General features: G+C 39.9%; 5 protein-coding genes across 5 annotated transcripts in view; 2 read left to right on the forward strand and 3 right to left on the reverse strand.

The window, feature by feature from the left end:
- Positions 1-334: 334 nt before the first annotated feature.
- Positions 335-2693, forward strand: LOC308395652 (G-protein coupled receptor 4). The gene is made up of 3 exons (XM_080880570.1): positions 335-440; positions 810-1205; positions 1415-2693. The coding sequence occupies exons 1-3, from the start codon at positions 351-353 to the stop codon at positions 1943-1945; spliced, it is 1017 nt and encodes a 338-aa protein (XP_080736696.1). The 5' UTR covers positions 335-350; the 3' UTR covers positions 1946-2693.
- A 2010-nt stretch (positions 2694-4703) lies between these two features.
- LOC308395451 (uncharacterized protein) lies at positions 4704-7010 on the reverse strand. Its single transcript, XM_080880315.1, has 3 exons — positions 6729-7010; positions 6019-6283; positions 4704-5862 (listed from the first exon to the last, which is right to left on the reverse strand). The coding sequence occupies exons 1-3, from the start codon at positions 6773-6775 to the stop codon at positions 5191-5193; spliced, it is 984 nt and encodes a 327-aa protein (XP_080736441.1). The 5' UTR covers positions 6776-7010; the 3' UTR covers positions 4704-5190.
- Positions 7011-24423: 17413 nt separating this feature from the next.
- atf4a (activating transcription factor 4a) lies at positions 24424-29237 on the reverse strand. Its single transcript, XM_080880279.1, has 4 exons — positions 29076-29237; positions 27641-27802; positions 27077-27385; positions 24424-26123 (listed from the first exon to the last, which is right to left on the reverse strand). The coding sequence occupies exons 2-4, from the start codon at positions 27687-27689 to the stop codon at positions 25162-25164; spliced, it is 1320 nt and encodes a 439-aa protein (XP_080736405.1). The 5' UTR covers positions 27690-27802; positions 29076-29237; the 3' UTR covers positions 24424-25161.
- A 34057-nt stretch (positions 29238-63294) lies between these two features.
- LOC308395796 (3-mercaptopyruvate sulfurtransferase-like) lies at positions 63295-67801 on the reverse strand. Its single transcript, XM_080880777.1, has 2 exons — positions 67066-67801; positions 63295-64201 (listed from the first exon to the last, which is right to left on the reverse strand). Exons 1-2 carry the CDS (start codon positions 67643-67645, stop codon positions 63903-63905), a joined length of 879 nt encoding a protein of 292 aa, XP_080736903.1. The 5' UTR covers positions 67646-67801; the 3' UTR covers positions 63295-63902.
- Positions 67802-68358: 557 nt separating this feature from the next.
- The window catches only part of rps19bp1 (ribosomal protein S19 binding protein 1), a 3269-nt gene continuing 93 nt past the window's right edge, over positions 68359-71534 (forward strand). Inside the window, exons 1-4 of the mRNA XM_080880795.1 lie at positions 68359-68543; positions 69775-69948; positions 70205-70302; positions 70694-71534. The exon at positions 70694-71534 is cut by the window's right edge and continues 93 nt beyond it. Coding sequence (XP_080736921.1) covers positions 68489-68543; positions 69775-69948; positions 70205-70302; positions 70694-70843 — 477 coding nt within the window. The 5' untranslated portion in view covers positions 68359-68488 and the 3' untranslated portion in view covers positions 70844-71534. The remainder of the gene's footprint in view (positions 68544-69774; positions 69949-70204; positions 70303-70693) is intronic.

Raw genomic sequence — 71534 nt, forward strand, 5'->3', positions numbered from 1 at the left:
CTGAGAATATGTTATGCAGCTACACAACTTACATATATCATGTTCACAGTACAAAATAAGGTAAGTTGTTCAACAACTACAGACCCCTGATGGCACTGCATCTAGCCTGTATTTCATTTATGTTTTATCTCTGAAGCCCATATAAGTACTTTTTAATGGACACAATAACATTTCAATCTAGCTCAGCCAAAACAGCCTGTATGTACGCTACATATCTGAGTTATCCAATCGCTGAAGCTGTCTCTGCATCACTGGCCAATCACAGCTTGACATGACATGATTTTGAAAAGACGTCGTAGATGTTCGTCCAGATTGGCCAAACACAAAAGTGACGTTAGTCCTTGTAGAGCATGTTTATAAGTGAACTGCTGGTAATTATGGGAACATCCTGCAGTAAGTGGCGAAGACCAGGACCACAAGACAAATCAAAACCTTTTAAGGTAAGATATCTTTGTGTATGTTTCATCTTTAGATTTAGGCCATAAGCAATGACATTGGGCCACTGTGTGGAATCAAATAGCAATAAGTTCCTCCATGGCTCTATTGTTTGGGTGCTAAATGTAAAATTAAAGTGTACAGCAAATGAAAAGTTTCAAGCATCAGAGTTTTTAATCAGGTTATGAAGGGCATTAGAAAGACTAATAGTTCTTGAAACAACACAATTCTCTGGTGCAAAAACATTTTGAAAAAGCAGATCTGTGGAATGGGCATGCCCTTCCATCTATTTTTTTGTTGGCTGCTGGTTTTCAGCCTGTTTTCTTTAAATACTGAACAGTAAAACCTAATTGGTCTTTCTAACAACCTTCCAGCTCCTTTGTTCTGCAATGTCCAACAACACTCTGAACACTGCCTACAATCATTCTGCAAACTCTACCAACCCCAGTGCGGTCCACATTCGTCCGCTATGGTACGAGTTCCCAATATGCGCCGTGGCCCCTTATGGCTACATTTTCTACTATGGAGTCAAGATGTTCAACCTGGCAGTAGGGACTCCGTGTAACATCTTGGTCATCTGGCAGATCATAACCAAGAAAAGCAACGCTTTCACATCTGACACCTTTATCCTCAATCTGGCCATACTGGACGCCTACTTCTGCCTCATGACGCCCGTCGACCTTGTCAATAGGTTATTGCTGAATGACAACGGCATCTGGTACTTTAAGCGATTGGCATATGGAATCAAAGACTTAGCGCCACTCTTTCTGGTGAGTTTTTCATTTGTTGCACTAGTGTATCAGATGTTTTCAAATAGTCTGATGTGCGAAGAAATCAGACCACTGGAGTGTTTTTTGTTTTGTTTTGTTGCTCTCCCAGTTCAATAAAAAGCTAAAGCTATAAAATTATTATTATTGTCAATTTCGTTATTTTTCAAAGCACCATGAAACACAGTCTTTCTTCTTGTCTAACAACCCAGGTGTGTATTTGTCTGGACCGCTACATGGCTGTGGTCCAACCCGTGCTCTTCGCTGGCATCCGTGACAACAAAATCCGAATCGGGATTTCTGTGGTGGTGTGGGGCCTCATATTGGCTTACGCCCTGGTGAAGTGCATCCTGGGACGCATGCCTGTCGATGGCGTCTTCAGTGGCATCATCCTTTTTGCGTTTGCATTGATGATCTTTTGTAACATCTCCATCATCTGGGCCCTTCGGCACTCTGTGACGGGAAAAGAGGTGATGCACCCGGTGAAGAAGAGGGCCTTCAAGATGGTGCTGATTAACCTGGCCATCATCGTGGTCAACTACTTGCCACCCGTGGCGCTCATGCCCTTTGCGTCATACTACACGGCTGTGGCGTTTCAATGTCAGATCCGCGTCAGTGTGTACTCCATCATGGATCTGAGCTGCAGCATTGAGCCTCTGCTCTACATCACAAAGATGGAGCGTGTGGAAGGCACATGCTGTGGAAAGAGTGTCTGTGAGAAGCCGCTCGATGTCACCACATAACTGAACCTCTAGTCATAAATCCATCACAAAAGTTTTTCAGAGAAGACCGTGCATGCACTGTTATACTTTTATTTGAAGAATTTTGTCCTGTGTGATCCGGAGAGCCGGTAAGAGAACAACGTCAAAGCTCTTGAGCTGGTGGACAAACCTAGCTTTAGTTGAAATGTAACCTAATTATCTTTTTCACTAGCTGTTATGTGGTTGTAATTCTTACTCCATGCATATGATAATTAGTAAATAGTTGCTAAATAGTTGCAATATCCAGAAGAAATACATAATCGATTTTTAACAAACCACAATTTAGTAATTCCTTGAGTTAAGAGCAACTTTTTGAAAAACTGGAATAAGTTGCCTTATGCAATTAGAGAATGGGCTTTAAAAAATATGAAAAGAAGTGATTTTTAAATTTTAAAGTCACTTAAAAGCCTATTTAGGCAGCTTTTAGCGGCGGTATCATCTGAATTTCAGGAGCGGGACCACTCCTCCTTCACGCCCCCTCTGGCCTGAGGCTATAAAACCCCCCCTTCTCCAATACCTGCTGTTCTCATTTTCATATTGTGATATTTATATGCTCATATTATCACAATTGTAAAACCTTACTGTGGATGTAAGAGCCAAATTATGTAGATATTTTGCATCCACTTTATTGTGTAATGTTTTATTTGATTGTATTTGATGGCTGGGCCCCAGGAAGACTAGCAACCACTGTTGTGGAAGCTAATGGGGTTTACTTATAAACAAATAAACAGCATCCACCACAACCAGTTGTTTCTTATTCACACTTGTAGTTTGTGTTCTCATCTACTTATCCTCTGAAGGTTTATCGTAGTTATTGTTTGGAAACGATTGTGTTCTTTCATAAATCCTCATTTGCATTCAGTAGCAGAAGGCTAGTGTTTCAGGGGTTATATCGGCTAATGGGATAACAATTCAGCTATCCCAGGACTAGCTTATGAGCACCAAGGTAAGTGGAATTAAGAGGACCTACAGGTCTTTTATTATCATCACTTAGATTAGGCTTTGCCTCTAATGGAACTGTTGACATTTTAGTTTTATGTAGTTAAGCTGTCTTTGTGTCAGGAATTTAAATTCAGGCTAAATTCTGCTCCTCACATACAAGGACTTGAATCATCAGGCCCCATGTACGTCATAGTACCATATCCCCCCAATAGAGCACTTCACTCTTAGACTTCGTTCCAAAGGCGATAGAGGCTTCATCTAGCAGGCATCTCTCCAGTGGAACCAACTCCTAGCCTGGATTCAGGAGACACAGCCTCTCTACATTTAAGATCAGACTTTAAAACATACAGTTAGGGCTGTCTTGTCTCCATCTGCTCTCTACCCTTTCCCCTCACCCCCAGCTGCTCGAAGCTTATGGCTGCCCCTCCCTAAACCTGGTTATACTGGAGGTGTCTTTTCTGATAAAAAGGGAGTTTTTCCTTCCTACTAGGGCTGGGCGATATGACCCAAAATTCATATCTCGATATTTTTTAGCTGGATGGCGATATAAGATATATATCTCGATATTTTTTTTTAAGCCATAAAGTAAGAACAAAAAGAGTTCTTAGTCAAAGCTGTGTCCCAGGTGTCACACAGGCACTTTTATTAACATAGAGCAGATGTACATAAAATTTGCTCAAAAATAAATTATGAGCATTTATTAAATAATCATGCTCCATAAATAAAAGAAAACAATGTTGTTTTTGTGCATAACAAAAAGCTCACAATTGTGCAGTCAAAATGTAAACTAATAGACGCTGAGCACAATAACAAAGACAGATTTCACAGCTGCTCTGTTCCCAACTTGTACTGCGTGACTGACAGCCTGGAGTTTGAAATCCGCTTCGCAACCACGTCTCTTAACAGGTGCCATTTATGGTCCTTATACACAGTAGGGTAATATTACGTTGAAGCACAGTACGTATCACTCCGCGAGGCTCAGCCGTAATGCTCCGACAATCCATCAAGCGGTGCAGCTCCGTAGCTTACCAAAGTCGTACTAAAACATTTTTGACAGATTGCTGAGCGCCGTGTTCCACATAAAATCGGTTCGCGGCCATCAAGCACAACCAGAATTCATACATTAGGCGCGCTGTCAACTTTTGAGAAAATGAAAGGATTTTAGTCCGTGCAGCACCTCTGGGCTGCATGGCGTTAGCGTGGTTAGCTCGTTAGCGTGGTTAGCTAGCTAACACATTGACGCCGCCCAGCCCCACGCACGGGGCGATGCGCAGTAACTCGTTAACGGAGATTTGCCGTGTCCATCTTGTCGCTTCCTGCAGGTGAAGCGATGGGGGAGGAGGGGGAGTTGTGTTCAGTGAAGGAGAGGCGAGGCCGAGTAACGTTGCGTAGAGACGAAAGTGGACGAAAGAGAGGCAAACCTGCGGCTCCACAAGTATAATTATAATGTAACATAGACTATATCGATATAAAGGATATTGTCACATCTTATATCTCGTATAAAAATATATCGATATTTTTTAAAAACTCGATATATCGCCCAGCTCTACTTCCTACAGTTGCCAGGTGCACATAGAAGCGATCGTTAAAGAAGTAAAAGAAGCTGTTGGCTAGTGAGCACACCAGACGAGTAAATAAATTACTTTGAACCATGGAGATTACTCCTTGAAGACTTTAGCTAGCTCTCTGCTTTTTCCCCATTGCAACCAGCAGCAGAAACCCTCCTCATTAACTCTTGAACATCTTTTGGACCATTATAATGACAGCCAGGGGCACTGCCTGTATTACAGAGCACCGATTAAGCACTTTATTAATTAATTTATTAATTAAGTCTTACAACAGAATCACACAGAGGGACCAATTAGTAGATGTGTAATGAGCGAGCACACAGATTATGCAAGCAAACGAACTAAACACATAACAATCGAATTATTCAGGAACATAAATAGCACAGTGTAATGATGCTATGACATAACTGAGCTTTTTGCTCTGTATTTCTGAGGTAAACTGTACATGTTTACTGGTTTTTGGCAGAGTACAAGTGTGCAATGACACTGATGTTTTAATCTTAACATTGTTGGATTTTAAAGAATGTATTTAATACGTGATTTAGAGTAATTTGTAAACTTTAATCAGATATTTAATGTCTGAATCAAATGTTTGTCTTGCAAAAAATGAACAGAGTCACTTAGAAGTACTTCGATAACCAGCTCGGGTGTAGTGATTGTGCAAAGAGAATGGTGATTATTTGGTAAAAACAGTATCAGAGTCAGAATCAAAGAGCATTACATTTGACTGATTTTAGTGTGCATTATCTTCAGACTCTCTAAGCTGGCTTCAGGCCCGTCTTCTGATGTCACATATCCCGGGTAAGTGGGGTAAAACTGGGGAGACGGTGGTTTATCTGGTTTATTTTCACCCGCCAACAATGGCAGCAGGAATAGTGGTATCAGCTTGGCATGAGCGTAGTCGATCTCAAAACCCTCAAAAATAAGCCCCACCCCCCAAGCGCCCAACCCATCCTCCAGGAGCCACGACACCTTCTTGGCGGCCAGCACCAGTCTCTCGTAATCTTCTTTTTCCAGTCTGAATATATCAGAGGTCAAAGGTCGGCGTGGGACTAACACAGTGAATCCAGGAGAGTTGGGGAATGGAGTGAGAAAAGCCACATGACCTTTGTCCTCCCACACGCGCCACTGCTGCTCCTCACCACGAACAATACGTGAGAACAGCGAAGGGTGTGCCGGATCGTCCCCAAGGAAGGTCAGATCAGGGGGGGCATCAGGCAGCGGCAGTTTGGCTCGAATCCTGGTCTGGATTTCAGTCAGGCTGGAGTCACTCCATCGTGGGGCAGTCCTGGAAGTGCAGTATCCCGGGTCATGGGCGTTGTGCTCTTCTTCCCCAGCCAGATGAGGGCGCCACTCTGCGTCCAGACCACACAGGGGGAGGATACGGATCTGTAGTGAAGACACGTGTGTTTGCTAACTTAAATTTACACAGAGGGAGCTGTCTACATGCATTTACACGTGCTGTTAAAATGCATCAACAGCCTTTCAGATTGCTACTGGTTACACTTTACAGTGAACAGGTCCACCCAGTGTTCAGGCCCTCACCTGAGCAGGTCTATCTCTGTGGGGTCTGCTGACCAGCGCACACCTCCGAACTCCCAGCCTGTCACAAAGCAGCTCTGCCACAGCTCTCGCCCCAAGCAGCCAGGACAAGTACTCTGGCTCCCCCAGGTGGAAAATGCTGCCTCCTTGGGTCCCGGGGGTGCTGCTCTCCAGGATGACAGAGCCCGGGGTCCAGGGCCGAGGGTGAAGGTAGGCTACCAGCCCATCTGACTCCCAGATGACGTGACGCTGAAGAGCGGACGACATGCTGAGGAAAGGGAAGGAGAGAAATATGAATCAGCTCTTAGCTCTTCCCAATAGTCTAAGATGAATTTAGTGAAAACTGCTGTTTCTGACTACGCTACACATCTGACTCAGGCGCACGTGACCTTTGTGAAATTTAGTCACTAAATTAAAACGCATGATTTTAATGGAGTCATCCTTTTAATAGCTTATGTTTAACTCTGTATCAGACAGCTGCATGCCATTTCTAAAATAAATAAACAAACAAACAAAAACCCGCTAAATTATTTCGTTAATGCAAATAAACGTTGTGCCGATAGAAACCTTTGACTCAATTAAACACGTATGAATGTTGTCACTTGTGCTGAGATAAAAACATGTTCCTGGAATAAAACAATAGCTTTCAGAACAGAGTTTGGATTAACAGTCTGCCATTAACATGAATGTTTGCGTAACTTGAATCAACATACCTTCTAATAATAAGCCTTGTGAATAAAGTTGTAGTAAAGAAGGGCATGCGGACAACACCGACCTGCCTTCTTCTTCTTCTCCTCTAAGCTGGTTGTCAAAGTTCATGTAATAAGCACAAACAGCGACGAAAGCAGCGGCAGCACTTAGCCACATCAGTCAGACGTGCCGACGATATGAAACTGGGACACTTGAAACCAACTTTTACACAATAAAGAAAAACACAAGAACTAGAACTCATCCATTTTCAGCTCATGCCTCAAACTTCCGCTCAGCTGACAGGAGCCAGGAGCGGCTTCTTCTTCTTTCACTTCTCTTAGCAGTTTCCAACAAATCGGCACATTACCGCCACCCCCTGGAGACAGTTTGCAACAGCCCGTCTATCTGTGACACCTGCTTCCTGACTCTTTCTGTAGTGCAGAGAGCACTTTTGTATGATGTCATTAAGATCCACATATACATATCTATATTTATCTTTTCTTCTTTGCTTTCTTTCAGCCCCATATTTCTAACAACGTAATATAATCAATGAATAAAGGGGTTAGATTATTATATGAAAAATAAATAAAGCCCTAAAGTGAATAAGCAATGTCCCAGCGCTGAAGTGCTGGACATTCTGTCTGCCATTTGTCCAGTTCAGGGATGATACAGACACTGGCACCTATACTCAATTAGATCAACCAGTTAACCTAAGAGGCATGACTGCAGGAGGAAGCCACACAGACAGCATGCAAACACAGGTGTAAGGACCTTCTTAATATGAGGTGACATCACTAATGACCACACCACTGTGCTATCTGAGAGAAATCAGTATTTCAGTATTATCAGTAATTAATATGTTTATGCGTAATTGAAGTGCATTTTCAGCATTTATTAAATAAAAAGTTGAAAAGTAAAAATGCTTTATCTGAGTTCAGCATCAATGCTAAAAGTGTGACTGAGACAAAAGTGCTTGCAATAGTAAATGTGCAGCTTTGGCGAGAATGCTGTAGATCACACTTTGGGGTTCATTTTTAGCCTGCAGTCTAGCAGTTTCACATCTCTGTCGGCCTCAGAGCTTTAACAGCAGCACTGCGTATTTTAATTAATGTTGGTTAATAATAAAAAAAAAAAAGCATGTATATGTTCTGATGCATCTTGTATGTAAAAATGAACAGAAAACTCTTTGCAGTTTGAGATGATTGAAGAATTCCACAAACATAAATTATACAAGGGAGAAAATGTATGTAAATTGATGTAAAACAAATCAACTGTACTTGAGCTGAGAACATTTGAACTAGGGGTGGGTTTTTATAATCGATTTATCGATTAAAATCGATTCTGGCTTGGGTAACGTAAAATCGATTCATTAAAATCCTGAATCGATTTTTTAATATAAATGTATTTTGCCCAAAATGCCAGAATCTCGGGTTAAACCTCACAAAATTTCAACAACCACCAAACAGCTAAGAGAGTAAATGAGAGCAGGAACACGGATTCTGCACAAAGACAAAACCCGCGGATCAGAATCAGTTAGATGTCGCCTTTCTCACAGTCGGGGCTGAAAGCCGACAGCTCGCTGATTCTGATCTGTTGTCGCTTTGTGTTCCCTTTATGCGCGGATTCTAAAGCTGTTAGTTTGATGTCTCTCCAAACAATATTGACCGAACCAGCAGCAAAAGAAGATCCAAACTACGCTTCACATAAACATCGTCATGTATTCACTCTTACTTTTACTGTTTTGCTTCCACCACGATGCACAGCTCTCTCTCTCTCTCTCTCTCAACAGCAGTTTCCCGTCTAAAAATCCGTTTTCTTCATTATTCGCTTGCTTGTTACACACAAGTCTACCGTTGTTTACAGCGTTTTATATACTTCCGAAAAGAAAACCTAATTTCTGCCGTTCAATACTGAACAAATTTAAACTTTTTAAAAACGCTTAGCTGTGTCTCTAATAAAACCGCTGTAACTTCAGAGGTAACGTTCATGTGTTGATTAATGGTTTTCTTTCGTTTTTGATGTACTGCAGAATATTTTTATAAAATCCCAGGCCAGGAAAATCGCCTTCATGTTTTTCTGTGTTTTATCTTCAGCTACTTTGACACAAAGGCCTCTGCTGTGATGCTCACACCTTTGATAAAGTCTTGCGTGTGTCAGCTTCCTTTTTATAGATACAAAAATATGTAAATGTACTGATCTGAATTATAATATTTCTGGCTGTCAAAATTTTAATTAATACGTTATGTTTTCCAGGCCCTCCTCTGACTTATCCTTTTATTTTCTCCTAGGAGCTGTTACGTCTCTGACTTAAGGTCCTGTGACCTGTGCTCGCCTGATGATTGTTGGTTTTCAACACAGACAGCAGAGGGCGCCAATGAAGCGCAGACAAATGTGAGTGCCTGATACACAAACACCATCACATTTAAACTGCTTATAAACAGCACAAACTGTCTGCTATGGAAACACCTCTTTATCAGATCACACATCACAAGTGTGTTGACTTTCATTTCTGGCTTACTGCCAGCAGTGTCAACTTGCTTCCTCTTTCCGAGGAATGTCAGCAGACCAAAACCCACAGAGCACTTCTCGAAATACTTTCAGATGACTCATCCCACACTTACTATACACATACATGCCTTTACCAGCAACGAGAGGGGGGGTAGCGCTGTAGTCTCTGTGCGTGTATATATGTGTCATCGTGGTAAAAAGTATTACAACTAAAACATGGCCACGTGCTTCTTTGTCTCTATGAGTGACTCCGTGGCAACAGTACGAGGCGCAGTCACCAAACTTTAAGTGTGGATTTTAGAATTAAGGTTATGATTACGAACTAATCCTAATTAAGTTCTAAATGAAAATGTTGGCATGGCAGTTGATAGGTGTCACGGGATCCTTATTGAAATATTGGATTCCTAATCCCTAATCCAATCCCTTTTCATATCACCTACCACCTAACCGTAATCCTTACTCTTAGCCTAACCCCCTAATCTTAATTCTGCCTTTAACCTTTAAGGGAAGTTTTAATGTTGAAAGAGTGATTTGAGGAAAGGAGGTGCAGACAAAAATATCATCACTTCCTCAAATGCCCTTTAAACCTTGTAAGGTTCCTCACAGACATGGACAAATCAAATCATAGATTTCCGAATGTCTGCGTCTGGTAGCAAAAAGATTCCACTGAGCTTGAACTGCTCCATGTAAAAGTATAAAAAAGTGCACAAAAATTTAAAGGTAAAGCATGACTCTCTCATTCAATACAGTCACTGTAAAGCAGCTGTGGCGTGTGGTGGTATTATAAGTTTCAGAAGTGTGCAAAATACAGTTCCCTCTGCTCTACTTCATACGGGAAGACTTTCAGAAAGTTTGCATGTGGTTTCCTGTGATAGACAGTGAGGCACGGTGAACAAATGTGTCGTCCCATTTTATGGAAGTAAATCTGTCCTAATCTGCACCCCGTGACCTCAGTAATGAGCTCAGCTGCTCGGGGATCCTCTGTGGGCATTGTCAGCTGAAGACCAGTACAATGAGTCTCTAAGTCAGAAGGGGCAGAATTTAAAGCCCGAGTGAAACACCGAAGTGTAGCAGGAAAACACCAAAACAGTAGAAAATACTATATATGATGCAAGTTGGTTTTAAATGAACTCAGACTAAGTTTCTGCTGTATGTGTCACAGTTTCTTTTCTCGCTTCCTACGACAAGGCAGAGGTGTCAAAAAAAAAAGGAAATGAGCCAACAAAAATGCACTGGGGTCAGACGAGTGTTAAATCTTGAGGAGAAGCTGACATGAAAAAACATCCAGTACATGAAGCAAAAACAGAGTTTGTAAAAATTCTAACAAGCCTGACAGTCAGTATTTAGTATGACCACCTTTATTCTTCAACACAGCCTGAGGTCTCTTAGGCAGCTTTCTTTTAATTAGTCTTTAGGAATAGTTCTCCAGGCTTATGAAAGGACATTCAAAGCTCTTCTTTGGATGCTGGCTGCCTTTTGTGCTTTTTTCTGTCAAGATGAAAAAACACGGTTTCAGTTGTTTTATGGTCCAATCCAACAGCATTTTTCTGTGTTCATAATTCCCTTGATTTTGACAAGATTCCCAAATCACTGGGGGGCTGGAGCCTATCTTGGTGTCTTAGGGAGAGATATGTCAGAGAGAACATGGAAACTCTACAAACACAGACCCGGCCTGATGGTGGAACTTGAACTAAGGATCTTCTTGCTGTGTGGCAACAGTGCTAACCACCGTGCTGACATTCCTCAGCAAATGGTCAGGTACAAGGACTGGACTGAAAAAGTGTAAAAGCAGTCAGTGGCCAACAAAAGCTGTTGAACAGGCCTCAGAAATTCTGGAGAAATGTTGCTTAAGACCACTTTAAACCATTACAAGGAAGTTCGGAAACTTAATATGGAGAAATGAGTGGTGGCTCAAGACTTTTGCACAGTACTGTTTTCAGTTGTAACTGCAATTTATTGACGTGTTTAATGATTTACCCACATGTGGTTTGTGTGTGTATTCAGCTGTGTTGGTCCTGCTCACAAATGGCAGGAGCTAAAGTGTGAGGCTCCGCCACACGCAGTGTAGCTGTCACGCTACCAACTGTTTCCCCACTTCACAGTTAACATCCCATTTTTAATTTTGATGTCAATGTAAAAAAAATATGGTAAAATAAGAGAGTTACATAAAACATTTCTGCAGAGTGTAGATCAAGTCAAGTCAAGTCAAGTCAACTTTATTTGTCAATTCTGCCACATGTACAGGACATATAGAGAATAGAAATTTCGTTACTCTCAAACCCTAGTGATTAAAAAAATGCAAATAAAATAATTAAAAAGTAAAAATTTAAATAAATACAATACAATTTTACGTATAACAAAAAAAAAGCTATGCAATATACAATATACAGTATTCAAGTAAGGAGGCATCAGTGAGCTTTAAGATAATAAGATAAGATTAGTCTTTAGTGTGGGCCGTAAAATCAGACTACTTTTGAATTAAGAATTTGTAAATGTACAATATTAAAACAATGTGGCAACATTTTGTTTTCAAGCCAAGCAAAACTATATAATCTTAAGGTATAGATTTTACTTTTGGTTATGTTACATGAATTTACAAAGTCCCTGGATACGGTGGCCCTGAGAGGTCAAATGCACTGCAACTTAAGAAAACACCAGCAAGTAGAAAAACATGAAAAACACAACAGTTAAATAAGAAACAACAAAAGTAGGGTAAAAGGTCATAAAACACAATAAAAGTGTTTTTGGAGACACAAAATTTAATGGATCAGCTACACAGATACACAAAACCTGTGGAGGACTGCACAGAGACACACTTTTTTTAAAAAGCAGAGGATTAGTCTGTCTTGTGAGGTAATGCAGATGTTGTTTTTATTACCACTTTATATATATATATATATATATATATATATATATATATATATATATATATATATATATATATATATATATATATATATATATATATATATATATATATATATATATTTGTTTCAACAACAACAACAACAATAATTTAGTATAAATTCATCTGTTCTTGCTGCTCTTGCCCTTTGCCATCATCACCTGTGCATACTGAAGGACAGCATTTGAAACTGCATGATGCACAGCTGCGCAGGAAGTGCTTCTGGCTCGTGATCACCTGTGTACACATGCAAAAACAGCAGAAACTGAAAATTAGGGTGAGGCCTCTTTGTAAGTTATGTGGATCATATGTCACTGGGCATTCACCTGCGTACACATGTTAGCCTATGTGCACAAGATAAAAAATACAGCTTCCAGGACCTCTGGTTTCTAAGCCATCTTCTGTTTTTGATTGGTTAAACTTTTAGTCAACAGCAAAACTGCATGGATAGTGGTAAGAGGTAAGTGTCAAGTGGTTGGCCAGTTAGACGTTATTTACTGTAAACTGCAATGAACTGTATCCTGAAAACAACCCTCAGGTTCGGGGGAGATATAATGGTGGAGTCGCCTCGCTGACACGTTCCACTGCTGGATGTTTTTCCTGTTGGCAATAAGGAAAGTGAGTCTGTCATATTGGCTGCTTATGTGTTGACTAATGGAAATGTCATCTTTTCACTCTCTATTTTTGTACACGACTTTCAGGTTAATCACTGATTAATATTAATATCTGCTTCTTTTGTCCTGTCACCTTTGGCTGCTCCGCCCTGAGCCTGCTTCTGAGGAGGCTTCTTCCTTTTAAAAGGGAGTTTTTCCTTCCTCTGTCACCAAGTGCTTGATCACAGTGGGAATCATCTAATTGAAGGAGGTTTCTCTGTATTATTGTAGGGTTTTTACCTTACACCATTAAGTGCTTTGAGGTGACTGTTGTGATTTGGTACTACATAAATTAAATGAATTTGAAATGAATTGAAGTGAAAAGAAAAGAAAAGAAAAGAAAACTGAATTTTAATCCTTTGTTCTGGATTTCAGTTTGATTTTCTTGATTCTCATATCTAAAAGAAAAAAATATATTTTAATGCTTTACAGCAACTGTTCCAAATCAGATCACCTTCAGCTTTCATTTTATAATCCAAATATCTGCAGGAGTTCAGAGCGGAGTAATAATCCATAAATAGGGCCGTGAACGAATGTGTCAGTTTGCTTGGCTATCACTGACTTACAGTCAAACTATGAATAGCCTTAAATCCTTACTAGGTTTCATGCCTTTGGTCAGCCAGATACCATGAAGTCTTGTGATAGAATGTGAAATAGAGTTGCCTGCACTTTAACATTCAAAGTGTGGGCTGCATAAATGTCCGGGTCAGAAGTGTCTTTTTTGTGTTGCAGTTTCAGGCCTCGGGGCTAAGAAGACACTGGAGGAGTGTTTGGAAACTCACCCGCCCATTTCTTGTGTACACTTAGTCAATGTGTACTTACTGACTTACTTTGGAGGTTCCTTATGTGGTTGTCTGTGTTTTCTGCTTTCCTCATTTCCTTTCTCCTGCCCTCATTATTTTGTAACTCAATCAGACATTACCCTTTTCGTGATGTCTGTTCAGTCTGGGTTTACTCTTTCAGTTTTTCCCTCATTTTGCCTCTTTGGATTTTTACTTTTCATGTTTTGGACTGTCAAGGATTAGCCTTTGCAGCCAAAGTTTGGTCTCCTCTGGTGTCACTGTTCTGGGTCATTTTGACCCGGCATTTTGAGTTTTTTATGTTTTGGTTTGATTTTTTATTATGGGTTATATTCTTAATCTGTTGTTGTGTTTGATTATTATTATACTTAGTCTTTGTTTCAGTTAAGGGTTTTATTCTTGTAACCTCGTGTTTACTATAGCTTTAGTCAAGTCGTTTAGTTTCTTGTTTCCTGTTTTATTGTGAAGGCCCATGTCTCATGTGAGTGTATTCTGTTTTGCGTGCCCCTGTCTGGTTAGCCCTAATCTCTCCCAGCTGTGTCTCCCTCCTGTTTCCCATTCCCTGATTACGCCTCAGTGTAGTTCAGCCCCGTGTTTCTCTGTGTCCTGTTGTACCCTCACTTTCACTGTGTGTTTTGTTTGCTAGCCTGCCTGGGTCGTTTGTTTTTGTATTCTCAGTTTAGTTAGTTTTCTGTTCAGTTGCCTTCCAGCAATAAAGCTGGCTGTTTTGAGTTACGTTTGCCTCTGTGAGTCCTGAATTTTGGGTCCTCTCTCCCTGCCTGCCTGCACACAGCCATGACATCTGGGGTCTGCAGCCGTCCTTGTATGTGCAAATATGTTACCAGTTTGGCTCAAACTGGTAACAAAAAAGGAGTGTCCAGACATACATAATCAGTTTATTAAAGTGTATCACATCAGTTGTCACATGCAAGCATTGATGATAAAACATGAATGTTACAATGTTTTGTAAAAGCTTAAACTACCAAACTGAGAGTCTGGGCTAACAGAGAAAAAAAGGCCACTTTGGCAGCCTGCCCGGGTTTGTAATAAAGGAAAAGACAAAGACAGAGCAGCTTTCCTGCTCTGTCTTTGTCTTTTGCAATAGAAAATAGAACATTGCAAAAGATTTTGTTGTGTCACATTTTATCCGGGCTTGCAACAGAATCACAGATTACCACGCAAGGCCATATTCTCATTAGTCCGATTGATAACTGTGCACGAACATATGATTGTGCAAAACAAACAAACAAACAAAAACAGGGCCCACAGTATGAGATATCAGCATCTATTTAACGATTGTATATAAGTTCCAGTGTATGTCCGTTTCCCATCTACAACCTGTGGCATGACATATGTAAAACAAGGCCTCAGTTCAGACCAGCTCGGGCATGAAAATCTCGCAAATGGAGACACATGACTGCACAGATTCTGATCTGACTCTGTTAGTCTGGGAAACAGCAAGATGACAGCGATAAAACTGGAACTGGAACAGAGGAATAGGCCAGTGCTCTGCTCAGAGCCAGTACAGCTATCACCTGCTTATAGAAAACAAATGTTTCTATCGTAACCTTTGTTTATCATTTCAGACGTTTTACCTCACAGTATGACGTTGAATCAACATGTCTCTTCTTGTCTTTCCTTTCAGCTCAGCCACCCTTCTTATCTGGACCACATGCAAATATGAAGTTCAGGTCTGGATTCTTAAGGTCATGTTTTGGATAGCGTCCAATTGTCCAACATCAGACAAATAAGCCAAAGCTATTGGACAGAGAAATGTCCAAATGCATTAAAAAACTTATTAAATAAATAAATGTGTTTTTATAACACATCCGCCCAGATAATGGAGTTCAGAGCATGGTCATCCTTTAGTGACAGGTTTCCTAACACCATCTGCTAGGCTTCACCTCCGCTAATTGGAGTCACTGAACTGGAACTCTCTCCTTCTTATCTGCTGTGGGCACCTTCTGAAGCTTTTGTAATGGGATTGTCTTACAAATAATAAGCTTGCTGTTTGCTACAGACCATCCAATAAGTTTGAGTTCAGGATCAGTTTGATTTTTTTGTCACATGAAAGTCAGCACAGGGTCAACATTACAATGAAAAGTTGAACGAGAGGAATACAAATCACAAGCTTTCACAAGATAAAAACTAAAGGAATAAGAGTTTTAAACCAAAGGTGAAAAAATAAAGAGAAATAAGATAAAAGAAGTAAATAAATCAGCATTCTTGAATTTACGCATGTACGTCAGGTGTGCGGTATCCAGCATTACTGCACATGACAGCACCTGACAGCAGCAGTACCAGTGTCGGGTTAGATAACACCCAATATTCATTCCAACCATACGATTTATGAATGCAGCTTGTTAACCAAACTTGCCAGCCAAGCAGATAACTTAGCACTCCACCCTGTCGTCCAAATATGGTAACTTCTGGGGCAGGGATAGCTCAGTAGGTAAAGTGGTCGCCCCATGATCAGAAGGTCGGCGGTTCAAATCCACTTAACGGCTACCCTGAGGTACCCCTGAGCAAGGTACCGTCCCTACACACTGCTCCCCGGGCGCCTGCTTAGTGGGCTGCCCACTGCTTCACTGAGTGAATGGGTCAAATGCAGAGAAAAAAACAAGTAATTTCCCCACGGGGATTGTTGAAATCTCCCAATTCTTTGAATCTTTGGGCTGAAGGAGGGACAATACTCGGTGTATAAATGCTCAATCAACAATCATTTATTTCCATACAATTCAACAGTCAGAGCATTACAACGTCCGGACGGGAGAGATGCTACCAGAGGGTCAGGCACATGTCTCAAAATGGTGACGGGTTGCTCAGCTTTTTATACTCTCTAGTGGCCCCCAGCTAGTCGTAAAAGCCAAAACATCACATTCTTTCTCTGTTACAGCGCCTAAGTTATGACCTCGGCAGTTGTTTCTCTGCTTTCTGTAAGGTGGGGGTGTGGAATGTGGTCTGTCTATCTCCCCTGTCTTAGACACAGAGTCTCCTGCTTACAATCTTCTCTTCATGATTCAACAATTAAGCATGTAACACATTCACAGCAGATCAAGGATACAGAGTGATGCACACTTGTCTAATAAACTAATACGTGAATATGTTCTTTTAACTCAAAAGTATAACGAGAACTAAACTACATACAGCTCACACACTCTATATTAAAGGGTATAATATGATCTACAGCAGTATTCTAATTCAACTACTTTGATTACATATATAAGGTAACATATAATAACAGAATAATATCACAGGATCAATAAAGTATCCATTATTATTATTATTATTATTTCTGTCTCCAGAACACCAAGACGGGGCTGCGCAAAGCTTTGCTCCTGCTACTGCTCACATAAAAATCCCTCTCAGCTGGACCAGTGATGTCTTTTTTTTTCAGCTGTTGTTAAACAAGCAGGAATAGTGGAAAATACAAAGGAAAATCTTAACTCATTCACTGCCATTGACGTCTATAGACGTCAATTGAAAAACTTACGTTGACTGCCATTGACGTCTATAGACGTCAATTACGTTTTTCAATGCGAGGGGCTAGAATACAACCTCGTCACAAAGCAAGAAATATTAGTGTCAAAGGCACTTTTCTGCTTGAAATGTATTTTTCACAAAAAGCTCGTTTTCTCCCTTTTTTTGGTCAAAACAGGCATCTTTGGTGGAACCCACCTCTCTTCTACAGCTGATTACTAAAGAATGGAAAATGGTAGAAACAAGATTTTTTTTTTGGATGAAAGAAGAGAGTCTGTTCTTCATTTTGGTAGGTTCAGCGTTTATATGATCATAACACACAGTTTTCTGTGGCTCTTCAAAAGTGAGTAAAAATGCTCAAAAACCCTGGCAGTGGGGAGTTACCTGATTTGAAAATGGCTGGCAGTGAATGAGTTAATAACTCTTAAGCTTTCTTTATGGCATTAAAGTATATCAGTCCCTAACAGATTTTTAGCATGTTCACAGCTAACCAATAGACCATGCCATGCTCGGTATAGCCTTGTCATTTGCACTGACCTGATTTTGCTACCCCTGCTCCCCCCCCCCCCCCCCCCCCCCCCCAAAAAAAAACCCCCATCTCCATAGAGACTGTGTCAGCTCCCAAAAAGACAAAAAACAAACTAAAAACCAGCAACAAACAACTTAAACATAAAGAATCACAAAGAAAGAACAATACAGTATCCACATCTGAACCAAAGAGTAAAACAGTGAAATGTGGATTATTAAATCTTAGGTCTCTCTCCTCCAAGTCTCTGTTAGTACATGACTTAATAATTGATCAACAAATTGATTTACTCTGCCTTACAGAAACCTGGTTGCAGCAGGATGACTATGTTAGTTTAAATGAATCATGCTGATGCTTAACATTGTCCACCCCAGCTGTAAAACTCAGAAACCAGTCTTACTTGTTATCATCTATCGTCCACCTGGGCCTTACACAGACTTTCTGTCTGATTTCTCAGACTTTTTATCTGATTTAGTTCTGAGCTCAGATAAAATAATTATTGTGGGTGATTTTAACATCCATGTAGATGCTAAAAATGACAGCCTCAACATGGCATTTAATCTGTTATTAGACTCAATTGGCTTCTCTCAAAATGTAAAAGAACCCACCCACCACTTTAATCACACTCTAGATCTTGTTTTAACATATGGCATCGAAACTGAACATTTAACAGTGTTTCCTGAAAACCCTCTCATGTCTGATCATTTCCTGATAACATTTACATTTACAATAATTGATTACACAGCAGTGGAGAGTAGACTTTATTTTTTGCCTGTTTAATTTTCTCTTTTTAAATCTTTTTATGACTTGTAATCTTATGTGTAGCACTTTGTGATTCTGTCTTGAAAGGTGCTATATAAATAAAAAATTTATTTATTTATCACAGTAGATGTCTTTCTGAAAGCGCTGTAACTAAGTTTAAGAATATAATCCACCCACTGTTATCATCTTCAATGCCCTGTACCAACATAGAGCAGAGCAGCTATCTGAACGCTACCCCAACAGAGGTCGATTATCTTGTTAATAATTTCACCTCCTCACTACGTACGACTCTGGATACTGTAGCTCCTGTGAAAACTAAGGTCTCTAATCAGAAGTACCTGACTCTGTGGTATAATTCTCAAACACGTACCCTAAAGCAGATGACTCGTAAGCTGGAGAGGAAATGGCGTGTCACAAATTTAGAGGATCATCATTTAGGCTGGAGAAATAGTTTGCTGCTTTATAAGAAAGCCCTCCGCAAAGCCAGAACATCTTACTATTCATCACTGATTGAAGAAAATAAGAACAACCCCAGGTTTCTCTTCAGCACTGTAGCCAGGCTGACAAAAAGTCAGAGCTCTTTTGAGCCAACCATCCCTTTAACGTTAACTAGTAATGACTTCATGAACTTCTTCACAAATAAAATTTTTATCATTAGAGAAAAAATTACCAATAATCATCCCACAGATGTAATATTATCTACAGCTACTCTTAGTACCATTGATGTTAAGTTAGACTCTTTTTCTCCAATTGATCTTTCTGAGTTAACTTCAATAATTACTTCCTCCAAACCATCAACGTGTCTTTTAGACCCCATTCCTACAAAACTGCTCAAAGAAGTCCTGCCATTAATTAATTCTTCGATCTTAAATATGATCAAACTATCTCTAATAATCGGCTATGTACCACAGGCCTTCAAGCTAGCTGTAGTTAAACCTTTACTTAAAAAGCCATCTCTAGACCCAGCAGTCTTAGCTAATTATAGGCCAATCTCCAACCTTCCTTTCATATCAAACATCCTTGAAAGAGTAGTTGTCAAACAGCTAACAGATCATCTGCAGAGGAATGGTTTATTTGAAGAGTTTCAGTCAGGTTTCAGAGCTCATCACAGCACAGAAACAGCTTTAGTGAAGGTTACAAATGATCTTCTTCTTAGTGCAGTGTTCGATACTGTCGACCATAATATCCTATTAGAGCGATTAGAACATGCTGTAGGTATTACAGGTACTGCACTGCAGTGGTTTGTATCATATCTATCTAATAGACTCCAATTTGTGCATGTAAATGGAGAGTCCTCTTCACACACTGAGGTTAATTATGGAGTTCCACAGGGTTCAGTGCTAGGACCAATTCTGTTTACACTATACATGCTTCCCTTAGGCAGCATCATTAGAAGACATAGCATAAATTTTCACTGCTATGCAGATGACACCCAGCTCTATCTGTCCATGAAGCCAGATAACACACACCAATTAGCTAAACTGCAGGAATGTCTTAAAGACATAAAGACCTGGATGGCCGCTAACTTTCTGCTTCTTAATTCAGATAAAACTGAGGTTATTGTACTCGGCCCTGAAAAGCCTAGAAATATGGTATCTAACCAGATTCTTACTCTGAATCCGTTACCTTGGCCTCCAGTAACACTGTGAGGAACCTTGGAGTGATTTTTGACCAGGACATGTCCTTCAACGCACATATTAAACAAATATGTAAGACTGCATTCTTCCATTTGCGCAACATCTCTAAAGTTAGAAATATCCTGTCTCAGAGTGACGCTGAAAAACTAGTTCATGCATTTATTACTTCCAGGCTGGACTACTGTAATTCATTATTATCAGGATGTCCAAAAAACTCGCTGAAAAGCCTTCAGCTAATCCAAAATGCTGCAGCAAGAGTCCTGACAGGGACTAGAAAGAGAGAGCAGATTTCTCCTGTTTTGGCTTCCTGTTAAATCCAGAATTGAATTCAAAATCCTGCTCCTCACATACAAGGTCTTAAATAATCAGGCCCCATCTTATCTTAATGACCTTGTAGTACCATATCACCCTATTAGAGCACTTCGCTCTCGCTCTGCAGGCCTACTTGTTGTTCCTAGAGTATTTAAAAGTAGAATGGGAGGGAGAGCCTTCAGTTTTCAGGCCCCTCTTCTGTGGAACCAGCTTCCAGTTTGGATTCAGGAGACAGACACTATCTCTACTTTCAAGATTAGGCTTAAAACTTTCTTTTTTGCTAAAGCATATAGTTAGGGCTGGACCAGGTGACCCTGAATCCTCCCTTAGTTATGCTGCAATAGACGTAGGCTGCCGGGGGATTCCCATGATGCATTGAGTTTTTCCTTTCCAGTCACCTTTCTCACTCACTATGTATTAATAGACCTCTCTGCATTGAATCATATCTGTTCTTAATCTCTGTCTTTGTTCCACAGCATGTCTTTCATCCCGTCTTCCTTCTCTCACCCCAGCCGGTCGCAGCAGATGGCTCCGCCCCTCCCTGAGCCTGGTTCTGCTGGAAGTTTCTTCCTGTTAAAAGGGAGTTTTTCCTTCCCACTGTCGCCAAAGTGCTTGCTCATAGGGGGTAATATGATTGTTGGGTTTTTCTCTGTATCTATGAAGCGCCTTGAGGCGACTTTTGTTGTGATTTGGCGCTATATAAATAAAATTGAATTGAATCGAATTTTGCGTGTAAATGCTCACTAGATGGGTCATATTGCATACTAAATCAAAGCTGCTTTTCAGCATGTGCATGGTAGGAATGTGGCGATGCCTCATTCTTCAGTGAGGTGTTGCCGGGCATTGTTCCAGCGCAAAGGAGAAGAAGAGTCAAATTAACCGTCAGTGTGAAGCCCTACCAGAAAGATCAGATAAATAAAATTATTAACTACTTCACTTTACTAACAAGTCTTATTTGAACTCTACATGGCATTTTTTATATTATTATAATTTATTTTCATATAACTGGGTATGTGTGTTAGCAGAGAGGTGAGGTGCATGTGACGTCCACAAGTGATAAAAACAACAACTTGGTTGTGGATTGTGATGCTTAGATTTGAGTTGTCAAATTGATTTGGTTCTAGTTTTTAAGTTTTAAATACACTGCTTTGTTTCTGTACTAGTTAATCCACCTGCATGCAGAAGCTCTTTAAGTGAAATGATATTTTAATGCTAAAATTTAATTATTGTTGTCCACCGTTCATTTCGAAATTTACCATTAAGCTAAGAGACACAACGAACAGGGAAAACACATTATTGTTATGTTTTGATAAGTGACACTTATTTACCAATGCCAGTGTGTGGGCTCAAATTTGGGCATAAAAATGTGAATTCAGTTTATTATTTGTCTCATAAATAAAAATAAAATGTAACTAGAAAACTATTCATACTCTGATGGTACAGGTTTGCCTAACTTCATTAAATATGCAAAGGTTACTGTAGACAGAAAAGCAGCTGATTCTGAGCGACTCAGTGGGAAGCACTGATAGATGTTTTAAGAATGACTCTATAACAGCCTACAACAGCGACATAAAGGCCCTTTGAAAGTTTTCAGGTAAAAGCATAACTGTAACAATTAAACACATCAGAGAGCAAATCCTTAACAAGGACTGCAGGGTCCACATAATACCAAAGCAGACCTTTTTCCTCATCTCTTTTCTTGTCTTTCCTTCCAGCGTAGCCACTCTTCTTATCGCTATCTTCGCTGGAGGGCAAGGCCTTGCTACTGAGGAATCTGTTAAGGAGGAGTGTGCATGTGTGCGTCTGTGTGTGCGCCTGAGGGGTTTTACTGACAAGACTAAATTTACACAGCTGGTCAACACAAGTCAGCACACTGAGTTGGCTTTAAACCACACACACTTTACACCGACTTAACTGTAAGTTAAAATACTAATTCATGCTTAACACACAAGGTATGAGCAAATTAAACTTTCCAAATGTGGCCTCTAACACACACACTCTTTTGGAACAAACTGTGCAACCCCCCTCACTCTGACACCCTGTGCGAGCCTGGGGAGTGTTGTCTCGTTTCACACTTACAAGGACTTTCCCATACAATCTTGGCCCATCTGTTTCTTTCTCTGTTCTTGTCTCATTTCCAGATAGAAAAGCTGCTTTTGCAGCTCCAGATGGTGACACAAGTTTCAGTTTTTGTGATTAAACTTATTTAGCAGGTTAAGTCAAGGGAAAGTTGCACACACTCACTCTTTGTATAAAGCAATTTTTACCGCTGCTCAAACATTGGGTTTATGTTGAACACGATGCATCGTGGCCTTCAACTGATAAAATGTGTTGCCCTCACTCTTCTTCACATATTTCTACTTAGTAGTAAACCAGCCAGACTTCTTTAACACAATAACATTAAGAGGAACTCCAATTAACACAGAGAATATGTAAATACTACTGTAACGCAGCTCTGTGGAAAGAGATTTGTTTTCATTCCAAAGGTTTGAGGCATTAGCAGATCTGGGCCCTGTTTCAGGAAGCCGGTTTAGTGCAAACTCTGAGTAAGTATACCCTGAGTTAACGAAAACTCTGGGTTTTCGGTTTCACAAAGCGAGTTTAGATTAATTCTGAGTGAGTTACTATGACGACACACTCCGTGAAGCTAACCTGCCCCCTAGCAGGTTTACTTCAACTAACCCTGACCTTCTCCGCCTCTTTGTCAGAAACCTGACTGTAGGAAGCGTCAGACATGGCGTGTCCCTTCCTTGAAGAGCCAGTAGATGTTGAAGCCCAAATTCTCCGCAGAGCTCTCCGCCGGGAGAGAGTGATCAGAGCGCGTTTGGACATTTTATCATTTCCTGATGATTTTCTGTGTGAACGTTACCGTTTTTCAGCACAATCTATAATTCATTTGAATAACATCCTCAGGACTAATATTGCTCATGTGACACATCGCGGACATTCTCTCAGTTCTGTACATATTATTTGTATCGCACTTCGGTTTTTTTGCAAACGGGAGCTTTCTGTATAATATTGGTGACGCTGAGCACGTTTCCAAGGCTACCGTCTGTCGGGCAGTCAGGAATGTTACAGTTGCACTGAAACGTCTCCTGTACTCGTTTGTGGTGTTCCCCGGTCATAGACCCACAAGATTTATCAAAGAGGGATGCCACAAAATTGCAGGTAGCAGGATGAACAAAACTTAATTCATGATGTGGTGATATTTGAACTACTTAAATTTTACATTTATTCCCACGGTGTGTGTGAATGTGTGTGTGAATGGGTGGATGACTGGATATGTAAAGCGCTTTGGGGTCCTTAGGGACTAGTAAGGCGCTATATAAATACAGGCCATTTATGCATGCTCCCTTTCTTTTGCAGCTGAGGCTGTGTTACTTTTTTTCCGCAAAATTTGCATGTTATCGGCATATGCTGCCATCAGAATTTCGGCCTCAAGCACTGTAAAATACATTGACCGCGCCTTCTTTCCCTCCGTCTCCGTGGTGACTCGCTTAATCTGTGCTCCACTAATCAGGGCTTTATGTATCCTCGTGCGCGCGCTTAATTTGGGGTTACAGCAACCCTGCGTTGATTGAACTAATTGTTAACAGCCTTTCTGAAACCAAATATTCCGAGTTGGACAGTTCGGGGTTACTCAACCCCGTGTATCATTTTTAGAGTTTTCTAAACCGGCTTCCTGAAATAGGGCCCTGGTCTGTGACAAGGCAATACAAACCAGGTAAGGTACAAATGTAACCGGAAAGGAAAATTTCTAAATATATATTTGTGCACAACTTTTCCCAATACAAGGCACCATTTTTATTAATAACAACATTCACTTTCATAACCTTGAGTTATAAGTTCAAGTCCTAGTCTCTGGCTTAGTAATCGATCCTTACACGACTAATTTTTCATCTTCTCATTGCCTTCTGCAAATGACTGATATATTTATGTTTATAAAAATGCTGAAAGGATCTGTGTTAAGATTTTATTTTTGTCACTGAAACTGGTTCATCTTAAAAATCTCGTTTTTATCTACCCAATGTGTGTTTTACAGTCTGTCGTATCAATTTTCCAGAAAAGCCTGACAGACTTAACTATCAAATGTACTCTAAATAAAATTAAAAAAAAAGACAGATCATCACTGGAGTACTGATAGATATTTAATAGAAAAAAAGACCAGCAAAGCATTTTTTACAAGCCAAACACCAGTGCTAGGAGACAGAGCTACCAAAGATGTGATAAGATTTTATCCAGCATTAAATAATAATTAAAAAAAAAAAAAAAAGGGGAAAAATACCCACAATCTGCAAGCAAATGAGAAAATATATACATAAGAGTCGAGTGTAATATCACGGATTCATAAGTAGGCTGAGGCCCCTTACTGGAAGTCAAGATGTTAAGAAGAAGGTCAAAATAGGGTTGCATGGGGTTAGAAGGTAGTAGGAACGGGGTAGAAGTGGTGTTTAATTTTTCTGACTAAATGTATTTAAGCCCATTCGACGTCTGGTGATGAAGTGGTGCTGGAGCAAGGAGATCTCAGTCAATGAGTTACAGGTCTACAACAATACCAGGAGCTACGGTGACTCGTGCTTTGCATGCCTAGTCTACAAAGACAAACTTACACCCTGTTTTTTGTACCAGGAATAAGACAGGGGACTGAGAGACAAGCATGTACAGATGCTTCACCTCACAAACTCCCAGCCCCCTAATCTACACTACTATAACTTCTATACGAGTTTGACTTTTTATCTGGCTATTCATTCTTTTCCACCAAGTGGCAGGTTTCACACGCAGCTCTTTTACAATTTTCTTCAATTACTAGTTTGGATTCCCTTTAAGCATGTGATCACTGAAGCAGGAACACCACTCTCTCACTACTTTCTTTTTAAGCCACTGAGTTGGTCTTTACACGGCGGTGCTTTCGAACCTCTTCCATCAGGTCCTTGAGGTACTGGATCTCTCGGCTGATGGACTCTGCTTTTTCCGCCAGCTCGTGGTTCTTCTTCTCCAGCTCTTCGCACTCTTTGTGCAGCTCCTCCTGTTCAACCCTTTTCTTCTGCCGATAACGTGTGGCTGCTGTCTTGTTCTGTTCCATTTTCTTGAGCTTCTTCTCCACCCCTCTGGGAGCACCAGACACTGATTTGACCTTTGAGGTCTTGGGAGAGGTGGAAGCTTCAGATTTGGAGTAGGGTTTGGTCCTAGAGGAACCAGCTGCAGGGGGCGGGGTAGGAAGAGGAGAAGGAAGGCGCACCGGAGAACCAATGGCTGACTCAAAGCCAGAGTCACTGTCGCATTCGCTTGGTGGAGAGGTTTTAACAGCTTGATCGGGGAGAGATACGAGGGAGGGCTCTTCTTTGTTTGAGAGAACCACCACAAAGTGACCAGAGGTGGGGATGGAGAGAACAATGGGGGTCGACTGAACGCTTCCACTGGGGTCTGGGATGATTGTGAGGGATGTGGTCTGCTTGTCAGCATCTAGGACATCTACTTCGCTTCCCAGCTCCAATGTGTAGACTGGAGATGGGGGAGATGGAGGTTCAGATTTAACCTCATGAGCAGGAGCAACATCCATCTTCTTGGCCTCAGCTGCCACAGGGAGAGGGAGCTCCAGAGGGGGACTGGGAATGTCGGGCAGAGGCAAACTCAGCTCAAGGCTGCTGTGTGGGACGGGGATGTTTGTGTTAAAGGGATCTAGATCCAAATCCATGGAGGAGTCCAGGGAAGCCAGGAGATCTTCAGGGGAGCTGGGAGACTCATCAGAGGAGCAGGATCCAATGAAAGACTCCAGGTCAAATTCACTCAGGTCGATTTTCTCTGACATCCAGTCCATGCCGGCAAAAGCATCATCTGCTGACAAATATTATTCATTAATACTCGCAATAAACAGTTCAGAGATTTGGATCATTAATCTTACAGTGAATCATTTCCATGCCATACTCCATAAAGCTACTTATTTGTTAAATACCAGGGTTGTGAATTGTACTGGATCAATTTTTTACAACCTATAAAAAAGCCGTATGACAATATCAACACTATGTGGGTTATAGTCACGTTACTGCATATGACAGAAAAAACAATGGGCGGATGTAAATTACTGATGTGGTTACACGGTGAAAGCTGCTGTTTAAAATATTGACCCAAGATACAATATCCCAAAATATTATGAGAGCTGCTGGCTGCAAGCATCAACAAAACATACAGTGTTTATTTTTTATACATCAAATTTTCTTGAAATGTTGTGATCCAACCGTATTCAACACATGACCTCAGGCGTAAATTTGATCTCTCCCTCGTCTCACAAATACTCAAGTGAGACTAAATCCATAAAACAAGGACTTTTACACCTTTAACTGATGTCAGGAAGAACAAAGGGCTAAATGTGTCATTTCACAATGACGTCTAACAAAACCAGATTGAGCCGGTCATTACAGCACAACTGTGAGCCACACCCGCCACTCACAAACCAATAAATGTTTGTTGCCCTACAAACATCGAGGTTTCTCATCCACGGTCTTAACGTCAGGTCTCAGCCTGCAAGCAAAACTCAAATACTTAACTGCCAGCGGGCCTCTCCTCTGAAATACTCACAGCACAAGAAATACTCCCAACTTCACAGTCTAATAAGAGTGGAAGATGTAGTTTGGTCCTAAACATACTCCAATTAGTAATCTCCCATCATTTCTTTTATTTGGTTTCTAATCAGCTCAACAAGTAGTCAAATTATTTCCTTTTGAAAAATAATTTTTAAAATTTAGGACTTGCCCCCTGCTCATTAAACATGTATTTTAAAGCACGCTCACCTTTGCCATCATCTGCTCCAACATGGGCGTCGAGCAGGTCGCCGGCACCCAGCCAAGAGAGGGACAGCGAGTCCGCTCCGGCCTTGGTTCCCAGGAACGAGGAACAATGGGTGGGAGAAGGAGATGGGGAGGACAAAGACAGCGGGGAGAAAGACATAGTCTGATAAGGGGACGAGGAGGATGGATAAGTGGACAAAGAAAGGGAGGGCGAAGCTGGCGCCTTCCCCTCTAGGGAGGAGGGAGAAAGAGCTTCTTCTTCATCTTGGTCCAGAAGGGGCCCCATGGGGTCAGCCATCAGAAAGGAGGGCCCTGAGAACAAAAGACCAGCGCGTCAATTTCTAATTTTGGGCATCCAATACATACAATCTGTCATTCATCCAATAACTCACTAAAACATCTAACCCATCTACAGATAATTCCATGCTGACCATATGGAACTGTACTTCATTGGCTTTAGAATTGTTGGGAATGGTATTATTATTACCAAATGTTATGCAAACAAAGCAGCACATTCAGCAGTGTTTGTACTAGTGCTCTGGCAATATGTATCATCACAACACACACCTAAGTACAGGGCCTCCACGTCCTCCAGGGCTAGCTGGGAGAGGGTCATGGCTGCTGCTGGTCAGTGGTAGCCGTGAAAAGGTGTACAAGAACAAAGGTGAGTCGAGAGGTCCAGGTATGCTGTCGGCGGCAGCAAAGCTGAAGGTGGTTGCCGGGAGAGACCTGGTTGGAGGGGAGAAAACAGAAATCATGTTAATGGGAGAAAAATAAGGAATATAAGCAAATGTAAGTCTTGATTCTCATGGAAACTAAAATGAAGTGACACATTTTATTGCAGGAAGTTGTGAAACGATATATTCAAACTTTATGAAAATTCAATGTTCGGCAGGGCCAAGTTTATTTGTAAATGCAAAGTTTCCCCAGAGCAGGTGTACTTCCTGAAACAAGCATATTGTTGACTGACAACATTGTGCAGACAATGTAGGCTTCTTTGGTGGTATGTACTAGGGCATAGGTGTCAAACTCTGGGCCGCGGGCTAAATTTGGCCCGCAGCCTAATTACATTTGGCCCGTGAAGCCATACCAAATTATTATTAGAGCTGGCCTACTGGTATTATACAGCTAATATATATATTGTTTAGTATTAAGCTTTGCTTGTTCCATATTCAGTTTTTTTTGAGTCCATAAGAAGAGATTCATTCTTAAATCTGGAGGAAGATTTTTTTTCCAATAAAAATTAATGTTAGCCCGCGACCTTGTTCCAGTTTTGAATTTGGCCCACTGTGAATTTGAGTTTGACACCCCTGTACTAGGGTCATTAGAGGAGTTGACATCCCCGTTATGGGCGGGGCGGGGGGGGGGGGGGGGGTGTATCTAATTTTGGCTAATCCGTTCCCCTTAAGCGTCAAAGCTGTATTGGTGGGAAACTCCGCCCTACACCGGGGGATAACTTTGCCTAATTTGGTCATGCATTGGCTGGTAACTCCACCCACGCCTATGAGTCACGGCGGAGATGTGGGAGGGCAAACCGCCATTTTCACAACAGAGCCATCTGCGCGAGGCGGGGAACGAGCACAGCGCGCGCCATTTTGGACGCCACGTTGCCAATATGAAACGTATACAAAACACTAAAAATGTTTATAGTATCACACTGACAACAGTGTCGCAGCCATGGAAAAAAATTACAACTTCAAATGAGACGTCTGAAATGTTTTCCGTGCCCAAACGACGGCTCGTTAGCATGATTCACAACACAACGTAAGGGGCCGGCTCGGTCTACTTCAGCTGGTATACTGTAATTTGATACCTTAGCTCCAAACAAGGAACTAGGAATCAACACACTTAAAGTTTTTTTTTTTTTTTACAAAAACAAATAGCCTTGATCAACAAGTTTAATAGCCAGTAACACATTCTAGTTGACAGGTTAGTTACTACAGGAAGTGGCTATATTTTTTTTCTCTTTAGAAGACTGCAAACATAAAAAAAAATTACTTACGCCATTTTGCCAGAAAAAGCCAGTGCACTTAGCCGTTGCACTGCCGGTTTGTTGCCGCTGCAAGATTAGCTGCCGCACGCCTCTACACTGCCATTTTGGCCCGCTAAAGCTACTATGCGCAAAGTGTGTTTACTTTAGGAGCTGTAGGAACGAAGAGCAGGTAGAGCCGTCGCGTGGGGATTATATAGGAACGAAGTACTACTGCGTATATCACTCCGCACCAAGCGCGAGGGCGTTTGTTCACTGTGAAACCAGCAGCGCGAGTGGGAGGTCTTCACAACAGTATTTATAACGTCAACAAAAGCGTGGCCACTCGACTATGCTGGTTAAGTTAAACAAACGAGCCTTTTTTGTGAGTGCGATCCCTCCGCCTGACTCATGTTTATAACTGGTTGGATGAATCATAGCTTTTACAACGGACAAAGTAGATCCACAGGCTGCTGTGACGTAAAATATAGGTCAAATCCAGGATGTAAACATTGAGTATTGAGTATTTTATGGGCCTTTAGCTGTTTTACTGTTTGTAAAAAAAACCCATCCAAATCGCATTTTTGCAATAATATTCATTGTACTGGAGAGAAGATGTCTATTGTTTTAACTGGCCGACAGTTAATTTAGATCACAACGTGTCCCATTTTATATTTTATTCACATACAGACGGACATGATTCACTGCTTATGTCTAACACATGTAGGGTCACACCCTTGTCATTTTGAGCAGCCTCTGGTCAAACAAGCCTGGTAACTATTATTTGGACTGAACAAGACTGTGCAGACTGCAGAGCGAGGAGTCTCACTTCATACATTTCATCATAATTATTTTTTTCACCCTACATGAAGGTTTCATGTGGTTGGGATGGTTTTGTAAAGGGAAGATATTATTTTAGATGGGGAAGTCATTTAATGACTGTCAAAGTAGTCAGCGAGGTAAATAAAAGGCTGATTGTCACTCAAGTGCACTGTTCCTTTTTTCAAACCGAAGATAAAGATGGTGTTGAAGCCAAATATTAGAGCAGCCCCCTAAAACCCAAAATTGGCATCTGAATGAAATCTTCAGCATTGTTTGTAGATACACTTGTTAGAGCCAGTCATAGTGTAATAAGCAAGTAATGACAATAAAGCAAACATAGATTAAAAAAAACAAAAACAAAACTCCATCCAAAGTTGAAATAGGGGTGGAAACATCAAACTTGTTCTGCAGACAGTACTGAAAGATTCAAGCTGCAGGACAGTGACTCTGAAAGTACACCTGGGTCTGGTTTGTGCTTCTCCAAAACCAGTGTCTCTTGCTATGTTTTTTGTAGTCGTTTTAATCTCACTGAGATATAGTTTGACTACATTTCTGTAATTGTAATACGGTCTGTATGACCCACAGTCCGGTCTGGTACCTGAGTAGGTTTATGGAGAACATTCAAAATGTTTCATTTTAAGCTTTCAGTTAACAACCACTCACATTTGTGTGTAAATTGTTTTTAAATGTTATACGTAAAACTATACCACATATAAAGTCAAGCTAGGAATGTCAAAAGTTTACGTATTTTCAAAATGTGTACTCAGCATCAGCTGAAATGTTTTAAAAGAAGGACTACACTGCCCCTGGTGGATGGCGTCAGTCTTTATTTATTAGTCTTATTTTAAAAATGTCATTGGATTCAGTTTAACACGTAGCTTAAGCTGTTAGATTATCTTGAAAGAAAAAACAGCTAAAGTAAGGGAGGTTAACACAATCTCAGTTTTATACAGCATTAATAACCACATGCCATTTAAAAGAAACTGCTTGAAGTTACAATTCCTAAAGTTGCACTAAAAGTTTTGTTCTGTTTTCAAACCTGTTGCCAAAGAAGTAATATATATACACCGATCAATAAACGTTTGTAAAAACTGAAAATTAACATTAAAAGACAACCCCAAAACAAAAGATATTCAAGTGGAGAAAAATACCCTCCTAACAATACTTTTCAAACAGTTCTTTGATTTTGATGAACTCATCCAGTCCTTTCTGGAGATCCATCATCAAGGAGCGGAGTTTCTTTGCCAACTTTGACTCAAAGCCCTTCTTCACCTTGGTTCCATCTTTTCCTTTGGTGAAGTACATATCCATGCCGAGGGCGAAGCCTTCTATCATCCCAGACGCCTTAGAGTTTGCCTCCAAGGCCGTGGCACATGCACCTCCTTGACCACAGAACTCCAGCACCTTGGAGGCCCTCTCTGACTTCACCTTTGTGTTCTCAAGCGTGAACACACCATGCTGCCTCAGCTGCTCTATGCCCTCATTAACATAAAACAATTTCTCCTGAATGCACTTACTGAGGGACTCGTAGTTGGTAAAGATCTTCTCAATTTTCTTCTGGTCCTGGTTGCATTTCACCTGGAAAAACATGCTTCACAATCAGTTCAATACCAGAAATTCAGATTACTAGTGTGGGTAGTTTCCAGTTAGTACCCTTTATTTATTGTGATAACATAAAAACAGGGCTTTTGATCTTGAGAGACTTTATATTGTAAAAGAAGACATTCAGCATTTTAGATTGAAGTCCTGGACCTCCAACGGTCCCCTATGACAGCAAACACTTAGACAGTGGGGAGAAGTGTTCTCGGCCAAGACACTGAAGCCCAAAAACTCAGATGCATCACTGGAGTGTGAAAGTGATAAAGAAAAGCTGTGATTGTTTTTAACAGCAGAATTTAATCAAGCCAGTGCCTTAAAGACCGTCACCTTATTTGCGATGGCTGCTGATGCACCAGTAACACCGCCGGCTGCAGCCACGCCGACCCCGACAGCAGTTAGTGCCAGCGAGGCTCCCAGCGTGAACGGGGACAGGATCACCCCAGCAGCTGCTGCCACACCTCCTGCTACAGTTGTAGCGCCTCCTGTGATGCCAGCGATTTTTGTCCCCTTTGAAACCTGAAAAAGAAAATGATTAAAAAGGGAACCTATGGACACAGATGTACATATATCCATAAATATATCCACACCACCTTATCCAAGTTGTCAGCGATGGAGCCAAGCTCGTCTATTTTTTCTTTCAGCCCGCCTTGACACCCAGATGTCGTCGAGATGTAAGAATTGAAAGCTTTATGAAGATGTTCGGCTTTAACTTCTATGACCCTAGAATGTGTTATAAAAACTTTATTAATTCACCTTTAATATCAACAAAACCATTTGCATTTTAAACACACTTATTCATGATCCGCAGATAACAGACTGTAATAACTTTGGTGATTCTCTGACTTTTCCTAAAGCAGGAAAAGCACTGCATTTATCACGGATAACTGGAAAACTGCACTTTAATTTACAGTGTAAGTCTTCATTTGCTTCACGAGCTGCTTCTTTTGTTCATGGCAGATTATTTGGTGAAGCACGTGTGTCATGACTGCCTGCTGTAAGTATATCTTTTCTTAAGCACTTAGTTTTACGTGTTTCATACTATTAAGAGTTGTTTTGTATTAAAAGTCTGCTTTTGTTTTGGTTCTTTTCTCTACAGAAGTATTTGGACCAGATGGAAAGCAGCACTCAGGACACTATTTGACAATGTCTAAAAAAAAATCAGTGTGAATCTGCGTGTCGTTAATCATTTGAAGCAGGAGGCATGTAATGAAAGTACAGGAAAGACTCCTCCAAACAGCTCAAATCGACAACTAACCTCAGATGTGTTTAGCCGCACTATTCTGATGAATCTCATTTAGTAAAAATAAATACTTAAAAAAACAACAACTCTGAACATCTAATGTTTGGTTGCTAAGGAAAATAAAATGTTCTTTGTCCATGTTTATGGAACTTATTCCTGTTTAGCTTGTTTAACTTACTTTTAGAAAGTGAAACTAGTGCTTAACAATAATGTATTCATATGTAACTAGATTAGAGGTATGAGAGTTGCGAGCACAGCCTTTTTTCTTAAAGACATTCTTTATGAAAAAAGGCTATGTGAATGGCTGGGAACTAAAGTTAGGCCTGAACTTAAACACATGCAATCAGCCAATCAGCTGTATGGTATAAAAGAAGTGCTGTAGCCAAAGGAGTGCACGAGTAGGTTCATGACAGTACTGTCAGTCTGTCCACCCTTTGTTAAAGACTGAAGTACAACGATGTCTGAAGAGAGGAAGATGCTCACATTTGTGTGGTGTGTCTGCTTATCATGGAATTGAATTAAGCTGCATTGAAGTGAAGATGAAATTAATCCAAAGACAAACTTAGTGCCAACAAACAATCATTTTAACTATAACTACTGTTCCCACATGTAAAAGCATGGAGGAAAAACTTACACTTTTTCTGGCACTCCTCTAAGTTGGAGCTCACTGGACAGAGTTTTCCAGGCTAGAAGCAAATGACACTACAGTTCAGCAACAACAGGATACCACAAAAAACAACATCCAATTGAAATCTTTTCAAGCTGGATATTTTTACTCACGTGTTGACTCTTTGTAGGAGTTTGACAGACTCTCAGCATCCTAATTAAAGAAAGATGATTTAAAGTGACTACAACATGACAAAACAATCACTTGATATCAATTTAATGCTGTGTTTATTTTAAGTAATTACCAGGGCTTCATTTTCATCATCAAGCTGCAGTCGATGGGGTTTAGGAGGCAGCGGAGGGGGTTCATCTTTATCCTTAAAACACTGATCCAGCATCTTAAAAAAAGAGAAACAATCCATGTTTATTAGATCAACCTTGAACATGGTAATCCTGTTTGAACTGTGCACATACTTCATATGTTATCTCACATGACAGAGAGTTTGATCAGACACACCAGTTTCAGATTCTTTGGATGCACATGTCTGACCTTTGTACTGCTGCAATTCAACTGCTTTCAGATAAACTACATTTCTGTGACACATTAAAAGCATTCATTGTGTGAGTAGATGTGGACAGAAAAAAAACATTAGATATAGACCAGCGGTACCTTTATTTTTTCCACAAAAACTTCATTTCCTGTTGAACTCTTTCTAACAGTCCACTTCTTTGGTGCCACTGGTGGTGGACTTGAGCAGATGTCCTGAGTTTATAATAGAGAAAAAATTCACCAAATAATTAAAAACAATAGAATGCAACCATATATGTTTATATATAGCCACTGCTTAAACTTCTGAGAGTGTAGGCGACTGAACCCAAACCTCTCCAGATTTCGTGGGAGACAGGGGAGCACTTTTTTCTGGCTCATCAGTCTTAGAACTCATTTGAAGGAAGATTTGTTTTCTTGGCAGGGGAGTCGGACGTGGCGAGGGAGTCGGAAGCTTTGGCTGGAGAAAAGAGGGAGCATAATTGAAGGTGCTGCCACAATGTGACAAAGATAGTTATGTAACACAGAATAAGTTTATCAAAGTAGAACTGTGGTCTACAATTTCAATGGCCCCCTCCCTGAACCTACTTTTAGAGACCATGAGGCATGTTCATGATACAACATTGAGTCAAATCTAGTGATCTATACATTTTTACAGTGAAATTTGCCTCAAGATTTCTAAGGAACTACAAATCTGAACACATTATATTTCAATTCAGAGTCAGCTTACAGAGCTGAAATTCCAGACAACCAAACTGTTAATCTACCTGGTCAAGCCCGCCAAACAAGGCTGCTTACATCTCTGCAGCTAACACGCCCATTGTGGACTGATTTCACTTTTGCTTTGTGTGCAAATCTAATCTAATTCAAATTTTTTAATGATTCTGGCAACAAAACCTTTGCAGTTCTTTTGAAATATGTTGGAACAAATTCCAGATAGGTAGGATATTTTGACCAAAACAATATGCATGGCAGTTTGAGTAAAAGTTGTTGTCGTCTGAACTTAAATAAAATTCTATTTAAATTTCTTACCTGTGGCATTGTGTAACAGTGCCTGCTGTCTCTGTGTAACTACAGGATGCTGCACTTTGGCTGGTTGATCCACTAAATGAATGCTCATCACACAAACCAAACAGATTGCATGACTGTGACTGAAACGTCATGGCATGGTATCCATTCACCTTTTTTCATTCATTCTGTTGTTGGACTGGAAAATGTTGTTTTTAGGATAACAACACCTGCCACTTGTCGCAAGAAATATTAAAGGAAATCATTTAAAGGAACACTTTAGGAATACTGTGATGAATAAATAACAATTTTCTTTCACCACCTTTTAAAGACTTAGACATGAAATTGTTTTTTACTTTTATCAAAACCTTACTGACTTTGCAAAGGTTTCTGCAAAAAATGCAGGAATAATGCAGAGTAAAAAGGATCCAGACAGAAAAATTACATGTGATGGATTTATGTGAAAAATTGCTGAAATGGAGAAAAGCAAAATAATACTCGTGAAAACATACAGATCAGAAAACAGACAAAGAAAATATATACAACCTGAGAGCATAGCACCAACTACTGTAAGTCACACTACATACATTCAGCAGCCACTTTATTAGGTATACCTGTTCAGCTGCTCAATAATGCAAATACCAAATTAACCAATCATGAGTCAGTAATTCAAATCATTCAGGCATATAGACATGTCCAAGACAGCCTCATGAAGTTCAAACAGAGCATCAAGAAGTAAGGTATAATAGGCATGGTTTTTGGTCTGAGTGTGTCAAAAACTACTGGTCCAAAAAAAGAGAAATATCCAGAGAGCAGCAGTTCTCAGGGTGAAAATGCCTTGTTGATGTCAGAGACCAGAGAAGAATCACCAGAGCTGATAGGAAAGCAACAGTAACACAAATAACCAGCGATTATAAAAAAAACCATGCAGAAGAGCACAACAAATCTTACCTTGAAGCATTTCGGCTACAGCAGCAGAAGACCACACTTGAAGCCACACATTAATTTGGACCCAAACCCTAATTTTTTTTTTTAGGTCATTCAAATTTTTTTTCACAACCCAAGGTGTCCACACCTTATGATAGTGTGAAAATGTAAAAAGGTTTATAGCATAAATAGGTTGAATGATAGGCAGAACTATTTGAATAAACACTGAGAAAAAGTTTGACTGCATTCTGTAATTGTCATATGGTTTGTATGACACACAGTCAGGTCTGGGGCCTGAGTAGGTTTATGGAGAAGTAACATTTAAAATGTTTCATTTTAAGCTTACGGTTAACAACCACTCATGACATATAAAGTCAAGCTAGGAATGACAAAAGTCTATGTATTTTAAAACTGTACTCAGTATCAGGTGAAATAAAAAACAGAAAAAAGAATTACACTGCCCCCTGGTGGATAGTGTCGGTCTTTAAGTAGTTTATTTAGAAGTCATTTTTAAAAATGTCATGGCATTCTGTTTAACACCTAGCTTAAGGTGTGAATCGACAAAATCTGATTAGATTAGTTGTAGAAATAATCTTAACAGGAAAAATTGGCTAAAGTAAGGGAGGTTAACACAATCTCAGTTTTATACAGCATTAATAACCACATGCCATTTAAAAGAAACTGCTTGAAGTTACAATTCCTAAAGTTGCACTAAAAGTTTTGTTCTGTTTTCAAACCTGTTGCCAAAGAGGTAATATCTATATTGATCAATAAACTTTAATAACAGCTGAAAATTAACATTAAAAGACAACCCCAAAACAAAAGATATTCAAGTGGAGAAAAATACCCTCCTAACAATACTTTTCAAACAGTTCTTTGATTTTGATGGACTCATCCAGTCGTTCCTGGAGATCCACCGCCAAGGAGCGGAGTTTCTTTGCCAACTTTGACTCAAAGCCCTTCTTCACCTTGGTTCCATCTTTTCCTTTGGTGAAGTACATATCCATGCCGAGGGCGAAGCCTTCTATCATCCCAGATGGCTTGGAGTTTGCCTCCAAGACCTTGGCACATGGCCCTCCTAGACCAAAGAACTCCAACAACTTGGAGGCCCTCTCTGACTTCACCTTGGTCCTCTCGAGCATGATGACACCATGCTGCCTCAGCTGCTCTATGCCCTCAATGACATAAGCAAGTTTCTCCTGAATGCCCTTACTGAGGGACTCGTAGTCGGTAAAGACCTTTTCAATTTTCTTCTGGTCCTGGTTGCAGTTCACCTGGAAAAACATGCTTCACAATCAGTTCAATACCAGAAATTCAGATAACTAGTGTGGGTAGTTTCCAGTTAGTACCCTTTTTAAAAATTGTGATAACATGAAAACAGGGCTTTTGATCTTGAGAGACTTTATATTGTAAAAGAAGACATTCAGCATTTTAGATTGAAGTCCTGGACCTCCAAATTAACAAAAAAACAAAAACAAAAGTGAGTCAGAATAGATTTGAAAAATGTATTTTCTCTTAAACATTTAGGAAAACCTATCAACCTACAAAAACCATGAACAAAGATGTTTTAACCCAGTGCCTTAAAGACCATCACCTTATTTGCGATGGCTGCTGATGCACCAGTAACACCGCCGGCTGCAGCCACGCCGACCCCGACAGCAGTTAGTGCCAGCGAGGCTCCCAGCGTGAACGGGGACAGGATCACCCCAGCAGCTGCTGTCACACCTCCTGCTACAGTTGTAGCGCCTCCTGTGATGCCAGCGATTTTTGTCCCCTTTGAAACCTGAAAAAGAAAATGATTAAAAAGGGAACCTATGGACACAGATGTACATATATCCATAAATATATCCACACCACCTTATCCAAGTTGTCAGCGATGGAGCCAAGCTCGTCTATTTTGTCTTTCAGCCCGCCTTGACACCCAGATGTCGTCGAGATGTAAGAATTGAAAGCTTTATGAAGATGTTCGGCTTTAACTTCTATGACCCTAGAATGTGTTATAAAAACTTTATTAATTCACCTTTAATATCAACAAAACCAATTGCATTTTAAACACACTTATTCATGATAACAGACTGTAATAACTTTGGTGATTCTCTGACTTTTCCTAAATTAGGAAAAGCACTGCATTTATCACGGATAACTGGAAAACTGCACTTTAATTTACAGTGTAAGTCTTCATTTGCTTCACGAGCTGCTTCTTTAATTTAGTTTGTGGTAGATTATTTGGTGAAACACGTGTGTCATGACTGCCTGCTGTGAGTATATCTTTTCTTAATTATGTGTTTCAAACTATTAAGAGTTGTTTTGTATTAAAAGTCTGCTTTTGTTTCGGTTCTTTTCTCTACAGAAGTATTTGGACCAGATGGAAAGCAGCACTCAGGACACTATTTATTTATTTATTTTTACTCAGGACACTATTTGAAATCAGTGTGAATCTGCGTGTCGTTAATCATTTGAAGCAGGAGACATGTAATGAAAGTACAGGAAAGACTCCTCCAAACAGCTCAAATCAACAACTAACCTCAGATGTCTTTAGCCACATCATTCTAATGAATCTCATTTAGTAAAAATAAAAACACACACACAAAAAACTGTTTTATTTGCCTTAGTCACCAATGTCAAATAAAATAAAATGTTCTTTTGTGCCCTTCCATGTTTATGGAACTTATTCCTGTTTAACTTGTTTAATTAATTTAAGAAAGTGAAACTAATGCATAACAAAAAGGCATTCATATTTAATTATTATCATGAGAGATATGGGAGTTGCCAGCCCTGCCCTAGTTGTGTATGTTCATGAACAAAAAGGTCAGAGAGAACGAGCCCCTTCCGGCATCTCTGCATGCCTTCACTTTCACTTGCATTGTTCTTTTTCTTTCTTTCTTCCAAATGTTTTGTGAAATTTTGTGGTCTTGAAAACTGCTTTCCTCCTCAGCTTTGGGCAGCGAGAGCCAGTGTAGCATACAAAGATGTTCTTTAAGCAAAAAGGCTATGTGAATGGCTGGGAACTAAAGTTAGGCCTGAACTTAAACACATGCAATCAGCCAATCAGCTGTATGGTATAAAAGAAGTGCTGTAGCCAAAGGAGTGCACGAGTAGGTTCATGACAGTACTGTCAGTCTGTCCACCCTTTGTTAAAGACTGAAGTACAACGATGTCTGAAGAGAGGAAGATGCTCACATTTGTGTGGTGTGTCTGCATGTCACTGAATTGAATTAAGCTGCATTGAATTGAAGATGAAATTAATCCAAAGACAAACTTAGTGCCAACAAACAATCATTTTAACTATAACTACTGTTCCCACATGTAAAAGCATGGAGGAAAAACTTACACTTTTTCTGGTACTCTACCAAGTTGGAGCTCACTGGACAGAGTTTTCCAGGCTAGAAGCAAATGACACTACAGTTCAGCAACAACAGGATACCACAAAAAACAACATCCAATTGAAATCTTTTCAAGCTGGATTTTTTTTACTCACGTGTTGACTCTTCAAAGAAGTTTGACAGACTCTCAGCATCCTAATTAAAGAAAGATGATTTAAAGTGACTACAACATGACAAAACAATCACTTGATATCAATTTAATGCTGTGTTTATTTTAAGTAATTACCAGGGCTTCATTTTCATCATCAAGCTGCAGTCGATGGGGTTTAGGAGGCAGTAGAGGGAGTTCACCTTTATCCTTAAAACACTGATCCAGCATCTTAGAAAAAGAGAAACAATCCATGTTCATTAGATCAACCTTGAACATGGTAATCCTGTTTGAACTGTGCACATACTTCATATGTTATCTCACATGACAGAGAGTTTGATCAGACACACCAGTTTCAGATTCTTTGGATGCACATGTCTGACCTTTGTACTGCTGCAATTCAACTGCTTTCAGATAAACTACATTTCTGTGACACATTAAAAGCATTCATTGTGTGAGTAGATGTGGACAGAAAAAAAACATTAGATATAGACCAGCGGTACCTTTATTTTTTCCACAAAAACTCCATTTCCTTCTGGACTCTTTTTAACAGTCCACTTCTTTGGTGACACTGGTGGTGGACTCGAGCAGATGTCCTGAGTTTAAAATAGAGAAAAAATTCACCAAATAATTAAAAACAATAGAATGCAACCATATATGTTTATATATAGCCACTGCTTAAACTTCTGAGAGTGTAGGCGACTGAACCCAAACCTCTTCAGATTTCGTGGGAGACAGGGGAGCACTTTTTTCTGGCTCATCAAGACTGATTGGAAGTGAGATTTGTTTCCTTGGCAGGGGAAGGGGATGCTTTGGCTGTAGAAAAGAAGGAACATAATTGAAGGTGGTGCCACTATGTTACAAAAAGAGTTATGTAAGTTTATCAAAAAATGCATCTGCAGTTTCACTACCCCCCCCCCCCCCCCCCCCCCCCCCCCCCTCTATTCTTAGAGACCATAAGTGCATGTTCACATTACAATGTTGAGTCAAATCTTGTGATCTATACATTTTTACAGTGGAATTTGTCTCAAGATCTCAGGTCCGCTAAACAAGGCTGATGACATCTCTGCAGCTGACACACCGATTGTTGACTGGTTTCACTTTTGCTCCGAGTAAAATTTGATAATGGCTGTTTATCAGTTTATCTATCAGTGGCATTGTTCCAAAGTCAGCCTTTGACTAAGAAAGTAACAAAACTGAAGACATACTAAAGATGCATTCAAACATACAAGCATTTCTAAGGGAATATAATGTTGGCAATGATGGTACCCATACAGTAAATATGGGAAGCAGTTGTATGCAATAGGAATTCCAATGATTTGTTCTGACTACATTATTACTTAATAACTCCTTTATTATTGACTCCAATCATCTTCAGCGTAATCAAGTGCACGATGCTTGTATATATGAATATATGTATGTCAATGTAACGTAAATGTAACATCTAAATAAAGTTTCAGAAGAAATCACCAAAAAAAGACATGAAAAACAAGCACAAACAAGCAACATATTTAAGACATTTACATGCTCACACTGTAATGACCCCTCCCTACGTATGCTTGGTATTAAGCAGTGAAGACGATGTTTTTCTTGACTATGTGACTCAAGGTGAGTTGCATAAAGTTTGCAGTTTACAAAGCAAGCACAAAAACTGACATTTGAAAAGCCTTGCAGCAACATGGTGATATAGAAAATACTAGAAAGCCATTCTAAAGATAACAGTTTACTGTGAGGTTTGCGGAGACTGAGAGCTGGACAGAGCCTCATTCTTCAGCACAAAATGACCAAATTAACTGCCAAAACTTGATTTTTAAAAAAATATTTTATAATTCTGCCAAATAATATTTTGGAACAAATTCCAGATAGGTAGGCTATTTTGACTAAAACAATATGAATGGCATTTTGAGTAAAAGTTGTTCTGAGTCATCTGAACTTCATTAAAATTCCATTTGAATTTCTTACCTGTGGCATTGTGTAACGTTGTCTCTTGTCTCTGTGTCACTACAGGATGCTGCACTTTGGCTGGCTGCTCCACTAAATGAATGCTCATCCCACAATCCAAACAGGTTAGGCATGACGGTGACTGAAACGTCACGTCATGGTATTCATTCTCCGTTTTTCATTCATTTCTGTTGTTGGACTGGAAAATGTTTTTAGCATAACAACACCCGCCACTCGTCACAAGAAATATTAAAAGAATACTTAGATTCTTTTTTTCTTTTTCTAATGAAATTGAACGCATAAATGTTATTCTGTGAACAGAAAGACAACTTCCGCTTTTGATTAAGTTTTTCTAAACTGGGATATACACTAGGGGGAATCTCATTAGTAACTGCTTATACAGAGGTCTCTATGTGTGCCTTTTCAAGTATGTTAAGCAGGATAACTGTCTTTTATGTTACTGTAATACAGTTGCACCAGTAAGACAAAATTTCATATTTGCAACACAGTTTGTTTTGTTGTTTTTTAGTGACTTTGGTGGAAATCTCAGAGCTGGAACATTCTTCTCATCACTCTTTCCCACTAATGATCATTGTTTTGAGAAAGCGGCTACAGATGTGAGAATTGCACCAAAGCAACTGAGAAAAACTGCAAACCTTTTCTCAGGTATGAGAATGAAGAGTGCTAATGTCATGCCAGGATCCGCTGTAATTCACGCCCTGGCTTTACAGGTTGTCTCAATCAATTAGGCACGATGTTCACAGCAGGATTGTTATTCTCACTGCACTTCATGTAGTTCTCAAAATAGTTTTATGACACAGACGCACCTGTACTAAAGACAGGACAATAATCAAAACGTTTTTCACATTTGTCAAATGTGCCAGTCAGTCAGTCAATCACTTCAACTCTGTGATTGATGAGTAACAATCTTTCACCACCTTTTTAAGACTTGGACATTAAATTGTTTTTTACTTTACCTTTACAAAATCTTACTGATTTTGCAAAGATTTCTGCAAAACTCTGTAAAAAGGATCCAGACAGAAAAATTACATGTGACGGATTTATGTGGAAAATTGCTGAAATGGAGAAAAGCAAAATAATACTCATGAAAACATACAGATCAGAAACAAGACAAAGAAAATATATACAACCTGACAGCATAGCACCGACTACTGTATGGTCCAGCAAAGTCATATTACATACATTCAGCAGCCACTTTATTAGGTATACCTGTTCAACTGCTCAATAATGCAAATATCAAATTAACCAATTGTGAGTCCGCAATACAAAGCATTTAGGCATGTAGACATGTTCAAGACAGCCTCATGAAATCAAACAAAGCTTCAAGAAGACCAAGAATACCAGTCAGACAAAAAACCATGCCCATTATGATTCCCTTAGGCCCCCTCCTCGATTCAGAGATGGTCTTTCCCTTTTCACGTAAATGGCCTCTTTGACTCTGCACTCAAACCAGCGCTCCTCCCTGTCCAGCATGTCTTCATCATGCCTGTAGGCATAAATAAACTGCCTGATGAGTTAGCTCTTCTGTGTTGTCCCATCCACTTAGCCAGATAGCCTAACGGTGCATCTTTTACCATCTTACAACGCTGTGATTGCAGCCATTTCCCAACTCTCTGCGAATGGCCATTGATCAATGGTCATGACAATTTGCATATTAAAGGTCATGAAACTGACCTCACAGCACATTGTTTGTGTCAGTCATTGTGCAAATGTACTGTTTATGAGATTGTGGAAACCTGCAGCCAGCTGAGACTGAAGAAGTCACTCACATGAGAAAGTGACATGACTGAGGTGGAAAGAGCAGAATGCTGACTGATGTAGATCTGTGGCTGCATTAAATACTGGCCTGTACTGTGCAGGCATTCAGTATTTTCTTTGAGGACCATTTAGCTGTTGTGGCAGGAAATTGCTTCGTGCAGCGGTCCCCGACCTTTTTTGCGCCACAATATTTTCCCGGACCGGCCTTTAAGGTGTCGCGGATAAATACAACAAAATAAAACTAGTACTGGTACCGAAAAAAAGAAGATTTATTCATAACACATGTGAAAAGACCCAGGAAAACCGAGTTAACAATAAAAACAATAACAAAATAACGCTAAAAACCCCGAAAACCATACATTTCACACCCGAGCCTCAACTCTCGCGGCCCGGTACCAAACGACTCACGGACCGGTACCGGTCCGAGGCCCGGGGGTTGGGGACCGCTGGCTTAGTGCATTAATAATTTGATTTTCTACAGTGTGGTATTTGTTTAATAATTCATTGATTCAGTGCATAAAATAAGTTGATAAATAACATGTTAAATATATCAATCATATCAAAAACTGATAGTTTTGGGGGGAGTTTCTTTGACACATGCTGACTAAACAGAACAGGAAGTGAGAGCAGGGAGAACAAGAGTGAGCAGTTTAGTGAAAGGAACAGGAAAGGTGAAGAAGGTAGCATCCTAAAGACGAGCAAGAGGACAGTTTAAAAGGAGACATTATGGCACAATAAAGGCACAAGCTCTATCACCAGAGCTTCATCAAACAAACTCAAATTGCATTGATTGTTTATTTCAGTATCATTCTGTGACGTCAACCTTTAGGTAGCATATAATGTTTGACATTTTACATAAATTTTACTATTAAATACAATAATAGTATACTGTATTGACTGAAAATCCCATAGATTTCAGGTCTGGATTTAGCCCCAGTATTTCAAGAGCAACGCTACTGTTTATGGACAAATTCTTAAAAGATACGAGGTTTTTTTGGTGCTGACTCAGTTTTAGTTTTTTTTTTTTTTAATTATTATTATTTTTAATATGTGCAGCAATTTATTGAAACATAAGGCAAAAACAGAGGTACAGGCACAATTCTAAAGTGTGTGAAAGTCACTTTTCAGTATGTCGACCTTTTGTTAAATATACATTTTTTAAAATAGGGAACATAAAACACAACATGTACAACAAGAATAAACAAACAAACAAACACAAAAAGCAAGGGATGTACCTACTAGTTAACATATGTACATAACAATTCAAAAATATAAGATACTGGAATATGGAGGTTCGTACAAGTTCGGGACGCCTTGACTAAATATAATGTTTCCATATGTCCCAAATTTCAACAAATGTGTCATATTGAAATCTGTTAGAGAATGTAATTTTTTCCATTTTAAACAACCGATACACAACTTCATGTCATTTAGTGATGGAATTTTTACACCGAGCCATTTAGTCTTTCAGACAGCCAGACTCAAAATGCCGTATAACGGAGCACATTGCTGATACCAAGTGTCATTTGAAATTACCATATTTGTTTCCCTTTCCCATTTCTGTTTGATGTAAATTGTATTCATATTCTTAATTTCCTGTAAACACTTGTACAGTCTAGAAATCACTTTGAGACCAGGATCCGCATAGTATGCCTTAACAAATATATTCAGAACAGGAAGAGAGAAAAGATCTATTCTCTTGGGTATAAAGTTATGTAGATGATGCTGGATTTGGAGAAACCTAAAAAAATCACTATTGCTTAACTGGCATTGATCTTTTATTGACTGGAAGTCCCTAAGAGTTCCCTTATCATAAAATGTACAGTATACCTTTAAGCCTTGTCCTGCCCACTTTTTATATGTCGCATCTAACTTTTTGGGTAAAAAATCAGCTGGATTATAGTTGATCAAAACTTTAATGTGATTTCAGTTTAAGACATTAAACTGGCCACGTTTTAGATAAATTTTATAATAACAGAGTGATGCTGGACATAAGCAACTGTGATTCCCTGCATATTTTAAGGATTAAGATAAACTTCAGTTTTCACTGAGTCTTTATTAACATTATCTTGAGCTGTCTACATCATTTTAAAATGTATTAATTTTGTTGTTTGTTTGTGTTGTTAAAAGAGTTTTGTGTTGCTGTGCAGAGTGAAAATCTCACCTGATGTAGTGTTAAGGTGATGTTCACCAGTAGATGGCAACAGAGACAAATGGCACAGGTATTTTCTATACAAACAAAATTTCACACTGAAAAGCCTCAGTGGGAATTTTTGTTTGCATAGAAAGAAAAGGAAAAAGTGTCTTCAGGTCTTTCCAGTGTTTTCAAAATTGTGTTTTTCAGATTCACATCAAAACTTCACACAGACACACACACGTTCGTTTTCACATCTTAGTGAGGACACTGAATTGACATATTACCCCTTAACCAACCATCAGAAATCAATGCCTAACCCTAACCCTTACCCAAAAACCTAACCATGACCCAATGGCACCCCTAACCTCAAAATGACATGTTGAGCCAAAAAACTGCAAAATTGCATGTATTTCTCGTTAATTTTTATTGAGATTTTAACCATTTTTAGTTTTCATGGAAAATAACTGTTATTCATGAAATGACATAATTTCAAATAACTTCTTAAAGTCAGTAAATAGCTGCCACACAAGAATAAATAAAATCTAATTTATGATATTTAACGGAGTTAGAAGTTAGCAGGAAGTTAGCTCACTAGCTTCTATCTAGATACAATATAGCATGTCCTGACTGCGGGGCTTTGGAAACAAATTAAAACGTACAGTTCTGTTATCACTTCCAACATAAATGAAGACAGAAAACTAAACAGCAGTGACGTTTGTAGGGTTACTGAAGTTTGGCTAGCTGGTATATAATGCTGTGCTACATGACCGCTAGTGACACAGCTATGTTAGCATAATATATACAAGCTAACTTTTTTCCCACTCGATAAAAGTTAACGTGAGTGTTCTCGGTGGTCAGGAACAAATGTAATCGCATGGCAGGATGCTGTAAAAGGACCAAACTTCAGCCAGGAGAACAACTGAGATAATCCATCCACAATACGAGGTTAGTCATTCATATACTGCTGCATGGGCTGGGCTGTAGATTAGCGGTAATAAAAGCCGAGGGAGGTCAACAGTGATCACTGACTGTTTTAGGAGCTTTTTGAAATTAAATAGAAGAAAATACAAAACATTAAACAAGTTAACAACACAAAAGCCATATTAAACACAGACTACTTTAGGCCCAGAAGTAGAATTCGTCACGTCATCACTTAACGACCGGATATGTTTCCTGCAATAAAGTTACCAAGTTCGTCTGTTACAAACAAGCAATCCAACATTGTTAAATACGCTGCTATATGGCCAAAAGTATTGGGCCACACCTCTGACTCAATGAATTCAGGTGTTTCAGTTCCATGACTACAGGTGTATAAAATTAAGCATCCATGCAGTCTGCCTTTGCAAGTATTTGTGAAAGAATGGGTCTGAACAGTTCACTGCTCTCACAGTGTGGTACCGTAATACTATGTCAGACAACATAAGCTGAGATAAAAGCCACCAAGGCTCTGCACCAGTGTTGGTCAAGTTACTTGAAAAAAGTAATCAGTAACTAATTACTGATTACTTCCCCCCAAAAGTAATCCCGTTACTTTACTGATTACTTATTTTCAAAAGTAATTAATTACTTAGTTACTTAGTTACTTTTTAAAAACACGATTTACAACCTGAATAGGTGATAAAGCGATAGATCTTTCAGCCCAATTCTACTTTTTCTACATAATCCATCATACAAAATGTAATCAAATGGAAAAGTCCCTTTTTAAAACTTGTTTTATTAGTTTTAATCTTTTAACTTTATGCATCAAGCAAAAATTTAATTATATGCAACATTCTCTGACTGGAAGAAATTTGTTTAATATTTAAACCTATTTTCTGCACATTCCCGCACATAAAATATATTTTTTTTGTGTTTACACTCAGTCTTTCAAATAGATGCAAGTGAAACACAGCAGAAAATAAATAAAATCAAAGACTCAGCGGCCCTTTTGCTCTATTTTCACCTGTAAAGCAAGAGTGGCGTAGGCGGAGGTTTGCCCTGGGGCAGGTTTTTGTCACTTTTTATGGAATCAAACTTAAAGTAAGGTCAGTACTTCCACGCTTTAAACGCTGCATGCTCATACTCTCTTCTGCACTCGATATATTATTCATTGTTGATCTGCACACAGCTGCTGTCACGAACGTCGCACTTGCTTACCTTACTGTCATGAGACATTCTCGCAAAAAAATCACGGTTTTAGTAACGCAGTAACGCAGCGTTCCTACGGGAAAGTAACGGTAATCAAATTACCGTTTTTGCAACAGTAATCCCTTACTTTACTCATTACTTGAAAAAAGTAATCGGATTACGCGTTACTGCCCATCTCTGCTCTGTACAGCTCCAAACCTCCTCTGCCACTGACATCAGGATAAAAAATGTGCACTGGAAGCTTCATGGTATGGATTTAAATCGCTCAATATGTATGTGGCCAAAAGCTTTAGTCCATGTAGGGAAGTTTACCACAGTTTACCACAGTTTACCACAGTTTACACAGATTTACGCAGTTTAGAGTCAGTCAGGTCAGCTAGTGTGATGGCAGAGAGGGCAGCCTTTACATTGTAGAAAGAGTCACATTATTTTATTCTGGGGTGACAGTATGAGCTTCTGAGCAGGCATAAATATTGATATAAATATATAAAAAACAAAAGTAAAATACATTCATGAAACTGTCAAAGTTGCTGAAAACTGAGCAGAAGAGAAAGAATTATGTGATGTCACATTTTCCTGAGAACTGAGTGACTGTGATGACTCCTCCAAGTGCTACATGCTATGTTGTCCTGCTAGTTGAGCCTGCTGTCTGTTCTCAGCCGTCCTCCTGTTTCACTGGCATATATCCATCACCAGAGGGCTCCACCGACCTGCCTGTTGACATCAGAGCAAACCCCTGTGTCATGTGACCTGGCTGGAGCTGCAACGCTGGACTCAGTCGTGGCCCAGGCAAGTTCAGAGGCAGTTGTGGAAAAGAGAGCAGGGAGCATGGTAAAGCACTGGAAGGATGAGGCGGAAACAGGAAGCGTGTAGATTCAGTGGACTTATCAGCATCCTCCATGCCCTCATCCTGACTCAGCTGCTCCTCTCCCCCACTGCTAACACCTGAATCCAAGCTGGGAAGCTCCGGGCTGTCAGCCTGCTGTTTCTCCACTCGCTCATAATCAGAACAAACCTGGATAGACTTGCCAAACACACCTCCGCTGCTTCCAAACAACCTCTGAAAATCTGCCTTTTGTTTATTCCCTCCCTCCTTCTCTTCCTCACCCTCAGGTTCTTCATCATGGCTATCAGTCATATTGATGCTATCTGCCTCCATGCTCTCTTCACTGACCTCTTCACAACTGCACATGCCTGAATCTAGACTCTGGAGCCTAAATCGATCATTGTCGAGCCTCTCAGTTTTCTCGTAGTCTGAAATCACCTGTACTGGCTCACTGTTACTGCTGCCTTTGAGCAGCAACATTAACGTCTCCTTTTCTTTCTCTCTCGCTTCATCACTTTCCTGTTCTGCGCTTTTTCCTTCACCCCGAGTACCAACAGGACCATAAGGCGTGTCAACCGCACAGGGCTTCAGATTCCCAGCAGTGAGTGAGGAAATAGGAGGAGGGCTACAAAGCTCAGAGTAACTTGGGTTAGTGAAGCTGGAGCTGGTGGAGTCATAGCTGCCTTTGTTCAACACCATCTTCTCATCTGGCTTGTAGGCCACAGCAGCATCCACAGGTGAGGTTAATTCTACAGTGATAATTTCCACTGGTTTCAAGAAGGAGTGAAAGTATTCACTGGAGAACCCACTCTGGAGGAGAGAAAGTCACAGAACAGAAGAAGAGATTAGAAAGATTTGAAATATACTAGATATTCAGTCTGCACTTCAAGACCAGGATTAAAAAGACGAATGGATCGGTGATCAATTTTGTTTGTCTGGTTAGACTGTCTGCAGCACAACTTTCAGTAATTCTCTTTTTATGTTGCATGCTGTGTCTGTTTATGAGCTGCAGTTATCTCATTTTTATTTGTAGATGGTTATGACAAAGTATTGAACTGAAAACTAAAGAAGATTCAGTATTCGACTGTAAACGACCACGGCTGACCCAGTGGCATTTTAATCATTCTTTATTAATACTTGATGGTTGCTGTGCACACGCAGGACCCACTACAGTATTTAAGTAGGCGGGGCATGATTGCAGATGCCATGCAGGTGCGTCTGCCGTCCCTGCACGGCACCGCAAGCCACGGCCTGCCACATCGACTTACAGTCATATGTGGCTGACACACAGCTCAAAATAAATGCTAACGATAGCTGCTAGTCATGTACATTTACTGCAAACATGTTCACCATGATAGTACACAAATGTTATTTTTTACTGCCCTGAAATGGCAGCTTCAATTGTTTTTCATTTTAAACTGTAAACTGTAACCTGATTACATGATTTAACAGTAGAGAGTAAAGAGGACGCATCTACAGCCTGTATGCTTACCTTAAAATGTACATTCTGCAGGGAGGATTTTCCTGGGTCTGGTACGGGCTGACCTTTCATTGTCGTTACTACATAAACCCTGAGGCAACAAAATTACAATCAAAACCGAAGCTGTCAAAAAGAATCTTTTTGTTTTTAATACATCATACCAGAATAACTAATCATAATATACTGCACATTGAGATATTTTTGGAAAAGTTTGCTTACCAGTGTTTTTTAGTTGTGCAGAGAATGACTGCCATTAACACTACAACACCTGCTGTAATTATGCACACAACAAGTGTAGGAACATCTGAAAAATACAAAAAAACCAAAAAACAGAATAGAATAACTTTATCGTCCACACTAATGGAAAATTGTCTTTGGTTCACCAAGTCAAAAATCAACCAGGCAATAAAATCATAATAAAAATATTGGTAGGAATCAGACCACATTCAAACCTAAGCATAAATAACACTCCAATATACCTATAGAAATACTTCACAGTATATGATGGATTTTTTTAAAATATTAAATGCTTTTGACACAAAGGATCTCTTATAGACTTTTTTGCTAGCTAGAGGCATCTTGTAACGTCATCCTGACAGCATTAATTCAAAATCAGAGTGAAGAGGGTGTTTGGGGTCAGTAACAATAGACCAGGCTTTCCTTAAGACAGCTTGAAGATACTAGATTCCAATCAAGGCTGCTATCGACCAGTAATTGTTCTGGTAGTTCTAACAATCATGTTACAAAATAACAAAATATTCTCCAATTAGCTTTCCTGTAAATGGAATGAGCATAAAAAAAAATAAATCTTGTCCTTAAAATGTGTTTCCAGATACTTAAAGATATTAATGACTCTCACAGACTGATCAGAAAGTGAAGCCGGTCATGGGGATTGGGTAATTCAAGACAAGCTTTTTCATTTTTAATAAGGAAATAATGAAATTTACACCCTTCTTTCAACCTGCATCCCTGAGCAAAACCATTAGGGCTCGAGTTCCTATAGAAGACCAACAATAGCCATATCATCAGCATATTTTCACATTTTCACTTTCCTATCTTGGAGCTGCACGTCATTTACATAAACAGAGAATAACAATGGTACTGACTGTACTGACTTCATCAGGTAAAACAAATACAGAATTTCTGTGGGCTTTAGTTGCTCTTATAAAATGTGTGTCCTTGTTGTACTGAAACAGAAGACAGAGCCGATCACGTTAGCTTAGAAAAATGAGAGAAGGCAGGACTGAATGTAAAAGAGAACTCTGCAGAGTTTCTTAAACTAAACTATTTGTCTTTGGAGCCATTTGGCAAAAAAAGTACCTGATGGTGGTTTTCTTTTTCCTACTGGTGACTCCCATGATGCAGTGGGGCTCCAGTCACTCCAGGTTCCCTTGGGTCGAGGTTTAACAGACCGCACACGAACTCGTACCTCGTACTTCTCGCCTTGTATCAGTTTGTCTGGGTCCAGCTCTGCCCTGCACTCATTCTCGCACTGAATGTCACCTTTTTTCTGAAAGGGGGGATCCTGACAGACAGAAAGATTTTTATATCACTTTATTTACTCTTGCTATGAATTCACACAAACACAGGGCAAGGATCATGTGTACACACTATTTAAACGTGCACTTTCAGGATCTCGACTTCATACCCAAACTCATTCACATTGTGATACAAAATCTAAACTTACACTCCATGACTGATCCTGCTGCTTCCACTGCACTTCACTTTCGTATGATCTGATCATTTCATGTTCGGGGTCTTCGGACAACCAGGAAACAGAGGTGACGTTGACTTCTGGCTTCGAAGGAGGATTCACCTTTACTGTAAGAGTGTGCACATGAACACACACACACACACACACGAATCAGACAAATATGTTCTATGGGCTCCGTAAATAGGTCATATTGTAAGTAACAATGAGGTAGTATAGATTACACTCACTGTGACAGGACGGCATGTAGGAAGTGATTAGACTCTGCTTCATATGAGCACAGCTCAGATTCATGGACAACACATGGAAAGACCGAAACTGAAATAAATTGTTTTGAAAAATTAATAAAATGATCCAAAACTAGTGAAGATCTAAATCGATTGGTAAATTTAAAATGTTTTGATTCAAATCTACAGATAATAGTTTCGATGTAAATCTAGAAGTGATGTATATATGCTTGAGGCTTGAGGTTTTCCTTGGTGTCACAGAGTGAAATTCACAAGGGTGGGACCAGTTATGCTTCTTCTTCATTTTTGACATATTATTATTTCATATGTGCAGGTATACCCGCACATATTAGAAAAAAAGGGGTCCAGAATGCTCTCTCAGTTTAGCTTCTACGTTTTGAGAAATTAGCATTTTCACACAGTAGTCTGTGTCTGCACAGAGGCCATAATTAGCTTTAATTTCACTTCATGTGCAAAAAAGTAAAAATAAAAAAGAAGCCTGATCCTGGAGTTGTACTTCCTGAAATTCATACATAGATACTCTAATATTAAATGGAAAGCAGTGTGCTTTAAATGTCCTGCTGGCCATATGCTCATCACAGGATTCTTCACAGCTGTCTATACCTTAAAAAGCAGATGATTCTTTTTTTTCTCTCTTCTACAGATTTTAAACATATTTTTAATAAACAGGGTATCCACCAACAATGCTAGTTGTTTACACACTCACAGTGTATTCCATTTCAAAGATGAGGGAGCACTCCTTTAGGTCTGGTCTGGACATGTCAACAGACTTTAGGTGACAGGAAGTGCTGTAAGAGCTGAGAAGAAGAATATTCATTTGATTTTGCTGTAGATGATGTTACTGATGACATTTGTGACTCGTGTATTGTAAGTATTATGCATCTAGGTTTTCTTTTTGTGATTGAGGTCCTTACATGTAGCGAGCTTTATACTGAGCATGTATGGTGCATGCAGTGTCATCAGACACGTATTTGCTGTTCCACAAACATGTGATGTTTCTATTGTAGTCAGTGTAGCAAGTGAGATCTGTGAGAATTAAAACAGGAGAGATTAAATGAAAATGAGTAAATATGTCAAACAACAGATCTTAAAATCAGTTAAACATGAATAAAGAGGAATAAAGACTAACTCTCTGGAAGCCTGGGACACTCATCACTTGTGCAGAGCAGCAGCAGAGGCAGCAGAATAAACAGGGAAAGTCTTTTCTTATTTCTCTCCATTTGTTAAGTCCTTTGAGGCCACTGGGATGGTTTGTTTCCAAAGCTCAGTGACTGGAAGATTTGAAGCATTGTAGTCGCTCCAGACTTTGGCTCACTGCTTCCCAATTTTTCTCATCCTGCCCAGATAAAAAATAAATAAATTTAAAGTGTTTATTAAATCATCTGGTTGACAAGATGCAACAATGTGACAGAGATACACATAGAAAAAAAACTGCTGCCTACAAACACATCAAGAATAAGTTGTAACATAAGCAGTCGATGGAAAAACAGAAATAGAAGTGTTTCAGATCCTGCCCCACTCCTCTGCGGTTCCACATCTGTACAAATGTGACATTTGTTCTCTTGCAGTAACAGGATAAATGAACAATGATGATTTGAGACAACAAAGTTCCAGTGTAAATCAGGCTTATGCATCAAAATCAACACCAAATACAATGTCATTGATATTTCCTTTTTCAGGGTAAAACAAGACCAGCTGTTTTTTCTGAAAGGCCACACTCATACAGCCATTAAAACAGGTAATGAAAAGAAATACTCTGGTCAAATTCTCATTTTACACTCAGCCACGCACACTCAAGACATGCAAAACCTTTCATCAGCTTCCTTTTTGGAACATACAACAGTCTGCCTTTTTCATCCCACCCACATTTGTGCAAAAATGTCAGCAGTTTCCATTCAATCTCCACTGGAATTCAGCACAACTATTTAATAAAATACAGTTTAAATATCAAACAGTTCTCTTAATAAAACAATAATAATAATTGTGTCAGCTACACAAACCCAAACAGATAAAAGGAAAAAAAAAAGGTTGAATTCGTTGCTTTTCAATTCAAGCAATTAACACTGTAGAGGATCTTACTTTGAATCGGCACTGCTCTCCAGACTAAAATGTGAACTTCTGATTAATTATTCTTCACTTCTGAGCATCTGAAGCATGTCAACACGTGTTTCTTACTTCCTATCATTTCTTTCAACTGACAGATAAGGTTAAATTTAGTACCTGATGACACATTTAAACATGCAGTCAAGTAAAAACTGGCAGCTTCTGCGTTAATGTTTCAGTTTTAAACTTCATCATCATTTATTAGTTTGTTGACTACAGCCTGCCATTTCCCCCAGCCTGTTGGATTTTTAACCGTGCACAGCAATGCACACAAAGGGCATGCTACAGCTAATACTTATAAATGTATTAGCTGCAGCTGCCTTTGCATGTGGACCGCAATGACATTTAAACTCTGTGAAAAACAGGATGAAAAAAAAATGTGTTTGTGTGGATTCGTGGTTCTTGTGGTTTTGCAGCCAAGTGCAAGCTGACCCACAAACACCCAGAGCCTGACCTAAAACTTTCACCTTGTGCGTTTACTGCAGTATTATCTGTAAAGACTTTTTTTAAAAGCATTTTATCTCATTGATATTCAAGCGAACATTTCTTTTCATTGTGATTAACGCAAACATATTAAGTTTATACTGCACAGCGCTGACGTAGATTCTTTACATGTTTAGATTCACATTCATAACATAACATGTATTCTGCTTTGTAGCATGATAGAAAACCTAAACCTGAACCTGCAGCTAAAACCCTAAATATTATCTTCAGCCACAATCCATAGAATAACTGTCTAACAAACTACGTTCCAAGTGTCATGCAGAAGTCAACACTTGTGGCAGTTCGTGGCAAGTATACCATGAGTTGCTGCAGTTTAAAATGCAGTGGAACATTTTAAAAATCATTTACTGATAAATATTTGTGGTGCCAGTATCATTTCTTTAAAAAAAAGAAAAAAAAAAGAAGAAAAAGTGTTGTTCTCCTTTTTTTTTAGCCCAAACCGCTGCACACTACTGTTTTTCTTCCATTTCCGTGCACAGGGGAAAGCACATTATGTTGGTGCTTCTACGGTCACCTGTTTGCAAGGTTTAATAAAGGTCAAAATGTTTTTCTGAGAACTCAAATGTTCCATTATTCTGACAGGTTCACTTCCTGCTAACGGCACTTCTTAAAAAAAACTTAATCTGATTGCATGCAATGAGCTCAGACTTACATGATTTTAATAAATGGAGTATACAATTTCCAGTCATGCACATTACAAGAAAGTGCTTTAGTAGTCAGGAAGTTGATAAGCTTAACAGGAGGCACTTTGTGTAAAAATTAACAAGATGTCAGTTGATACAAAAGGTGAGGGGGGGAAGTTACACTAACTACATCCTCTTAAAATGTACTATTAGATTGAGTCATGTGCTGCAGCATAAAGCAAGATCAGTTCCATCCTGACATTGAGACTCTCTGATGAGAGCTCTTCTAGGGTGACAATGTTGCATGTAGTGATCCAAGAAGATAACAGCCTTGCAATCTTCCAGAATAATAAAGAGAAACACCAGTATGGGATAGGAAATGAAGTAGATTACTTATTGTGTCAAATTATGATATGAGACTGCTTATATTTTATTCGTTATCTGATCTTCCGCATGCAAATGGTCTGACAACATACACCTACCTGACACCGCTAATGCACTGCTGCTCCTCAGTGTGAGGAATCTGTAGAAACTGACCTTTCACTCTACCAGATCTATAAAGGTCGCACTGCAGTCACATCAATCTGTAGCAGACGGCTCAAACAAGGCGCATGTTTGATGTGGGTGTTTTGGTTTAATCACAGCTAACTCTTTCTTCTTGCGTGGGTAGAAGTCCTCTGCAGTTAAAGCATTCAGACAGACTTTCAAAGAACGGTGAGTCTTTTAAATGCAAAAGATTCATCATGAAGTTCCATGAGCTTCTGTGCCAACACTTACCTTTATTCAACTTCAACAATATCACTAGTAAACACTGCACACATTTTCATAGCTATGATGACAGAGCCAAGCTATATTTATCTTTGAAGCCAGGTGAAACTGTCCATTTAGTCACATTTAAGCATTTCTTAAAGACATAAAGGTCTGGATTATGTAAAATTGTCTACTTGTAACCTCTGGTGTTGTGTATGGAATACAGAGCATGAAATGATTCACTGTAATTACTTTGGATAGGAATGCCTCAGCCTCAATTATTTCCACTCTGACAAACCATCTTTTTTACCCTTATAGTGTCATCAAAGCCAAGTCTTATGGACAGCCTTGTTTCAGCTGAGTAATATTGTCCAATTATGTCCAACGTTTCTGAGTTCAAGTATCTCGGGGTCTTGTTTGCGAGTGATGGGAGAAGGGATCGACAGACGGATTGGTGCTGCGGCTGCAGTGATGCCGACGCTGCACCGGTCCGTCGTGGTGAAGAGAGAGCTGAGTGTAAAAGCGAAGCTCTCAATTTACCGGTCGATCTACGTCCCTACCCTCACCTATGGCCACGAGCTGTGGGTAGTGACCGAAAGAACGAGATTGCGGATACAAGAGGCAGAAATGAGCTTCCTCCCTAGGGTGGCTGGCCTCTCCCTTAGAGATAGGGTGAGAAGTTCAGCCATCCGGGAGGGGCTCAGAGTAGAACCGCTGCTCCTCCACATCGAAAGGAGCCAGCTGAGGTGGTTCGGGCATCTGACAAGGATGCCTCCTGGGCGCCTCCTGGGTGAGGTGTTCCGGGCATGTCCCACTGGGAAGAGGCCCTGGAGCAGACCCAGGACACACTGGAGAGATTATATCTCTCGGCTGGCCTGGGAACGCCTTGGTGTTCCCCGGATAAGCTGGAGGAGGTGGCTGGGGAGAGGGAGGTCTGGGCCTCTCTGCTTAGGCTGCTGCCCCCGCGACTTCTTCCGCGATAAAGCGGAAGAAGATGGATGGATTGTTTGTTTTTGGTTAGACTTCAACAAGACTTTTTCTGTTATGGTGGATTTTTTTTTTAAAAAGTTCATAAGACTGAAATCACAAGTCTGTTTTTAATCAAACCTGAAGTCATGTGATTAATGATACGAGTCAAAGTCATACTGGACAATCCACAGACTTCCCCAGCTAACAGGAGATTTGAATGATTTGCGTCAGTTGACCACTTATCCAATTGTGGAAAACCCGCTTTGTTAATAACTTCAGAAAATCAAGATTCCTCTTCTTGCCTCTTCTTATCAGACACTATCTTAATACTTTACCTTCTAAGAACCATTTTTCATGTGTTAAGCACTAGTTCTCTTCATATCATTTGTCTACTGACTTTTGGACTTCCCCTACACTGGTCCGACAGCAAAGTGAAAAAGTTGACACTCTTTGATCTCTTTTTTTTCTCTTTCGTCTCTTTCTCTCTTTCCTTACTCACTTCACTGACACACGAGAAAAACAACCACAAACTGAATACAAATACACACTAAAAACTTAAACCACATCCTAACCCCTTTGTCTTCCCAGAAAGGTATGTTTGTTTCCAATAACAAAAAAAGCAACCATTCACAATCCAGAAAGTCTGCTCTTCATTTCTTGAACTACTTTTTTCTTGAAATTACTGGTGCAGCGGTTTCTGAAACCACAACTAGTGGTGAGCTGGAGTAACATGTTTTATTCATTTCTGTGGGCATACAGATCAGAACTGCTTCATAATAGTCATCATGTTAAGCTTCAGTCACATGGGCTTAAAGTCCGGTCCACCCTGTCAACCTACATGACTGACAAAAATGTCACTCATTAGATAGTTGGTGTCAGGAAATGCAGATTTTCCCTAAGCAACTGGTGGTTACCAGAAAGTTGCTGACCTGTCTGGGTATTTTTTCTTTCCTTCTTTTGTTTTTTGGCTGATGTTCAACCAAAAAGAGGCAGTAAAGATGTTTGTTGCTCTCTGACTATAAGTAGCTAAAATGAGCATGGTTGTCAGTTGGTGGAACCTTGTCTTGTTTACTGTAAGTGATTAATTGAAGTATCGTTATTATTATGATGTCAGAGACAAGAATCTGCCGAGTAGTTTTTATGTGATCAGATACTTGGAAATGAGATGGTTGGATTGATTATGCCGCTATGGCTTCAGTTCTTAACTGAAAGGGTTGAAGGTGGGATAAATTAGCATATCATAGCCGCAGTCTAGGAGTAGGCGTATCCTGAAACAACAGCGGCAGCAGCAGTATGACTGTTGAGCATGCAGGGACACATAATTTTGTACAGACATACAATAAATCCCCTAAGCTGTTTCCTCTAATGCTGCTGGCAGGCAGAAATTTGGGTGTTTACAGCTTACCACGAGCTTTGTGAAATGTCTGAATTTCAATTTGTTTAATACTGTTTATGTGTAAAATCAACATGATAAACTTGCTTGTTAGCATGCTGACACATTTCAAACTGCAACCCCCAAAAAAGCTGTTGTGCGCATGGACGACTTTTGTTTATTTGACAAAACTATCCACATGTCCTTTTAGAAACCCTTTAACTCTGGCGTCCTTTCCTTCTCTCGCTCCTCCACACTATTTTGTGTCTTTGCTATTCTGCCACCTCCCCCTGCCTCACCCCCCCACCTATTTTCCTGTGCCATTTAAAGTGCACCTTTCCAAGTTAGCGTTTTTATTAAAAAGACAGCATTAGGTATCTTACTGGGACTAGTTTTTATATCTAAATATATTTCTGTCTACTTGGACCTTTTAGGTGATCTTTAGTGCAGAATATATTACAATTACAATATAACTGTGAAAAGTCTTGTTCACAATGATATTGTGGAAAATACAGTGAGAACTCTTGCATAAACACAATAGGTGAGCTTTAACTTGTTATGATTTTATGAATTAAATACAGAAAAAAGAAAGCCTTTTCCATTCATCACATGCACGTAACCAGCCACTTCTAATCTCGCTTCAGAGTAGACTTTATCACTTTCTCCATCACACTGCAACACCATCTTTCTTCACCGCAGGTTCATTCATTCATAGCAACTAAAAAATGTGTTTGATCTCTCTTAGAAAAGACCAAGTAAACCAAGTAAAAATTGAACTTACCGTTCCAGAGTTGTTCAGCGTGCTGTCATTTCCATGTCTGTAGGGTTATTCAGGCCGTGTACCCTAAACATTTCTTTGACTAAAGTTTTGCCGTCTTGCCTCTAGTGACGTATTGGAAAATTTTCTGAGAAAAGAAGAGGCTGCGGTGCTGTGGTTTCCCTTGGGGTTGTAACTCGGTGACATTCAATCAGCGTGTCAAGAAATGTGAAACATGGTGAAAACCCCTTTTTCTATGTTCGCATAAACACTTTCTGTTCCCTTTGCACTGAGTTTCTATTATTTGTTAAAAATACTATGACTTGGTAAGAAGTAAAAGTAATATGCTAGTGCAGAAACTATAATTTCATGCCTCTGTTTTGTTTGCTTTGCTAACTGAAATTCAGAGTCAACTCTTTTTGGGCCAGGTTAAATGATTAGTTGGGAAATGTGCTTTCTTACTGAGAGTTTGATGGAAAGTTCGATATCTCATATGTTTACATAAGAAATATGAAGGTTAGCTTAGCAAGTGAGAAAGGCTGAGAATGGGGGAAACAGCTGGCTTACTAAATAAGCTTATTGGTTAATTGTGAAAACCTCTATTTGTCATCCTACCTGGTTTTTCTGTGGGTAAAAAGCAGTGTTGTTGTTAGTGTAATGCATTTACCCGTTACTGAGTAATACAACACATCACTGTCCTAAATTTAGTTTTGTTCTCGTGTGCATGCACTCACACGGCAATCATCCCTCTGCAGTTTCCTGGAGGCACGATATAAGTGGCAGAACAGTCTATACTACAAAAAAGTGACTGTGCCCAGTTAATACACAACTATCCACTGCTGGTGAAATGCTATCAGTTTGGGAAAGGACTTGAAATTAGAGGTGCTGAAGTGTGCACGTGTGCTAGAGTGTCTTACTTTTTTTTAAATATGCCACCGTTGCAAGTACCACATCCAGCTGCACACAGCAGATGAAAATAGACAGCCTAAATCTGACCGAACTGGGCCTCACAGGTGAGAAAGTGTTAAAGACAATATTTTAACGCAGACACCAAAACAAATATTAATCACGTGCTGTGACACGTCAGGCACACACAAGCAGATCACCAAAAAGTAGGCCAGTCTCACGATTAGGGGGGCTTTTAAGCCACAGCACACAGGATATACAAGAAGCCAACTTGTGCATAACTTACTAGAACCTGGCCAGACATGTATAAAAGGTTTAGGCAATACATTTTGTTCATGAGGGGTTGAATAAAACCTTTAACCCCTCCAAAAATGATTTTCAACATGAGCTATACCTCTCATGTACTCATTTTCAATTCTGTCCATCCTCTTAGTAAAACATCTTGGTATTTTCAACTCTGCCACCTCCACGTCAGCCTCCTGCCTTTTTGTCAGTGCCACCGTCTCCAAACCATACATCATAGCAGGTTTCACCACCACACGGGAAATCTTTCCATTCACTCTTGTCACACATCAACCTTGACCCTCATCTCCACCCGCTGCACTCTCTTCTTCACCTCTGTTGTCTACTATATGAGGCTTTGGATGGTTGACCCCACCTTCACCACCTGTGCTAGTTGCATGTTTACCGTTCCACCTGTATCCCTCTCATTCTCACTCATGTATTCTATCTTCTACTGACTTTCATTCCTCTATTCTCCAGTGCAAACCTCCACATGTCCAGGCTCTCTGCTACCTTCTCGCCACTGCAAAATATCATCAGTAAGCATCGTTAGTCCACGTAGACCCTTGCCTGACTTCACCTGTCAGGCTGTCCATCACCATCAAAAACAGGAAAGGACTCAAAGTCAAACCCTGATGTAATCCCATACCCACCTTGAACTCATCTGGCACTTCTACCACACACCTAACCCACTGTCTCGCTGGCGTCCTGCATGTCTTGCGCCACACTCACATACACTTCTGATTTCCTAACACACTACCTCAGGCGCCCTATCATATGTTTTCTCTGGATCCATGAAGACACTGCAACCCCTTTTTGATGTTCCAGCAACACTTTTTAAAAAATATATTTTTTGGCCTTTTTCTGGCTTTATTAGATGGAGACAGTGAAGACTGACAGGAACGCAAAAAGAGACAGAGGGGGAGACGTGCAGCACATGGTCGCCTGCTCATCCAACTATGCTAAACCAGTGCCCACCCAGCAACACTCTTAAAGCAAACATTACACCTGAAGTGCTCTTTCACAGCATGAAGCCATACCGCTACAGCTTTTCACATCATCTTTGTTCTTGGAAAGTAATGAAGAAGATGTGTACTTCTTCTCCATTACTCATGGGTCCTCTCAATCTCCAGGATTGTGTTAAACAATCTAGTTAAAAAGTCCACTGCCCTCTCTCCTAGAAACATCCAAACCTCCACTGTATGTCATCTGGATTAACTGCCTTTCCACTCTTCTAGAGCTGCCTCACTTCCTTGCTACTAATCCTCTGCACTTCCTCATTGGCTAACTATCCACTTTCCGTCCCCCTCTGGCTCTCGTTTTTTACATTCATTAGCTTCTTAAAGTATTCCTTTAATCTTCTCAGCACACTCTTCACTTCTTAGCACATTGCATATATTATAACTAATATTATAGTCGTATATATTATAATATTATACTAATACTTTGTACTGTTGTGACATCTTGTGGCGGGTATTAGCTGATTGCTCATTGCACCTTTTGTAACTACTGTTGACTGCTATGTAATGTCATTTGTCCATGATGCTTGACATTTTAAGGAAAAAAATACGATTATGTTGTATTTTTACTTTCTAAATCATGCATTTCTGAGACGGATGAAAAAAGGAACAGTTTGTAAAGTGTTTTTACAACTTTATCTTTTATATTATTTTTCTGTCTGTGATGTCTGCCTTTGCACTGCTGCGAACAGAACATTAGATCTCTCTAAGCATCAATAGCATGCTAAAAACAGCTAACAGCAAGAGACCAACCAGAGATGGAAATATCTCAAGACTCTAGTTTCAAAAAAGCCTTGAACTCTAAAGAAAAAAAGACCTGAGGAAACACTTTCCTGATGGGTCTTAATGACAAGTTCCAACATTTATTTAAAACGTGATTTATATAAGTTATGGTGCCCATTAGACTCATAAAGGACATTAAAGCCAAGTTAAGATCACCAACTGTACATTAATAGTTATGTATAGACAAATAAATGATCGTAATATGAATTTAATTATGTAACTAACCAAAAGATACTTAATAAATGTCAAAATGTTGGAGATGTTCTTGAAGAAAAACCTTCATTTACTGTTTGACGAGTAAATGCTTCACTGTTCCACAAGTTTTTTAACAATGTCAGTTTCAATTCTGTTCAATGTTATTTACATAGTACCAAATCAAAATAACAGTTCCCTCACAGCACTTTTTATTGTGATGTAAGGCCACTATAATGATAGAGCGAAGCCCCCAACAATAACATGACCCCCAAATAGCAAGCACTTGTCGACAGTGAGAAGGAAAAGCTCCCTTTTAACAGGAGGAAACCTCCAGCAGAACCAGATTCAGGGCGAGGCAGCCATCTGCTGCGACCGTTTGGGTGAGATTTACGACAACACTTTAACAAGAATTATTTAAGAATTAAAGCCATTTTTTATACAAAGTAACACATTTTTCAAGTGGATACAATCCTGAGACAACTCTGTGTGTAGATGCAGGTGCTCAGCAAAGCTGCTCAGAGAAACTAATTAAAAATACTCATGATTAAATGTTCAGACTATTTCACCTGAGCTCCTATTATACAACAGTGCTGAATGCCAAGGTTTAAAACTCTAGTGTAGTGCTGCCCTCGAGTGGAAGCTTTAGAAACACAAACTCAAATGGCATTTAATGTTGGTTATTATAAAGTGGAAAGGGATAAATATTAACTTCACAAAGATAACTTCACATCAAAGCCCTGAAAATATAATCAGTGTTAAAACAAGCGAGCTTTTTCTTATTGTTAGTATTTTTATTTGTTTTTAGTCTAACTAGAATTTATGTTGTGTTCTGAAATAAAATAAAAATAAAACTTAAAATGTAAAAACCCCCAATTATTTATGACATAAAAAACAAACCAAGAGATTATCTTGGGACTTCACTGCTGTTCTAAGTTATCACCAACAACTTTCCCAAAGGAGCTCATGTTCACAGCAAGATAACAGAAATCTTTTATCAGAGCACCACACTCACCAGTTAAGAGCCAGGACAGGGTGACTACTCCCACACTGCAACAGCACAAATAATGAACATGTCCTCTCGGTGACACATGTACAACTATACTGCTCAGAAAAAGCAAAAGGCTTTTTTAATGCGAAAGAGGAAGAGAGGACATTTGAGTCTCACTTCCTTGTCACAGGTCAGCTTTAACATTTCAACTTATGTACAGCAACCCCTTTGCTATGCAGTGGAAAAATGCCTTACGTGTAATACGTGTGACTATCACTACGTCACAGCAAAGTGGGTTTTGATGCCACCTTTTTGTTTCCTTTAGTGCAAGTCTATTTTATATCTGTTCATGCTGAACTTTACTCAAATGATTATTGTATATGGCAAAAGTGATTTACTTGTTATATTAAAAGCAATATTTTTAGCATCAACATTGCATCACTGAAATCATTTTAAGCCACCACAGAAAAAGAGTCTTCTAAAATGCTGTACAGTAATTGGCAATGTGTAACATGACATGAGACAGTAGCAATCATGATGATATATTAATTTATTTTTTCTTTAGACACAAACTTCTCAGGATATCTGACTTTGGAAGCGGAAAAACCCCCAAAAACAAACAGAAAAACATCACTATCCTTAGGCTCTAATCAGTCAACAAGTCAAAAGTCCATCGTTTAAACTGCATTATTGTAAGAACCTAACAAAGGAGACTCTGCTCTTTGTCTATTTTCAGTCCTTTTTAATCAGTTACTGCGTCGATAAACATGTTCATATTTATTTTACCAAAGATTACACAAGATTACAAAGTGTAGGTGTCTTTGAGTCCGTGAGCTGCCAACAGGTGGAGACTTGAGGTGGTGGGACGGGGTTAAGAAGTTCAGTTTAGTGTCCACATATTGTTGACTTTAATCACAAATCATCTATCAGTATATAAAAGATGAACAAAAAAAAAAAAAATCCCCAGTGGTGTATTATTAATACAGGAGCTTTTTGGACATTCTGGGAAATTTTGCTATCGTGCTGCTGGCTGTGGCTTCACAGGAGGAAGTCATACAAATCCCAAATGACCAAACTTCAATAGCAACAACAGCACAAGTGATGCAGCCTAAAACCATCGGTCACAGGTCCTTCCTGTTATCACAAATGTTTCCCTCTCCCATCTGATATGACGTGCTCGGGCACGGCGCGGGTGTACCACTCCGACCATCCACCGTCATACACCGACACCCCCGGGTGCCCGCACTCGTGGGCCGCCAGTGCCACGTGGCACGCGGTCACTGCAGAGCCGCATAAGACACAAAGCGGGCAGTCGAGATCCACACCAGCACGGGCAAACAGAGCCTGGAGTTGTTCCTTTGGCAGGAAGTGGCCAGAAGGTGACAGGAAGGCGTGGAAAGGAATGCTGATGGAGCCAGGGATGTGGCCCGGCTCTGTGTCTGTCAATCAGAAAGAGCAGATACATTCAGAATATGATTAAATAATCTGAAATAGCAAATGTGTACTCTTAATTAATTAAGAAATGGGCAGTTACACAGAAACATGCAATTAAAAAGACCTTTAGAGATCTTGATTAGCCTTGGTGAGGCTTTTAAGTCATGCTAACCCTGTGTTGATCCCTTCTGTTTTTCTCAGTCTGGATTATGTTCCACACTTTGAATGTGGACTACAGTAAAATTCTTGAGCTGTTGCTCTTTATTCTAAATATTTTGCAGGGAAAATGGAAAATATGTGCAGCAATTTATTGAAACACATACAAAGATACATGGAAATACAGTATATGAGGCAAAAACAGAGTTTGTCATTATTTGGTTAGACAACCTTTATTCTTCAACACAGCCCAAACTCTCTTAGACAAGCTTTCTTGTCATTTCTTTAAGTAGCAAGTAGTAACTATGACATCACCCATTGACTAGTAAGTGAAGTCTCGCTGTGATGCATTTTCATCATTGTGACTGTGGTGTTTTAAAACCACATGTGGCAAGCAACTGTGAAACCAATGACACTGCACAATCACTGGGTAAAGGCTTACTATTGAAGTTGTGCCAGCCATTAAAAAGAATTCATGTTTACGGCACTTCTGTTTTGGCTTTACTTTTTAGACCTTTCTAGCTACACCCCTCCTTGATGTAGTCTCTAATCCTGGAGTGACCTTTTACATCACAAATAATTTTACCACACGTTTAGTGCCATTAGTAAAACTGTTATGATCCCCATTTCTGAATAACTTGTTATACAGTACACATGATTAGCAAATCATTATAATCTGCCTTTGTATTGACCGCCTCTTATTACGGCATTTCCATCTCCACTCTGCTAGCATCAGAAAGAGTAAGAGGCGTAAGTTATATTGGTCCAGCTCAGCTGCACTCGACTCTGAATAAATCAGTAGAGAGGCATGAGTCAGAGGACTGTTAAAGTCCATGACCGAAGATGACAGTCTTAAATATAAGATAAAAAAAACGGAACATAATGTGATCATTGATGACTCAACCCTGTGATCTTTTGGCTACAGAAGGACCATGTGGACGAAACCCCAGAAAGGGTTTTCTTCAGATCACATTTTAAATGTGAAAAAAAAAATAGCCAGGTGTTAATAAACCACAACCACACTGGGACAGGCGGTATTTTAGTCTTGACTATATCAGTTATAGTGGGAAATTGGTTCAGTGTTTCAAAAGCAAAACTCTGAATTGAGGAAAAGAAAGCGAAGCCCGCATTTGCTACGTTTTTACTACCACAGACAAATATGTGTGTTTGTATCGATGTTTGATATGAAAACAGACATTACAAAAACTGATGCTTATACTCCCAAGGGAGTCAATCAGAAGAGCAGATTTAGCATGTGAAAGTTTTATTTGTTTCCCCCAAAATTAAATCCAGGTTGGATTTACACATGCAATGAAAAGGGAAGTTTTTTTTGTTTTTTTTAAAGAGAGCAGTCAGAAAGGTCACTGCTCAAACTGCTTTCAGAAGTGTTCTGCCTGCAGAGGAGCCCTGTAACTGCACATCAGAGCTTTACCCTCTAACAGTGTGTGTACTGTGAGACGTATATGGATAAGACATCTATACCTTATCACTGTTTTGTCCATTCACTGAGTGCCGTCTTTAAAAACATCAGCAGATCAAAGGTTGGACTATTGCTGCATCTAAACGTTTAACCATTCACTTTGTCTGCTACTGTGGCACAGCAGTGTGTGTGTGTGTGTGTGTGTGTGTGTGTGTGGTTCATTGACTATAGCTAAAATGTGGGCTAAGTACGGCCTGTCTGCCTGACCTCTTTTCATGTTTGTGTTGTTCAGTCATCCAAGCCGCAAACTCCATAAAACTCTATGTAATGTACAAGGAATTAGCAAACCATTATCTTGTCCCCCCCCATTGCATACCCGTGTCACCCTGACGTCACTGTCAGAGTCAAACTGTAATTGTGTTTTATAAGATACTAATTATTGTCCATGTTTGTTCATTAATTATCCCATCACTAGTAAAGAGAGGAGTATCAGGGGTCAATAACATAAAATATCATGAGCCATGATATCCTCCCCAATAATAACTTATTGTGACACGTTTGTGTGTCTATCCACCTCCACTGCCATCAGTTTGAAGTCTGAAGTGTACAACTGCCAGAAAAACAAATCTGCGCAGACAACAGGAAGACATTTGGAGAATTTCAAACTGGTAATTGATACCCGCCTCCAGGTGCAATCCTCGAACCAGTTTTTGATCAGTCATTCTTAAACACTCTTAAACAAGTTGACTGGTTCAATCATTCTGTTTATCTTAAAAACAGGCACAATAAGATCATCAATGTTGTCTATAAACCCTTTAATGAAAAAGTTACTATCAACAATGCACGTAATAAAAGCTACTGTGGGACGTTACTGTGAGTCACTCAGTCATCACTTTGACCAAGATAAAAATTCTATTAAAAAAATGCATGTCACCATCTTTTCCAAGGGAAAAGAGTGTAACGTTGGGTTCTTTAGAAGTATTTCAGTTACACACGGACATGAGTCAGGCCGGAAATCCTGGCACAAGTGTGTCCCAACAATAGCTGAGTTGTGAAGTTATCTTAATCATAATCAACGCATTTGTCATCAAGAGGCAATAAGAATAAAGATACAGTACACGCCCCCTCATGTCAGTGTGCCTGTAGTCTGAGGATGCTATTTGAAATAAGGGTGTCAGTAATCTGAAAATGTAATGAAGTTCTGAGAAGAATGGATCTCTTCAAAAGCCTGAGTGGGGCACGCAGGACTGTAACCATGTAACCATCATAAAGGCTCTAATGCAGACTACTCACTGTCTCTGGGTTCAGGGTCCAGTCCTTTGAACCTGCCTGTGGGCCTGGCATCCACCACCTGGAACTTTTTAGTCTCCAGGTTATCCAGGATATCCTCATAGGTTTTTATCCACGAGCGGTTCAGAGAGGCTTTGAACTCGGTCGCTGTGGGTCTGACGTACCGGTCACTCACAGGTCGACCCTCCAGCTCCCAGTTCCTGAGCCCCCCATTGAGCATAGAGACCGCACTGTGCCCGAACACTCGGAACATCCACCACACGCGGGGCGCCGAGAACGCCCCGAACTCGCTGCCATCGTAGACCACGACGTGCGTGTCGTTTTCTATTCCCAATTTCCCGACGTATTCCGCAAAATAGTCCTCTGACGGCAACATATGGTCCAGAGGAGAGGTTTTATCACAGCACTGGTCAATGTCAAAGAAAGCTGCTCCCGGCACATGCTTCTTCTTGAACTCGGTCTTTGCGTTTCTCCGCAGTTTGGGCAAATACCACGAAGTGTCCAAGACCCGCATTTTCCCCTGGACCTTTACAGCCTGAGCCAGCCACTTAGAGGTGACCAGAGCGGTGGCTTGGAGAGCCATGGTGAACTGGAGATGCAGACAGGCTACAAAGTTTACCTAAGTTTCACAATATTTAACAAAACCGAGCCAAAAGTCGGGAGCGGTCGAGTGAGCAAAGGTACTAATGGTGGCGAGAGAGCGCAAGCCAAACCGTCACGCCCCTCGGCTCACCTGACACTGATAAAAGTGAAAGGGGGACACAGTAAAAATGGCATTAGCCTACATTTTAGACAAAGTCTGAACCGACACTCATTCATAAGTCTGCAGCGAGACATGCACATTTTTCCAACTCCAACAGAAAACGTAATCTATTAACCTATCTCCGTGTGAAGTGAAAATAACAGAGGATTGGAGCCACTTGTTCCATATTTGAACAAGATCAAATATTGTAGCATATTTGATTTGAGAGTTGGCAGTTCTGTTTTGATACTACTACTACTACTACTACTACTAAAATGGCCTGTATTTGTATAGCGCTTTACTTAGTCCCTAAGGACCCCAAAGCGCTTTACACTACATTCAGTCATCCACACATTCACACACACATTCACACATTGGTGATGGCAAGCTACGTTGTAGCCACAGCTGCCCTGGGGCGCACTGACTACTACTACTACTAATAATAATAATAATAATAAGAAGAAGAAGAATAAAAATTTAAAACTAAAGTAATTGAAATAGCACAACAGGTCATCCAGGTAGGAACTTTGTTCATTTTACATCGTCAAGCCGACTGCTTTTAACCGACGCACGCGAGCTTGCCGGATGTTTATGGAACCACATGTTGTTACCCGGTTATAAAAGCACATTTCTGTGGATGTAGTTTGTGGAAAGTAGAAGAAAACGTTTGTAGCTTGAATCAGGATGTCGGCTTCGTTGATCAGGAGAGGACTGGAGCTGCTGAGCAATGACATTAAAGGTCAGTTTAGCCTCTTGAGCTTGCTGTGCCAGTTGGCTAACAGTATTGGATATTAGCGCTCTCGCTATTATAATTCTGACCATAACTTGTGACTGATCTGTTTTTTGTTTTTTTTTACATTGTTATAGTTAGGCCGTAATAGAGGGGGTTTACAATGTTGCTTTAAGGTCTAAAATTGATTACTTGAATATTATTTCGGAGGTTTTCACGTTGTCGTCATTAAACCATAGCAACGTAGAGCCCGAAGAAGACGTATTTGAATAACGGTACTATGCTTAACCTCAACCTACATAACATTCCTGTGAGGAAAGCAATTCCTCATCCGGGTGAGCGGGTACTTGGTCTCAGCACAGCTGATGTCAGGAGGACCCTGAGAAGAACTGACGTACCCAAGCAGCGCCTCGGGACTGGTGCTCAAGGAATGTGCTGACCAGCTGGGTCATGTCCTCACAGACCTCTTCAATACCTCACTGAACCATGCAGTTGTACCATCATTCTTCAAGAATTTTACCATTATACTAGTTCCTAAAAACAGTCCACAGTTCCATGTCTTAATGATTATCACCTTTTAGGACTCACAATGTGCATTTCAGTTCCGCATTCAACACAAATCATCTCCCAGCATGAAAGCATGCGGCAAGTGGAGACAATTGATGGGGACTGGTGTACCACACACAGCTTCTCATCAATAACATTGTGGAGGAGGTGGACAGCAGCACTAAGTTTCTAGCTTTGTTCTCTTGTAATGGGAGCACAGCAATGTCTGCACTTCCTGTCTCAGATGAAGAGTGTGTATTTGGAGCAGAAGAGCCAGATTCTCCAAGTTTCTTTCTCATAGCCATCAGGCTTCTAAATTCTATTTTTTTTTTAATACCCCTCCCATCTACACACACACACACACACACACACACACAGAGTGGACCACACTTGGACTGATCTCCCTGCTGCTGTGATACTCCATTGCTATCTATAAGTGTAATACACTGGTAATTTAACAATACTGCTGTTTTTTTATGCATTTCACATTCATTTTTTTATAGCTCTGTTTGTTACTACAATTTTTATTAATGTTGTGAGCCAGTGCAACACGATTCCATTCAGATATGCTATAATTAGTGTATAGCTTTTGAATGACAAAAAGATCGATTCACACTCTTAAAAGAACATGTTTCCTTGTCTGCAGCTTACTTTGGGTTTTGTGCGTGTCTTTTTGCCATGTGTTTCCTGCCAGATGTCACTAAAGTGAAGAAGAAGCAGCAGCAGACCCCCAGCTCAGCCACAGTGATGGAGCTGGTGAGCACCAAGCGGCAGGGAGTTACCAAGCAGGTCAAAAGACTGCAAGGCCGTCTCGGGCCTGGCAAGAGCAAAGCCACTGTTAAAGACAAGAGGATCAAGTCTGCAGTGGGTCAGTCTGCTTGCTGTATTTCAGTCTTCTTCATGCTTAGAATAAAAGACATCTGTGAAAAAGTAAAAACAATTGGTACAGAGGCTTTTGCGTTTTTATGTAAGGACCAGTAGGTGGCAGCATTGGTCTTAAACTCAGTTGTAAAATGTACAGCCTTCCACTGAAAAAGAACTTAAACCTGAATAATTGTTCTGTTACTCTTTTACAGTCTAGTTGATGTTGCTCTAAATTTCTTGTTCTTTGGTTTGAATTGTAGAGGAGTTCAGGAAGAAGCAGGGGAAGAGCCATTTGAGTGAGAACCTCAAATACTTTATGGCAACTGGCTGTAAAGCAACAGATTCTGACACACTGAAGGTAACCAGGTCATCAGTCCCTCACATTTTACAAGTGCTGTCATTGTCTGTGACTTTTATCTCTTCTTGAAACACTGGAGTCCAAAATGTTAAGCAGGATTTAAAAAGAAGAGTCATATTTACATAAAAAAGCAGCTTGCTCACAGCCACAAAAACACTGGTGGCATCCAGTGGTATCTCTCAGCCTGCTCGTAGATTCAGCAGTGGTATCAATTTTAATGTCGGCAAAAAATAAACTGTACAGTAAAGATCCAAATCCCAGGATTTTATTTATTTATTTTTTGCATTATTGATAACCCAAATAGATTCATAGCCATCACTGGCTACTGATGAACTGCTTTTGTTGTCTACAGGTGGCCCTAACGTGCTGATTTGATTTCTGTCTGACATAGATCGTGAACCACAATAAAGGGAGGCAGTCAAGAAATCACCCGGACAGGCCTGTGAAGAAGGCCAAAGAGGCAAAGTCTTTGTTCACAGAGGAGGAGTTCCAGCAGTTTCAGAAGGAATACTTTGGCAGGACTGTGGAGGAAAAGAAATAAAACAGACACAAAGACACTGCGCCCACAGCAGAAGCTCCAGGGCTGCGTTTGGAGGATCGAAGTGGATTTCTGGACCAGATTTTGTTCTCATTAATGTTCATGTAGTGTCTGTATGGTTCAGGGTTTTTTTTTTTTTCTTTTTCTTTTTTTTCTTTCAAGGGTGTCTGTGTGAGTAATGTGTACATTTTGAACCAACCACAGGTTGAAGTTCATAGACAAAGTATGAAAAATCATTGACAAAGAGACAGGAAATGACTGAGATATGACTTGTGTCAGTCATAGCTCGCGAGTCCTTTGTTTCATTGTTTGTGAACTACAAACGTAATGAAGCTCACCTTTAATTCACAGCCAAGAAAAACACCATATTCATGGCTTAATAACCAGATAAGCTTAGCAAGAGCCATTACAGGGCGGTGTGAGAGAGCAAATTCCTGAAATTATGGGCTTATGGATGACTTATACAATACATTTCTGTTTCTCATCCCTTCTTCTTTGATAACTTCTTAGAATTTTTTTATTTTTTTTTAAGATTATTGAATTATTTTTTCAATAAAAGCTGTAATTCTGGGAATAAAGCTGCATGACACACTCGATAGATATAAAGATATTAGTTGCTAATTAATCAATTATTAAATAATATCACAGTCAACACAAAGGTTTGTTATTTCTATTGCAACGACCTTGAATTAAT

The sequence above is a fragment of the Rhamphochromis sp. 'chilingali' genome (genome assembly GCF_963969265.1).
Source record: "Rhamphochromis sp. 'chilingali' genome assembly, chromosome: 4".
NCBI lineage: Eukaryota > Metazoa > Chordata > Actinopteri > Cichliformes > Cichlidae > Rhamphochromis > Rhamphochromis sp. 'chilingali'.

Excerpts from the sequence above, each read along its gene's own strand:
- LOC308395796 (XM_080880777.1), bottom strand. The coding sequence starts at position 67,645 with ATGGCTCTCCAAGCCACCGCTCTGGTCACCTCTAAGTGGCTGGCTCAG. Across the intron at positions 64,202-67,065 it reads GGACCCTGAACCCAGAGACA|ACACAGAGCCGGGCCACATC; the intron begins GTGAGTAGTCTG and ends TCTGATTGACAG.
- atf4a (XM_080880279.1), bottom strand. The coding sequence starts at position 27,689 with ATGACCCTCTCCCAGCTAGCCCTGGAGGACGTGGAGGCCCTGTACTTA. Across the intron at positions 27,386-27,640 it reads CGTGGAGGCCCTGTACTTAG|GGCCCTCCTTTCTGATGGCT; the intron begins GTGTGTGTTGTG and ends TTTTGTTCTCAG. Across the intron at positions 26,124-27,076 it reads TGGAGCAGATGATGGCAAAG|ATGATGCTTTTGCCGGCATG; the intron begins GTGAGCGTGCTT and ends ATTTGTCAGCAG.
- LOC308395652 (XM_080880570.1), top strand. The coding sequence starts at position 351 with ATGTTTATAAGTGAACTGCTGGTAATTATGGGAACATCCTGCAGTAAG. Across the intron at positions 441-809 it reads ACAAATCAAAACCTTTTAAG|CTCCTTTGTTCTGCAATGTC; the intron begins GTAAGATATCTT and ends ACAACCTTCCAG. Across the intron at positions 1,206-1,414 it reads ACTTAGCGCCACTCTTTCTG|GTGTGTATTTGTCTGGACCG; the intron begins GTGAGTTTTTCA and ends CTAACAACCCAG.
- LOC308395451 (XM_080880315.1), bottom strand. The coding sequence starts at position 6,775 with ATGCCCTTCTTTACTACAACTTTATTCACAAGGCTTATTATTAGAAG. Across the intron at positions 6,284-6,728 it reads ACAAGGCTTATTATTAGAAG|CATGTCGTCCGCTCTTCAGC; the intron begins GTATGTTGATTC and ends CCCTTTCCTCAG. Across the intron at positions 5,863-6,018 it reads ACAGAGATAGACCTGCTCAG|ATCCGTATCCTCCCCCTGTG; the intron begins GTGAGGGCCTGA and ends TCTTCACTACAG.